We start from the raw sequence: 60,948 nt of genomic DNA, 5'->3' as shown, positions 1-60,948 counted from the left end.
ATATTAAAGCTTGTCTTAGCTAAATGAAATTAACTTGTCTTGTGTGTTATTATCAGCCGTGATATTCTGCAACTACTTGTCCTATCATCTGAGTTGGCTCACCACATATTGGCTACATTCTTGCGCAGCGGACCGTAACGTTAATACAGCGTGGAAAACTAAAGCGCTAAAGATTTAAATCACTAGCGGTTTTATTCTTTTACCAGACTTGAGAAACTAAAGTTTCAGTGACCTTAATTTAAAAGCTTTCACTACCACAACGAAACAACACTCGATGCTGCTCTTTCACCTAAGTTGGTTCGCCACACCCTCAGGCTATATTACTACAGTCTTGCGCTGCAGGCCGTAACATTAATACAGCGTGGAAATACAAAGCAGTAAAGATTTAAATCACTAGCGGATCAAAGACTATTGGTTTAACAGAGTTAAGAAACTTAGTAACCTTCAGTTGTACCTTAAGTTACTACATCCAGTAATGCGTAACCATTACGTCACAATTGCGCTCTGTGTAACATCGACCTATATTGGCCTAAAGCTGCAAGAACTTGAGTTCCCAGTAGCACCAGCGTTGACGGAAGTGATTGGTGGCACGAAAAACGCTGACGGCGCATAGTATGGCTGCATTTAAAGCAAGCAGTTTAAGCGTTACAGACCTTAACATATGCGCAATGTGTATTGTTTGATCAAGTTATTCTGGAGTCGTACTGGCCAACGATGACAGCACCCATATATAGTAAACAAGATGCCTTGGGAAAGATTTACCGAAATCAGTCGGCTTGGTCAGGATTATATTGCAAGCAAGGCGAGGCTAGAAAAAGAACTAGCCAGAGGTGAGGTAGCATATTTAGAATAGTCTAGCAAAGCTAGCAGGTCAGGTCACACGCTATTTATAGATGTTAATATATATATGTATATATATATCATATGTTTCACCGGCAAAGGCAGCGTCATTATGTTTATTCACATAGAATTGACAAAGCAGGTTAATGGTAAAACAGGATTTCACAAATTTCTCCTGTTAGTTCATTATGAATATGCTGCCTCGGTTTTAATCTAACAGCACAAATTAGACAAACCTGTGATATGTCATTCAATTTAACTTTTTGAGCAAGTTGATTGTTGTGCTATAGATATCTCTAAACTACCCCGCTTTGATAAGTCTTTGAATGACCTGTAGCAATGACTTAAGTCACTGTTTTTAAATCACTTAACTTGGCTTAAGTCTTTCGGGCAAATGACTTGGGTTAAATCAAGTGTTTTTACTAAGCAGATTTTATCTTAATTTTTTGCACCTAAATCAATTCGCCTGCTATATCGGACGAGTTCACCAAATGTAGTAGTTATGGGCTTATGGAATGTTGCACCGTGTGACTCATAAACTCTACAAATTGCATTTTCTGTTAAATAAGACCATTAATGCGAGTAATATGCGAATCTATTTTATATGCCTGATAACGTATAATTTTAATTTAAATAGAAAGTTTTAATAATTTTTAAACCAAATAAAGAAAACATTGTTTGTGCCATTTTATAAATGTTATAATGACGTCAGTATGCGACCTGCCAAGTTTTTTTTCGCTTGATGGTCAAGTGTGAAATATCTCAGCTTGATTTCCTTTCCCTTGCTGGTCTAGCAAGACTTGTGGGCAAAGTTTATGATTTAATGCTTAATGCTTATGTAACATGTCCCACTGTTTGTGCTTGTGGTTATAGCGAATTCGCTTATCACTACAGTGGTAATTCTTCCCTGGGTCAGTCCGTTAATCCATTTGACAACTGACCAGCTAATCCATAACTTATTCGCTTTTGCGTTATAAATTTAAACGCCAGAGTTGTAAAGTACTCAATAATTATATTGCCTCAGTTAGGGCCCTGTTTTGTTGTACTGTGAGCTGTGGTAATGACAGCGCATTTTTATACTGGACTTTTAAACTGTAAATTACAATTCGCTATATGACAATAAGCACTTTGAAATGCTAAAGCAGTTGGTTCAGTTACGATTAAATAGAGTCACATGGTTCGGTTTTCCTCACACCAGGGGTCGGCAACCTTCCGTACGCAGTGTGCCAGTTTATGAGCAAAGTCAAACTATAACAACTTGCGTGCCAAACATTTTTCTATGTTTGGTTTTGGCAATCAGGGCTGCGGAGTTGGTTAAAAACAACCCGAGTCCGACTCGTACGTCACCAATTTACGAAACTAAATTAATGTATATATTCCGCAATCCACTCATAGGGTGGTCATGGTGTACCACGAGCATATCCTTGGAAAGTTTCTTCCGTTTGCTATTCCATCTTAACAATTTACAGTTTGCTGCCTTATCAGTTTCGAAATTTGGTACTGCGCATGCGCACACGTCGGACTCGGGTAGTTTTACCTGGTCTTACTCGACTCCCGAGTCCGACTCAGCAGCCCTGCTGTGATCTGACATCTAATTACGTATATTTGTTGAAATATACTTCGATGCTTTTAAGCCGATACCTAGAAGTGTTAACTATTAGTTTCGTTTTTGTTCGTTTCTCAGTCGCACAAAAACACACGTACTTACTTTCAATGTAGAACAGTGGTTCTCAACCTTTCCAGCTTACGGACCGGTGGACCTTCAAAAAATAAAATCAACCCAAAATGTAATTATGACAAAGGTATGTAACTTAAAAGCAAATAACGAAAACTTGTAATGAGAATGTAATGAGAAATTTGCTGCTGTCTTTTTGATACCAAACGTGTTATACGTGGTTCTATTAAAGTTTTTCACGGACAACTGGTCTTAAAGTTTAGGATTTAAACAAGTTGTAGTCTACTTTTAAAAAGTTGGGCACAACACTTGCAGCATTGTGACGGGATGAAGTCAAAAGTAGCCCGTTAGCTCTGTGTTACGCCACAACTCTGCAAATTACGGAACTGGCTAAGTTCTAAATTTGATGGACAAGTCGCCTTTAACATCTTGCTTTTTGCAATTGATCTATAAATTTGTAATATATTTGGCGGACCGACAGGAAAGTTGACGCGGACCGGCGGTTGAGAACCAAATGTAGAATGCCCTGCTTTAACGTAGTAAACGTTACGCCAAATTTGGGGCATTGTGACGTAATACGAACGGTTAATAATAAACAACAAGTATAACGCCCACAAAAAATAATCTTAAATACAACACAGTTACGACACTTATTTGTGACACGAACTGGCAATGTGTGCAACCATTTAGTTAGAGCTAGTGTTTGTGATGTAATAGTAATGTTAATGATGTGGTAGTGATGTAATGGTTGCACTTTCTTAAGTTGATATAACGTGCGCGTTAAATCATTTGGCGTGCCATGCATCTCGCGTTCTAAAAGCGGCACGCGTGCCAGGGGTTGACGACCCTTGCCTTACACCAGTGGTTCTCAACCTGTGGTACACGTACCACTAGTGGTACGCGAAGTCATTTTGGGTGGTACGCTGTACGCAGTATGTTTTTAAGTAAGATTACAGTTTTACCAAAAGGTTAAGCATTTTTATTGTAATAAACTATACATTCATTATAATGATTGTATAGTTAAATATTTTATGCTTCTTTAACGATAAGAACTATTATGTTTCCGGAACATCTATGCAAATTTATTAAAGTTAAGTTTTTCGACAATTTGTTGGTACGCACCAAAATCATAGAAGCTCGAGGTGGTACGCAGTGAAAAAAAAACCACTGCCTTACACCATTCAAAACGCCTAGGGCAGGGGTTCATAAACTTTTTTTCGCCGTTGACCCCAATTGAATTTTGCTTCGCGTGGACCAAGGAAGGCGAGAAATTTTAAAAAATGTCGACATAACTTGACGTCACAATACAAATGGACTTCAGGAGCACGCTGATTTCGGTCCAAAAAATGTGAAAGTAAAATAGAGTCTAAATACATTCAGTGCTAAACTGTTTCATTTTCAATAAAAAGTATTTTCTTTGGAAAATTAATTGCTTTTTAAATATACACTTATATTTTAATTTGGATTTCATGGAACCCTAAAACTAGTTAATGGACTCCCAAGGGGTTCATAGACCCCAGTTTATGAACCCCTAGCCTAAGGTCACTGATGAAACCTTCTTTTGTTGTCACGCTCTGCTGCTACGCTCCAGTGCGCACGGTTGCTAGTAATATAGCTTGAGGCTTTTGTGAACTAACTTAGATCAAGTGACTGAGCTAATGCAGTTGGACGATTAGAGCAGTTGCACTATTATTTGCTTTTTAGTAAACTACAAATAGATGCTGCAGTAAAGTGTGGTTAGATGCCAGTGTAAGAATAAGGTGCTATTTTACATTAAAAGTTGGTTTTATAGGAATTGTCAGCTTTGTTTTGTCTAGTTAATTTTGCCCTTGTTTTTAAGTGTAAGTGTTATATGAATGGATTAACATCAAATGTTGTGGCAATTTTCTTTTTAGGTTAGCTTTACAAACTGATATAAAGTTGTTATTCACCTGGCTTACCGGCTATCCGAATGCAAACATGTCAGCTAGTTATTTACCCTTGTTATAAAACATACAGCCTTGCATTGTAAAGCAACAGTTTAAGGTAAACAGCTTTAAACACGACAGACGACAATTGTTGTAGTTAGACAGTATTAAAAACCTTTTCATAATTGTTTTTTACCAATAATATACACTTAATCAAATCGTATACATAATGAAAGAACCCTATGTCAAAAGCCTTTCTCACTTTGCAAATTTACAAATCTTAATTCATAAACTATTCAATCTGTTAGTTGTATTGTTTTTTGACGTAACTAGTGACTTTAACCTAAATTTTAAGAAGTGCCTGTAGATCAACTGACAGACTACCGTGGTCTCACCCGAATGCTTCGCGGGCCACACAAAATTCTTTCGCGGGCCATTTGTGGCCCGCGGGCCACGTGTTCGTCACCCCTGTTTCAAAACACACAGCCTTACATCGAAAAGCAACAGTTTAAGGAAGTAAAAAGCTTTAACCAAAAATTAATTTAACCTATAAGCTTTTGCGACTTCTTAAATGCATTAATGCTCTTTTAGTTGTACATTTGCATGCAGGTGTGGCCGATATCAGCAGGTTTTCGGGGTTTAATTGTTTTTGGCGTAACTAGTCATTTCGCCCCCAAATTTAAAAGGAAAGGCCTGTAGATTAACTGACAGTGTCCCATCTTACTATAATATTAGTTTGATGAATGTGTTGATTTTCAGAGTTTAGGAAAGAAACATGTCAAACCACGAGATTGAAGTTGCGTCGAAAGCTTTAAAATATGAGAGTGATGATGGATTTTCTGATGATTCTGTTGCCACGATTACAGATTGGTCATCACAAGAACATCAACCTGTAAGTGAAGAGTCCGATTGTGAAGAACAAAGTGACTTGGATCAAATGAATACAAGGAAAGAACAAAGCAAGGATCCGTCAACACAAAATACAGAGTCCCGTTGTCACATTTGTGAAAAGTGCTTTAAGAATCGTTACAAACTAAAACATCATTTAGCTGGAGTTCACTTCAAGAAACACAAATGCAAAGTTTGTGGGAAAATATTTGGGGCAAATATCGACCTTGAATGCCACGTGCGAATTCACACTGGAGAAAAACCATACAAATGTAAAGAATGTGAAAAGTGTTTTAGCCAGGCAGGACATCTTAAAGATCATGAAAGGATTCACACTGGAAAAAAACCTTACAAATGTAAAGAATGTGGAAAATGCTTTAACCGTGCACAACATCTTCATAGACATGAAAGAATTCACACTGGAGAGAAACCTTACAAATGTAGAGAATGTGGAAAGTGTTTTACCTATGTAGTAAGTCTGAAATATCATGAACAAGTTCACACTGGACAAAAACCCTACAAATGCAAAGTTTGTGGAAAGTGTTTTAACCAGGCAGGAAGTCTTAAAGTTCATGAAAGAATTCACACTGGAGAAAAACCTTATAAATGCAAAGAATGTGGAAAATGCTTTAACCGTGCACAACATCTTCAAAGACATGAAAGAATTCACACTGGAGAGAAACCTTACAAATGTAGAGAATGTGGAAAGTGTTTTACCTGTGTAGTAAGTCTGAAATATCATGAACAAGTTCACACTGGACAAAAACCCTACAAATGCAAAGTTTGTGGAAAGTGTTTTAACCAGGCAGGAAGTCTTAAAGTTCATGAAAGAATTCACACTGGAGAAAAACCTTATAAATGCAAAGAATGTGGAAAATGCTTTAACCGTGCACAACATCTTCAAAGACATGAAAGAATTCACACTGGAGAGAAACCTTACAAATGTAGAGAATGTGGAAAGTGTTTTACCTGTGTAGTAAGTCTGAAATATCATGAACAAGTTCACACTGGACAAAAACCCTACAAATGCAAAGTTTGTGGAAAGTGTTTTAACCAGGCAGGAAGTCTTAAAGTTCATGAAAGAATTCACACTGGAGAAAAACCTTATAAATGCAAAGAATGTGGAAAATGCTTTAACCGTGCACAACATCTTCAAAGACACGAAAGAATTCACACTGGAGAAAAACCTTGCAAATGTAAAGAGTGTGGAAAGTGTTTTAACCATTTGGCAAGTATTAGAAACCACGAAAGAATTCACACTGGAGAAAAAGCATATAAGTGAAAACAATGTGGAAAGTGCTTCACAAGATCTTCAAGCCTTAACTCACATGAAAAAACTCACACTGCATAAAACTTTACAACTTCAAGTCAAAACATATAATTTTAAAATAATGATGTCAATTGCAAGCATTAAAATTGTGTATATAAAACCTCTCAGAAATACATAAACAAAATGTGTAGCACCACTAAACAACTAATGAATAATATCACATGTGATGGAAAATTTATCGTATCGCGTTTACTTCAAATGTGTTGCTTTATTACCACTTAAGCTCTTTGGCGCTGTTTATGCAACCTTGGATGTTACGTAATGGAAACTTACTGGCACAAACCGCGTATAACCAAAAGGTCAAACATAGGCAGTAATATGCTACAACTGTAATAAGTTGCTCAATGAGTCGTTCTAAGTCCGCTCTCCACACCTTACACTTTGGATACGACCTTTAACAATTCACCGAATTTGTTTATGCACATATTGTTAGTGCACCTTGGTTTACAGTTTTCAAAGTTATAAATAACGTTTTGTCTTTATATAAATTGACTAAGGAAAAAAGAAGTTTTAGTAAGTTTCAGATTAGTCTGTTGTAGTTGACTATACCTGTGTTCTGAAACGTTTTTGCACTACGACACTTCTAAACGTTAAGTCGCACGTACAGCTTCTAACATCGAACAACTCTCATGTTTCATACTCTATACACCAGTGGTTCTTAACCTTTTTTCAGACGCGCCCCCTTTGGCAATTTTCCTCGTGCCCCCTACGAAAAGAAGTCCGTCATTTTTCAGTGAAATATCACTCAAATAACATGAAAATAGTGAACTGTATTGTTGGTCGCGCAAGGTGCGAAAAAAATTGGGTTTATTTGGTTAGATTGGCTAAAGTGTAACTTAGGAGACTTTTTCGCATTGGGCACACAACAAATTTAGTGTGCTCGGCACATTGATTTCTAACGAGCTGATATTGACAAATATGTTGTGAGGGCGTTTAGTCCACAGTTGTACGGCTGTGATGTCATGCGCAAATAAAAATATCAAGCGCAAAAGTTGCGTTATCGTTGTTCAAAAGATGCGACGACGCACAATACAACGGCAATATTGCAAAAACAATATCGATTCGCGCAAAAAACATCGAGACAAATCAAAAACAAAAGTATGATAGAGATTTTTTTTTTCAGTTTCAATGTTAAAGTTGGCAAAAGCAGAGTTTGTACAGGAGTGGTGCGCAACCCAAACCAATAAAATCACTGCAAAAAAATCAAAATGATAAGTAGAGCTCGCTCAAGAATTGTTAGCGCCCCCCTTCTAAACCTATTTTATAGTTGTTTTTTCATAAACATTTATTGGGCCACAGAATTTTTGTGCAACGAAAATGGGCCACGAAGGAAAAAAGGTTGAGAACCACTGGTCTAGCCCGGTAGCTTGAAAGCGCAAAAGCGTTGAAATATTAAAGAACAACCTTAAACTTTATGTAATAGCTAAATATAACTTGATTTAAAGAAAAAACTTGCTTTCGTTATATTATACAACTTCAATGCATAAGTATACAGACAGCGCTGGTCTAGATTAGGGTTACCATATTTTCGTGGCCTGAAATCCGGACACTCTTTAGTCCCCACAAGCGGTTTTTTAAATGAGGTATGAACACATTGTCTGTCAATATGACGTCACACTAGCAATGCTTTGCCTATCCATTGTATACCGGAGTGGATTTTTGTTGGATTTCGCTAGTCCAGGGGTGTTCAAATTATTTCTGCCATGATCCACCACAGACAAACCTGACAACATGATGATCCACCAAATACGAATAGTAAACATATTGGACACGCTTTAATTGTTATGGTGCTTTATTTATGTAAATGTGCCCTACAAAATATTGATAACTTTGTAAAAACCCAAAAGTGAAGTGTGCTATACAGCACCAAGATTTTAGTGAGAACAATGCTAGGTTGGTTTAGACCAGGGTCGGCAACCTTTTTCTAGTCGCCGGCCAACACCAAACTCAGAAAGGTCTTTGTGCGCCGCACACAATGTTAACTGAGAAAAATTGTGTTTTTTCACTTAAAAACTTGTTTAATTACATTTAAGAAGGCAGCAAGTGTTGGCGCACAGCGCGAAAAAAAGCGTTGTTTGGTTTAAAATTGGAGCCCAAACGTTGTTATCCATACTACAAATGAAAAATGTAATAAAATAGTTTGAAGAAACGCGATAACTTCCAGGCGCACATGGCGAGCGCAGCGAGCGCGATTTTTTAGGTATACCAGCACCTCTTTTAAATTTCTGGCAAGTTTTTATTACATTGCCGAAAATAAAAATATTAAAAATATAATACGTTTTCCGTTAACGGTAAAGAAGCGCTGATCTAATTCAAAAGATCGCATCAAAACGTAAACAAGTTGGACGTAGAAAGATGATTCGCGCCAAGCGGGAAAATTTTTCGCACTTACGTATTTAAAATAGTCAAAAAGTATTTGAAATGGACTCGTGTCTAGTTTGTCAAAGAGGCGGCGGACCAAATGAATTACATTGGCGGGGCGCATCCGGCCCGCGGGCCGTATAGGTTGCCGACCCCTGTTTTAGACTTTAGGTCTTACAATAGCATCGAATTGGGGCTTTCTGTCGCTGACTGATATCCTCAAACGCTCACAAAGATTAGCATTTGGGAGTCTCCCTCTATGCTTGACTTTTTACAAAATTCATCGACACTGGCAATTGGTATTCATATGAAAACACTGTAGAAAGTTTTTTTTCAAAGACTACATTGGAAGATCCGCACAAAACGCTGAAAAGATCCGGAACCGGATCGCGATCCGCCATTTGAACATGACCGCACTAGGCTAGTATTGGGCCATCTCTGATTTGACCTCTGGTGATCTCTAGGCTAGGGTTACTATATTTGATAATGCGCAAATCCATAACAAATTTACCTCATTTCATTGACCAACTTTAGAATATTACCAAAGTACTTTACCGCCATTGTTTTTTGTGAAAGAAGGATAAACACGAAACTATACACAAACAGAAAATAAATGTTGTATTGCAATACACGTATAAGTTCTCACCTGGTCTGCAACAGACTTCTTGTTGCGCTATTTTTCTACTGCTTTTACTGCTTTATAATTTTCTTCAGCGAATATACGCTCATATCGTTTCAGACATGTTCTAAATTTTGCAATATCGAACAAGATATAAGGCCTTCAGCTATTGGCCCAGCTCCACTCAATCATCCATGTATCCCAAATAAAGCGCAGTATTGTCGTTTATGACGTAACAATGAAATTATTACCCGTAACGCAACAAACAATTTAAAAAATTCCGGACATTTAAGCATATTTTGGCATTTCCCCCCGGACGCAGTTTGAACACTATGGCAACCCTAGCCTAGATGCCAATGTACGTTAGAAAATTAAACTAACACAAAACGTAAACGGGGAAAAATGCAAGTCAATGAATTTCATAATTTTAATCCAAATGCCGAAGGCACAATGGAAACAAGTTACAGTTCATTCATATGGCTGTAATCTCATAAGTTGGAGCAGACTTAAATTCCGTTAAAGTCCACGGCATCATAGATGTTGTGTGTTTTTAAATGCTCGTGTGAATTGACTTCTCTGCTGGCCAAAGTGGAAATTTTTCTAATATTTTTATACCACAAGCTGTCGATAAAGCACGATTATTAGGCGTGACGAGATGCATTAACGCGTGACGAGTATGTAGCAACCAGACGCTTTACTTTAGAATTTGTTTACTTCGTTTCGCAGATTACAGATTCGTGTTGCTACAAAAGACTGCTTAAAATGTTACTGGTTCGTGGTTATTGTATTGCATAATACTTAAAAATATCTTGGTTGGAAGCTTGATAATCGCAAAGCCAAAAATATTGAGTAAATCGACATCATCTTGATGAAGACAGATAACACAATACCAAAATACCAAAATGTGAGTTTATTTTAAATTTAACTGAGCAAAGAAATGAATTACAGCAATGCATTTTCTGTGTCTGATTCAGCATCCTCACATCCCCTTGGAACAGTTCTCGCACCCCTTGGTTAAGAAACCCTGGCCTAGAGCTTTACAGTTTTAATTGAATAATTGTTCGAGGCTCGCGTTATATTTACAAATCTTGATGACAATATTTTTTAAGTTACATACATTTCCGCTTAGTTTATTAGTTATTGTGAGTTATTTCATAGGTTTCAAAACATCCCAGCCCGGCTAAAACATTTTTCACAATTCCAACATTTGAAAAGTTTTTTTAAGTATGAATTTTTCTATGTCTACTAAGGTGTCCTGACCGACTAAAGCATTTTTCACAAACTTTACATTTATAAGGTTTTTCTCCAGTATGAGTTCTTTCATGGGCTTTGAGGCTTTCGACATGGTTAAAACATTTACCACAAACTTTGCATTTGTAAGGTTTTTCTCCACTGTGAGTTCTTTCATGAATTTTAACGTATTCTGACCCTTTATAAGGTTTTCCACAAACTTTACATTTAAAAGGTTTTTCCCCAGTGTGAGTTCTGTTGTGAATTTTAAGATGTTCGTTTTGTCTAAAACGTTTTCCACATTCTTTGCACTCGAATGGTTTTTCTCCAGTGTGAATTCGTTCGTGCGTCTTCAAATTGTGAGCTTGGCCGAAACTTTTATCGCAATAGGCACATTTAAAAGGTTTTTCTCCAGTGTGAATTCTCATGTGAGTGTTAAGATCACATTTCATTCCAAAAAGTTTCCCACAAACTTTACATTTGTGTTTCTTAAAGTGAAATGTGGACAAATGTTTGTTGAGCAAAGGACGCTTTTTAAACAACTTTTCGCAAATGTGACATCGGAACTCCATGTTGGTGGTTTTGTGTTTTAATTTTCTTTTCACACTTGTTAGATCCTTTCGTTTGTCTTTTTGCTGTTTATCGATTTGATTAGAGTCTTTCATTCCTTCACAATCGGAATCTTCACTTACAGGTTGATGTTCTTGTGAAGTCCAGTCTGTAATCGTGGAAACAGAATCGTCAGAAAATCCATCATCACTCTCTTTATATAGCTCCATCGTAACAAAATCACTTTGGTAGTTTGACATATTTTTACTTCTGTAAATTTAAAAATTTTCACGCAATCCCATCAAATCAACGACAAACAAATATCGCTAAAATCTCCAAATAAAGGCTATTCAGCTATTGTTAAAATATTGTTCTTATTTAAAACGTTCTTGAGGGACTCTAATGCACGCTAGTTACTGTAGTGTGCGCAGCTTACAAATAACAATGCTTGTTGTTAATGCTTTTAATAGGGTTCTTAACCAGTTGAGAGCAATCAATCGCAAAACAACAACGCAATGCACTCTTCACGAATCCTATCCTTTTTATAAAACATTTTGTTTTGTTTTAGTTATACCTTATTACAAGCGGATCTTTTAACATTAAAACAAAGAATACAAAGTTACTACATCCAGTAACGCGCAGCCATTACATCACAATTGCGCTCTGCGTAACGTCGCCCAATATTGGCCTAAAGCTGCAAGAACTTGAGTTCCCAGTAGCACCAGCGCATATAAACATACAATGTTGCTTTTGCAACTAAACGCTTTTGAGCAAACTGCTACTACTCTGCACATGAAACTTCTCACACAAGCTGCTGGCCCAAACATTTGATTGACACTGCCATATCGGTAAGCGTTAGCGGAAGTGATTGGTGTCACAAAAAACGCTGACGGCGCATAGTATGGCTGCATTTAAAGCAAGCAGTTTAAGCGTTACAGACCTTAACATATGCGCAATGTATATTGTTTGATCAAGTTATTCTGGAGTCGTACTGGCCAACGATGACAGCACCCATATATAGTAAACAAGATGCCTTGGGAAAGATTTACCGAAATCAGTCGGCTTGGTCAGGATTATATTGCAAGCAAGGCGAGGCTAGAAAAAGAACTTGCCAGAGGTGAGGTAGCATATTTAGAATAGTCTAGCAAAGCTAGCAGGCCAGGTCACACGCTATTTATAGATGTTAATATATATATGTATATATATATCATATGTTTCACCGGCAAAGGCATCGTCATTATGTTTATTCAAATAGAATTGACAAAGCAGGTTAACGGTAAAACAGGATTTCACAAATTTCTCCTGTTAGTTCATTATGAATATGCTGCCTCGGTTTTAATCTAACAGCACAAATTAGACAAACCTGTGATATGTCATTCAATTTAACTTTTTGAGCAAGTTGATTGTTGTGCTATAGATATCTCTAAACTACCCCGCTTTGATAAGCCTTTGAATGACCTGTAGCAATGACTTAAGTCACGGTTTTTAAATTACTTGACTTGGTTAAGTCTTTCGGGCAAATGACTTGGGTTAAATCAAGTGTTTTTACTAAGCAGATTTTATCTTAATTTTTTGCACCTAAATCAATTCGCCTGCTATATCGGACGAGTTCACCAAATTTAGTAGTTATGGGCTTATGGAATGTTGCACCGTGTGACTCATAAACTCTACAATTTGCATTTTCTGTTAAATAAGACCATTAATGCGAGTAATATGCGAATCTATTTTATATGCCTGATAACGTATAATTTTAATTTAAATAGAAAGTTTTAATAATTTTTAAACCAAATAAAGAAAACATTGTTTGTGCCATTTTATAAATGTTATAATGACGTCAGTATGCGACCTGCCAAGTTTTTTTTCGCTTGATGGTCAAGTGTGAAATATCTCAGCTTGATTTCCTTTCCCTTGCTGGTCTAGCAAGACGTGTGCAAAGTTTATGATTTAATGCTTAATGCTTATGTAACATGTCCCACTGTTTGTGCTTGTGGTTATAGCGAATTCGCTTATCACTACAGTGGTAATTCTTCCCTGGGTCAGTCCGTTAATCCATTTGACAACTGACCAGCTAATCCATAACTTATTCGCTTTTGCGTTATAAATTTAAACGCCAGAGTTGTAAAGTACTCAATAATTATATTGCCTCAGTTAGGGCCCTGTTTTGTTGTACTGTGAGCTGTGGTAATGACAGCGCATTTTTATACTGGACTTTTAAACTGTAAATTACAATTCGCTATATGACAATAAGCACTTTGAAATGCTAAAGCAGTTGGTTCAGTTACGATTAAATAGAGTCACATGGTTCGGTTTTCCTCACACCAGGGGTCGGCAACCTTCCGTACGCAGTGTGCCAGTTTATGAGCAAAGTCAAACTATAACAACTTGCGTGCCAAACATTTTTCTATGTTTGGTTTTGGCAATCAGGGCTGCGGAGTTGGTTAAAAACAACCCGAGTCCGACTCGTACGTCACCAATTTACGAAACTAAATTAATGTATATATTCCGCAATCCACTCATAGGGTGGTCATGGTGTACCACGAGCATATCCTTGGAAAGTTTCTTCCGTTTGCTATTCCACCTTAACAATTTACAGTTTGCTGCCTTATCAGTTTCGAAATGTGGTACTGCGCATGCGCACACGTCGGACTCGGGTAGTTTTACCTGGTCTCACTCGACTCCCGAGTCCGACTCAGCAGCCCTGCTGTGATCTGACTTCTAATTACGTATATTTTTTGAAATATACTTTGATGCTTTTAAGCCGATACCTAGAAGTGTTAACAGTACACCGAAAAGCCATCGCAGACTCGCCGAATCTGTCGATCTATGATGCAAGCAGAGCAAGCCAGAAAAACAACTGGCCTGCAGTGAGGTTCGAACTCACGACCTCCGGTCAAGCCGGGACCGTCGCTCTACCAACTGAGCTATGCAGGCTCAGAGAGGAGCGAGTCGAGAAACAACCATGCGCCAATACTTGCACATTTTGTTAGTACAAGCAACTTCACACTGGGGGATCATCAGTCCGTATCAATCAATGAAAGACACACACAAACATGTGTGTTTAATAACATCTGTGATCCAGCCCCTCGGAAGTTGCTTTATGACCAACGATTACGGCCTCCGCATCAACAGTACACCGAAAAGCCATCGCAGACTCGCCGAATCTGTCGATCTATGATGCAAGTGTTAACTATCAGTTTCGTTTTTGTTCGTTTCTCAGTCGCATAAAAACACACGTGCTTACTTTCAATGTAGAACAGTGGTTCTCAACCTTTCCAGCTTACGGACCGGTGGACCTTCAAAAAATAAAATCAACCCAAAATGTAATTATGACAAAGGTATGTAACTTAAAAGCATATAACGAAAACTTGTAATGAGAATGTAATGAGAAATTTGCTGCTGTCTTTTTGATACCAAACGTGTTATACGTGGTTCTATTAAAGTTTTTCACGAACAACTGGTCTTAAAGTTTAAGACTTAAACAAGTTGTAGTCTACTTTTAAAAAGTTGGGCACAACACAGCATTGTGACGGGATGAAGTCAAAAGTAGCCCGTTAACTCTCTGTTACGTCACAATGCTGCAAATTACGGAACTGGCTAAGTTCTAAATTTGATGGACAAGTCGCCTTTGACATCTTGCTTTTTGCAATGGAGATATAAACGTTACGCCAAATTTGGGGCATTGTGACGTAATAGGAACGGTTAATAGTAAACAATAAGTATAACGCCCACAAAAAATAATCTTAAATACAACACAGTTACGACACTTATTTGTGACACGAACTGGCAATGTGTGCAACCATTTAGTTAGAGCTAGTGTTTGTGATGTAATAGTAATGTTAATGATGTGGTAGTGATGTAATGGTTGCACTTTCTTAAGTTGATATAACGTGCGCGTTTAATCATTTGGCGTGCCATGCATCTTGCGTTCTAAAAGCGGCACGCGTGCCAGGGGTTGACGACCCTTGCCTTACACCAGTGGTTCTCAACCTGTGATACGAGTACCACTAGTGGTACGCGAAGTCATTTTGGGTGGTACGCTGTACGCAGTATGTTTTTAAGTAAAATTACAGTTTTACCAAAAGGTTAAGCATTTTTATTGAAATAAACTATACATTCATTATAATGATTGTATAGTTAAATATTTTATGCTTCTTTAACGATAGGAACTATTATCTTTCCGGAACATCTATGCAAATTTATTAAAGTTAAGTTTTTCGACAATTTGTTGGTTCGCACCAAAATCATAGAAGCTCGAGTTGGTAGGCAGTGAAAAAAAGGTTGAGAACCCCTGCCTTACACCATTCAAAACGCCTAGGGCAGGGGTTCATAAACTTTTTTTCGCCGTTGACCCCAATTGATTTTTGCTTCGCGTGGGCCAAGGAAGGCGAGAAATTTTAAAAAATGTCGACATAACTTGACGTCACAATACAAATGGACTTCAGGAACACGCTGATTTCGGTCCAAAAAATGTGAAAGTAAAAAAGAGTAAATACATTCAGTGCTAAACTGTTTCATTTCCAATAAAAAGTATTTTCTTTGGAAAATTAATTGCTTTTTAAATCTACACTTATATTTTAATTTGGATTTCATGGACCCCTAAAACTAGTTAATGGACTCCCAAGGGGTTCATAGACCCATTAAAAGTTGGTTTTATAGGAATTGTCAGCTTTGTTTTGTCTAGTTAATTTTGCCCTTGTTTTTAAGTGTAAGTGTTATATGAATGGATTAACATCAAATGTTGTGGCAATTTTCTTTTTAGGTTAGCTTTTACAAACTGATATAAAGTTGTTATTCACCTGGCTTACCGGCTATCCTAATGCAAACATGTCAGCTAGTTATTTACCCTTGTTATAAAACATACAGCCTTGCATTGTAAAGCAACAGTTTAAGGTAAACAGCTTTAAACACGACAGACGACAATTGTTGTAGTTAGACAGTATTAAAAACCTTTTCATAATTGTTTTTTACCAATAATATACACTTAATCAAATCGTATACATAATGAAAGAACCCTATGTCAAAAGCCTTTCTCACTTTGCAAATTTACAAATCTTAATTTATAAACTCTTCAATCTGTCAGTTGTATTGTTTTTTGACGTAACTAGTGACTTTAACCTAAATTTTAAGAAGTGCCTGTAGATCAACTGACAGACTACCGTGGTCTCACCCGAATGCTTCGCGGGCCACACAAAATTCTTTCGCGGGCCATTTGTGGCCCGAGGGCCACGTGTTCGTCACCCCTGTTTCAAAACATACAGCCTTACATCGAAAAGCAACAGTTTAAGGAAGTAAAAAGCTTTAACCAAAAATTAATTTAACCTATAAGCTTTTGCGACTTCTTAAATGCATTAATGCTCTTTTAGTTGTACATTTGCATGCAGGTGTGGCCGATATCAGCAGGTTTTCGGGGTTTAATTGTTTTTGGCGTAACTAGTCATTTCGCCCCCAAATTTAAAAGGAAAGGCCTGTAGATTAACTGACAGTGTCCCATCTTTACTATAATATTAGTTTGATGAATGTGTTGATTTTCAGAGTTTAGGAAAGAAACATGTCAAACCACGAGATTGAAGTTGCGTCGAAAGCTTTAAAATATGAGAGTGATGATGGATTTTCTGATGATTCTGTTGCCACGATTACAGACTGGTCATCACAAGAACATCAACCTGTAAGTGAAGAGTCCGATTGTGAAAAACAAAGTGACTTGGATCAAATGAATACCAGGAAAGAACAAAGCAAGGATCCGTCAACACAAAATACAGAGTCCCGTTGTCACATTTGTGAAAAGTGCTTTAAGAATCGTTACAAACTAAAACATCATTTAGCTGGAGTTCACTTCAAGAAACACAAATGCAAAGTTTGTGGGAAAATATTTGGGAAAAATATCGACCTTGAATGCCACGTGCGAATTCACACTGGAGAAAAACCATACAAATGTAAAGAATGTGAAAAGTGTTTTAGCCAGGCAGGACATCTTAAAGATCATGAAAGGATTCACACTGGAGAAAGACCTTACAAATGTAAAGAATGTGGAAAGTGTTTTAGCCGGGCAGGAAATCTTAAATCCCATGAAAGAATTCACTCTGGAAAAAAACCTTACAAATGTAAAGAATGTGGAAAATGTTTTAGCCGGGCAGGACATCTTAAAGGTCATGAAAAAATTCACACTGGACAAAAACCTTACAAATGTAGAGAATGTGGAAAGTGTTTTACCTATGTAGTAAGTCTGAAATATCATGAACAAGTTCACACTGGAGAAAAACCTTACAAATGCAAAGTTTGTGGAAAGTGTTTTAACCAGACAGGAAGTCTTAACGTTCATGAAAGAATTCACACTGGAGAAAAACCTTATAAATGCAAAGAATGTGGAAAATGCTTTAACCGTGCACAACATCTTCAAAGACATGAAAGGGTTCACACTGGAGAAAAAACTTTCAAATGTAAAGAGTGTGGAAAGTGTTTTAGTGAAACAGGAGACCTTAAAACACACGAAAGAATTCACACTGAAATAAAACCTTACAAATGCAAATATTGTGGAAAACGTTTCAGCCATACAGGAAATTTAAAATGTCACGAAAGAATTCACACTGGAGAAAAACCTTTCAAATGTAAAGAGTGTGGAAAGTGTTTTAGTGAAACAGGAGCACTTAAAAGACATGAAAGAATTCACACTGGAGAAAAACCTTTCAAATGTAAAGAGTGTGGAAAGTGTTTTAGTGAAACAGGAGCACTTAAAAGACACGAAAGAATTCACACTGGAGAAAAACCTTACGAATGCAAAGTTTGTGGAAAGTGTTTTAACCATTTGGCAAGTATTAGAAACCACAATAGAATTCACACTGGAGAAAAAGCATATAAGTGAAAACAATGTGGAAAGTGCTTCACAAGATCTTCAAGCCTTAACTCACATGAAAAAAACTCACACTGCATAAAACTTTACAACTTCAAGTCAAAACATATAATTTTAAAATCATGATGTCAATTGCAAGCATTAAAATTGTGTACATAAAACCTCTCAGAAATACATAAACAAAATGTGTAGCACCACTAAACAACTAATGAATAATATCACATGTGATGGAAAATTTATCGTATCGCGTTTACTTCAAATGTGTTGCTTTATTACCACTTAAGCTCTTTGGCGCTGTTTATGCAACCTTGGATGTTACGTAATGGAAACTTACTGGCACAAACCGCGTATAACCAAAAGGTCAAACATAGGCAGTAATATGCTACAACTGTAATAAGTTGCTCAATGAGTCGTTCTAAGTCCGCTCTCCACACCTTACACTTTGGATACGACCTTTAACAATTCACCGAATTTGTTTATGCACATATTTTTAGTGCACCTTGGTTTACAGTTTTCAAAGTTATAAATATCGTTTTGTCTTTATTTAAATTGACTAAGGAAAAAATAAGTTTTAGTAAGTTTCAGATTAGTCTGTTGTAGTTGACTATACCTGTGTTCTGAAACGTTTTTGCACTATGACTCTTCTAAACGTTAAGTCGCACGTACAGCTTCTAACATCGAACAACTCTCATGTTTCATACTCTATAGACCAGTGGTTCTTAACCTTTTTTCAGACGCGCCCCCTACGAAAAGAATTCCGTCATTTTTCAGTGAAATATCACTCAAATAACATGAAAATAGTGAACTGTATTGTTGGTCGCGCAAGGTGCGAAAAAAATTGGGTTTAATTTGGTTTGATTGGCTAAAGTGAAACTTAGGAGACTTTTTCGCAGTGGGCACACAACAAATTTATCGTGCTCGGCACATTGATTTCTAACGAGCTGATATTGACAAATATGTTGTGAGGGCGTTTAGTCCACAGTTGTACGGCTGTGATGTCATGCGCAAATAAAAATATCAAGCGCAAAAATTAAACTTTGCGTTATCGTGTTTCAAAAGATGCGACGACGCACAATACAACGGCAATATTGCAAAAACAATATCAATTCGCGCAAAAAACTTCGAGACAAATCAAAAACAAAAGTATGATAGAGATTTTTTTTTTCAGTTTCAATGTTAAAGTTGGCAAAAACAGAGTTTGTACAGGAGTGGTGCGCAACCCAAATGATAAGTAGAGCTCGCTCAAGAATTGTTAGCGCCCCCTTCTAAACCTATTTTATAGTTGTTTTTACATAAACATTTATTGAGCCACAGAATTTTTGTGCAACGAAAATGGGTCACGAAGGAAAAAAGGAGAACCACTAGTCTAGCCGGTAGCGTGAAAGCGCAAAAGCGTTGAAATATTAAAGAACAACCTTAAACTTTATGTAATAGCTAAATATAACTTGACTTAAAGAAAAAAAACTTGTTTGCGTTATATTATACAACTGCAATGCATAAGTATACTGACGGCGCTGGTCTAGATTAGGGTTACCATATTTTCGTGGCCTGAAATCCGGACACTCTTTAGTCCCCACAAGCGGTTTTTAAAATGAGGAATGAACACTTTGTCTGTCAATATGACGTCACACTAGCAATGCTTTGCCTATCCATTGTATACCGGAGTGGATTTTTGTTGGATTTCGCTAGTCCAGGGGTGTTCAAATTATTTCTGCCATGATCCACCACAGCCAAACCTGACAACATGATGATCCACCAAATACGAATAGTAAACATATTGGACACGCTTTAATTATTATGGTGCTTTATTTATGTAAATGTGCCCTACAAAATATTGATAATTTTGTAAAAACCCAAAAGTGAAGTGTGCTATACAGCACCAAGATTTTAGTGAGAACAATGATAGGTTGGTTTAGACCAGGATCGGCAACCTTTTTCTAGTCGCGGGCCAAAACCAAACTCAGAAAGGTCTTTGTGCGCCGCACAAAATATTAACTGAGAAAAATTGTGTTTTTTTACTTAAAAACTTGTTTAATTACATTGAAGAAGGCAGTAAGTGTTGGCGCACAGCGCGAAAAAAAAACGTTGTTTGGTTTAAAATTGGAGCCCAAACGTTGTTATCCATACTACAAATGAAAAAAGTAATAAAATAGTTTAAAGAAACGCGATAACTTCCAGGTGTACATGGCGAGCGAAGCGAGCGCGATTTTTTAGGTATATCTCTTTTAAATTTCTGGCAAGTTTTTATTACATTGCCGAAAATAAAAATATTAAAAATATAATACGTTTTCCGTTAACGGTAAAGAAGCGCTGATCTAATTCAAAAGACCGCATCAAAACGTAAACAAGTTGGACGTAGAAAGATGATTCGCGCCAAGCGGGAAAATTTTTTAAAATAGTCAAAAAGTATTTAAAATGGACTCGTATCCAGTTTGTCAAAGTGGCGGCGGACCAAATGAATTACATTGGCGGGGCGCATCCGGCCCGCGGGCCGTATAGGTTGCCGACCCCTGTTTTAGACTTTAGGTCTTACAATAGCATCGAATTGGGGCTTTCTGTCGCTGACTGATATCCTCAAACGCTCACAAAGATTAGCATTTGGGAGTCTCCCTATGCTTGACTTTTTATAAAATTCATCGACACTGGCAATTGGTATTCATATGAAAACACTGTAGAAAGTTTTTTTTCAAAGACTACATTGGAAGATCCGCACAAAACGCTGAAAAGATCCGGAACCGGATCGCGATCCGCCATTTGAACATGACCGCACTAGGCTAGTATTGGGCCATCTCTGATTTGACCTCTGGTGATCTCTAGGCTAGGGTTACTATATTTGATAATGCGCAAATCCATAACAAATTTACCTCAGTTCATTGACCAACTTTAGAATATTACCAAAGTACTTTACCGCCATTGTTTTTTGTGAAAGAAGGATAAACACGAAACTATACACAAACAGAAAAGAAATGTTGTATTGCAATACACGTATAAGTTCTCACTTGGTCTGCAACAGACTTCTTGTTGCGCTATTTTTCTACTGCTTTTACTGCTTTATAATTTTCTTCAGCGAATATACGCTCTTATCGTTTCAGACATGTTCTAAATTTTGCAATATCGAACAAGATATAAGGCCTTCAGCTATTGGCCCAGCTCCACTCAATCATCCATGTATCCCAAATAAAGCGGAGTATTGTCGTTTATGACGTAACAATGAAATTATTACCCGTAACGCAACAAACAATTTAAAAAAATCCGGACATTTAAGCATATTTTGGCGTTTCCCCCCAGACGCAGTTTGAACACTAAAATTCCGGACATGTCCGGGGAAATCCGGACGTATGGCAACCCTAGTCTAGATGCCAATGTACGTTAGAAAATTAAACTGTGATTCTAAACCAGCGCCATACTGACTAATAGAAACCTTGTCTAAAGAAAGCAAAGTTTCAGTAAGCTGACTTTAAAAGCTTTCGCTGCGCCTTGACACCATGTTTGGTGCTGCCTACTCTTTTGGCTGAAACAAGATCTTTATGAAAAAGTTTTGAAAATATTGAAATTCAGTAACACAAAACGTAAACGGGGAAAAATGCAAGTCAATGAATTTCATAATTTTAATCCAAATACCCAATGGAAACAAGTTACAGTTCATTCATATAGCTGTAATCTCATAAGTTGGAGCCGACTTAAATTCCGTTAAAGTCCACGGCATCATAGATGTTGTGTGTTTTTAAATGCTCGTGTGAATTGACTTCTCTGCTGGCCAAAGTGGAAATTAATCTAATATTTTTATACCACAAGCTGTCGATAAAGCACGATTATTAGGCGTGACGAGATGCATTAATGCGTGACGAGTACCGCAGCAACCAGACGCTTTACTTTAGAATTTGTTTACTTCGTTTTGCAGATTACAGATTCGTGTTGCTACACAAGACTGCTTAAAATGTTACTGGTTCGTGGTTATTGTATTGCATAATACTTAAAAATATCTTGGTTGGAAGCTTGATAATCGCAAAGCCGGGTAAATCGACATCATCTTGATGAAGACAGATAACACAATACCAAAATGTGAGTTTATTTTACATTTAACTGAGCAAAGAAATGAATTACAGCAATACATTTTCTGTGTCTGATTCAGCATCCTCACATCCCCTTGGAACAGTTCTCGCACCCCTTGGTTAAGAAACCCTGGCCTAGAGCTTTACAGTTTTAATTGAATAATTGTTCGAGGCTCGCGTTATATTTACAAATCTTGATGACAATATTTTTTAAGTTACATACATTTCCGCTTAGTTTGTTAGTTATTGTGAGTTCTTTCGTAGGTTTTAAAATATCCCGGCCTGGCTAAAACATTTTCCACAATTCCAACATTTGAAAAGTTTTTTTAAGTATGAATTTTTCTATGTCTACTAAGGTGTCCTGGCTGACTAAAGCATCTTTCACAAACTTTACATTTATAAGGTTTTTCTCCAGTGTGAGTTCTTTCATGAATTTTAACGTATCCTGACCCTTTATAAGGTTTTCCACAAACTTTACATTTAAAAGGTTTTTCCCCAGTGTGAGTTCTGTTGCGAATTTTAAGATGTTCGTTTTTTCCAAAACGTTTTCCACATTCTTTGCACTCGAATGGTTTTTCTCCAGTGTGAATTCGTTCGTGCGTCTTCAAATTATGAGCTGAGCCAAAACATTTATCGCAATAGGCACATTTAAAAGGTTTTTCTCCAGTGTGAATTCTCATGTGAGTGTTAAGATCACATTTCATTCCAAAAAGTTTCCCACAAACTTTACATTTGTGTTTCTTGAAGTGAAATGTGGACAAATGTTTGTTGAGCAAAGGACGCTTTTTGAACAACTTTTCGCAAATGTTACATCGGAACTCCATGTTGGTGGTTTTGTGTTTTAATTTTGTTTTTACTGTTGTTAGATCCTTTCGTTTGTCTTTTTGCTGTTTGTCGATTTGATTAGAGTCTTTCATTCCTTCACAATCGGAATCTTCACATACAGGTTGATGTTCTTGTGATGAACAATCTATAACAGAATTATCAGAAAATCCATCATCACTCTCTTTATATAGCTCCATCGTAACAAAATCACTTTGGTAGTTTGACATATTTTTACTTCTGTAAAATAAAAAATTTTAACGCAATCCCATCAAATCAACGACAAACAAATATCGCTAAAATCTCCAAATAAAGGCTATTCAGCTATTGTTAAAATATTGTTCTTATTTAAAACGTTCTTGAGGGACTATAATGCACGCTAGTTACTGTAGTGTGCGCAACTTACAAATAACAATGCTTGTTGTTGATGCTTTTAATAGGGTTCTTAACCAGTTGAGAGCAATCAATCGCAAAACAACAACGCAATGCACTTTTTACGAATCCTATCCTTTTTATAAAACATTTTGTTTTGTTTTAGTTATACCTTATTACAAGCGGATCTTTTAACATTAAAACAAAGAATACAAAGTTACTACATCCAGTAACGCGCAGCCATTACGTCACAATTGCGTTCTGCGTAACGTCGCCCAATATTGGCCTAAAGCTGCAAGAACTTGAGTTCCCAGTAGCACAAGCGCGTATTCACATATAATGTTGCTTTTGCAACTAAACGCTTTTAAGCAAACTGCTACTACTCTGCACATGAAACTTCTCACACAAGCCGCTCGCCCAAACATTTGATTGACACTGCCATATCGGTAAGCGTTAGCGGAAGTGATTGGTGTCACGAAAAACGCTGACGGCGCATAGTATGGCTGCATTTAAAGCAAGCAGTTTAAGCGTTACAGACCTTAACATATGCGCAATGTATATTGTTTGATCAAGTTATTCTGGAGTCGTACTGGCCAACGATGACAGCACCCATATATAGTAAACAAGATGCGTTGGGAAAGATTTACCGAAATCAGTCGGCCTGGCCAGGATTATATTGCAAGCAAGGCGAGGCTAGAAAAAGAACTAGCCAGAGGTGAGGTAGCATATTTAGAATAGTCTAGCAAAGCTAGCAGGCCAGGTCACACGCTATTTATAGATGTTAATATATATATGTATATATATATCATATGTTTCACCGGCAAAGGCATCGTCATTATGTTTATTCAAATAGAATTGACAAAGCAGGTTAACGGTAAAACAGGATTTCACAAATTTCTCCTGTTAGTTCATTATGAATATGCTGCCTCGGTTTTAATCTAACAGCACAAATTAGACAAACCTGTGATATGTCATTCAATTTAACTTTTTGAGCAAGTTGATTGTTGTGCTATAGATATCTCTAAACTACCCCGCTTTGATAAGCCTTTGAATGACCTGTAGCAATGACTTAAGTCACTGTTTTTAAATCACTTGACTTGGTTAAGTCTTTCGGGCAAATGACTTGGGTTAAATCAAGTGTTTTTACTCAGCAGATTTTATCTTAATTTTTTGCACCTAAATCAATTCGCCTGCTATATCGGACGAGTTCACCAAATGTAGTAGTTACGGGCTTATGGAATGTTGAACCGTGTGACTCATAAACTCTACAAATTGCATTTTCTGTTAAATAAGACCATTAATGCGAGTAATATGCGAATCTATTTTATATGCCTGATAACGTATAATTTTAATTTAAATAGAAAGTTTTAATAATTTTTAAACCAAATAAAGAAAACATTGTTTGTGCCATTTTATAAATGTTATAATGACGTCAGTATGCGACCTGCCAAGTTTTTTTTCGCTTGATGGTCAAGTGTGAAATATCTCAGCTTGATTTCCTTTCCCTTGCTGGTCTAGCAAGACTTGTGGGCAAAGTTTATGATTTAATGCTTAATGCTTATGTAACATGTCCCACTGTTTGTGCTTGTGGTTATAGCGAATTCGCTTATCACTACAGTGGTAATTCTTCCCTGGGTCAGTCCGTTAATCCATTTGACAACTGACCAGCTAATCCATAACTTATTCGCTTTTGCGTTATAAATTTGAACGCCAGAGTTGTAAAGTACTCAATAATTATATTGCCTCAGTTAGGGCCCTGTTTTGTTGTACTGTAAGCTGTGGTAATGACAGCGCATTTTTATACTGGACTTTTAAATTGTAAATTACAATTCGCTATATGACAATAAGCACTTTGAAATGCTAAAGCAGTTGGTTCAGTTACGATTCAATAGAGTCACATGGTTCGGTTTTCCTCACACCAGGGGTCGGCAACCTTCCGTACGCAGTGTGCCAGTTTATGAGCAAAGTCAAACTATAACAACTTGCGTGCCAAACATTTTTCTATATTTGGTTTTGGCAATCAGGGCTGCGGAGTTGGTTAAAAACAACCCGAGTCCGACTCGTATGTCACCAATTTACGAAACTAAATTAATGTATATATTCCGCAATCCACTCATAGGGTGGTCATGGTGTACCACGAGCATATCCTTGGAAAGTTTCTTCCGTTTGCTATTCCACCTTAACAATTTACAGTTTGCTGCCTTATCAGTTTCGAAATGTGGTACTGCGCATGCGCACACGTCGGACTCGGGTAGTTTTACCTGGTCTTACTCGACTCCCGAGTCCGACTCAGCAGCCCTGCTGTGATCTGACTTCTAATTACGTATATTTTTTGAAATATACTTTGATGCTTTTAAGCCGATACCTAGAAGTGTTAACAGTACACCGAAAAGCCATCGCAGACTCGCCGAATCTGTCGATCTATGATGCAAGCAGAGCAAGCCAGAAAAACAACTGGCCTGCAGTGAGGTTCGAACTCACGACCTCCGGTCAAGCCGGGACCGTCGCTCTACCAACTGAGCTATGCAGGCTCAGAGAGGAGCGAGTCGAGAAACAACCATGCGCCAATACTTGCACATTTTGTTAGTACAAGCAACTTCACACTGGGGGATCATCAGTCCGTATCAATCAATGAAAGACACACACAAACATATGTGTTTAATAACATCTGTGATCCAGCCCCTCGGAAGTTGCTTTATGACCAACGATTACGGCCTCCGCATCAACAGTACACCGAAAAGCCATCGCAGACTCGCCGAATCTGTCGATCTATGATGCAAGTGTTAACTATCAGTTTCGTTTTTGTTCGTTTCTCAGTCGCATAAAAACACACGTGCTTACTTTCAATGTAGAACAGTGGTTCTCAACCTTTCCAGCTTACGGACCGGTGGACCTTCAAAAAATAAAATCAACCCAAAATGTAATTATGACAAAGGTATGTAACTTAAAAGCATATAACGAAAACTTGTAATGAGAATGTAATGAGAAATTTGCTGCTGTCTTTTTGATACCAAACGTGTTATACGTGGTTCTATTAAAGTTTTTCACGAACAACTGGTCTTAAAGTTTAAGACTTAAACAAGTTGTAGTCTACTTTTAAAAAGTTGGGCACAACACAGCATTGTGACGGGATGAAGTCAAAAGTAGCCCGTTAACTCTCTGTTACGTCACAATGCTGCAAATTACGGAACTGGCTAAGTTCTAAATTTGATGGACAAGTCGCCTTTGACATCTTGCTTTTTGCAATGGAGATATAAACGTTACGCCAAATTTGGGGCATTGTGACGTAATAGGAACGGTTAATAGTAAACAACAAGTATAACGCCCACAAAAAATAATCTTAAATACAACACAGTTACGACACTTATTTGTGACACGAACTGGCAATGTGTGCAACCATTTAGTTAGAGCTAGTGTTTGTGATGTAATAGTAATGTTAATGATGTGGTAGTGATGTAATGGTTGCACTTTCTTAAGTTGATATAACGTGCGCGTTAAATCATTTGGCGTGCCATGCATCTTGCGTTCTAAAAGCGGCACGCGTGCCAGGGGTTGACGACCCTTGCCTTACACCAGTGGTTCTCAACCTGTGGTACACGTACCACAAGTGGTACGCGAAGTCATTTTGGGTGGTACGCTGTACGCAGTATGTTTTTAAGTAAAATTACAGTTTTACCAAAAGGTTAAGCATTTTTATTGTAATAAACTATACATTCATTATAATGATTGTATAGTTAAATATTTTATGCTTCTTTAACGATAGGAACTATTATCTTTCCGGAACATCTATGCAAATTTATTAAAGTTAAGTTTTTCGACAATTTGTTGGTTCGCACCAAAATCATAGAAGCTCGAGTTGGTAGGCAGTGAAAAAAAGGTTGAGAACCCCTGCCTTACACCATTCAAAACGCCTAGGGCAGGGGTTCATAAACTTTTTTTCGCCGTTGACCCCAATTGATTTTTGCTTCGCGTGGGCCAAGGAAGGCGAGAAATTTTAAAAAATGTCGACATAACTTGACGTCACAATACAAATGGACTTCAGGAACACGCTGATTTCGGTCCAAAAAATGTGAAAGTAAAAAAGAGTCTAAATACATTCAGTGCTAAACTGTTTCATTTTCAATAAAAAGTATTTTCTTTGAAAATTAATTGCTTTTTAAATCTACACTTATATTTTAATTTGGATTTCATGGACCCCTAAAACTAGTTAATGGACTCCCAAGGGGTTCATAGACCCATTAAAAGTTGGTTTTATAGGAATTGTCAGCTTTGTTTTGTCTAGTTAATTTTGCCCTTGTTTTTAAGTGTAAGTGTTATATGAATGGATTAACATCAAATGTTGTGGCAATTTTCTTTTTAGGTTAGCTTTTACAAACTGATATAAAGTTGTTATTCACCTGGCTTACCGGCTATCCTAATGCAAACATGTCAGCTAGTTATTTACCCTTGTTATAAAACATACAGCCTTGCATTGTAAAGCAACAGTTTAAGGTAAACAGCTTTAAACACGACAGACGACAATTGTTGTAGTTAGACAGTATTAAAAACCTTTTCATAATTGTTTTTTACCAATAATATACACTTAATCAAATCGTATACATAATGAAAGAACCCTATGTCAAAAGCCTTTCTCACTTTGCAAATTTACAAATTTTAATTTATAAACTCTTCAATCTGTCAGTTGTATTGTTTTTTGACGTAACTAGTGACTTTAACCTAAATTTTAAGAAGTGCCTGTAGATCAACTGACAGACTACCGTGGTCTCACCCGAATGCTTCGCGGGCCACACAAAATTCTTTCGCGGGCCATTTGTGGCCCGAGGGCCACGTGTTCGTCACCCCTGTTTCAAAACATACAGCCTTACATCGAAAAGCAACAGTTTAAGGAAGTAAAAAGCTTTAACCAAAAATTAATTTAACCTATAAGCTTTTGCGACTTCTTAAATGCATTAATGCTCTTTTAGTTGTACATTTGCATGCAGGTGTGGCCGATATCAGCAGGTTTTCGGGGTTTAATTGTTTTTGGCGTAACTAGTCATTTCGCCCCCAAATTTAAAAGGAAAGGCCTGTAGATTAACTGACAGTGTCCCATCTTTACTATAATATTAGTTTGATGAATGTGTTGATTTTCAGAGTTTAGGAAAGAAACATGTCAAACCACGAGATTGAAGTTGCGTCGAAAGCTTTAAAATATGAGAGTGATGATGGATTTTCTGATGATTCTGTTGCCACAATTACAGATTTGTCATCACAAGAACATCCACCTGTAAGTGAAGAGTCCGATTGTGAAGAACAAAGTGACTTGGATCAAATGAATACCAGGAAAGAACAAAGCAAGGATCCGTCAACACAAAATACAGAGTCCCGTTGTCACATTTGTGAAAAGTGCTTTAAGAATCGTTACAAACTAAAACATCATTTAGCTGGAGTTCACTTCAAGAAACACAAATGCAAAGTTTGTGGGAAAATATTTGGGAAAAATATCGACCTTGAATGCCACGTGCGAATTCACACTGGAGAAAAACCATACAAATGTAAAGAATGTGAAAAGTGTTTTAGCCAGGCAGGACATCTTAAAGATCATGAAAGGATTCACACTGGAGAAAGACCTTACAAATGTAAAGAATGTGGAAAGTGTTTTAGCCGGGCAGGAAATCTTAAATCCCATGAAAGAATTCACTCTGGAAAAAAACCTTACAAATGTAAAGAATGTGGAAAATGTTTTAGCCGGGCAGGACATCTTAAAGGTCATGAAAAAATTCACACTGGACAAAAACCTTACAAATGTAGAGAATGTGGAAAGTGTTTTACCTATGTAGTAAGTCTGAAATATCATGAACAAGTTCACACTGGAGAAAAACCTTACAAATGCAAAGTTTGTGGAAAGTGTTTTAACCAGACAGGAAGTCTTAAAGTTCATGAAATAATTCACACTGGAGAAAAACCTTATAAATGCAAAGAATGTGGAAAATGCTTTAACCGTGCACAACTTCTTCAAAGACATGAAAGGGTTCACACTGGAGAAAAACCTTTCAAATGTAAAGAGTGTGGAAAGTGTTTTAGTGAAACAGGAGACCTTAAAACACACGAAAGAATTCACACTGGAATAAAACCTTACAAATGCAAATATTGTGGAAAACGTTTCAGCCATACAGGAAATTTAAAATGTCACGAAAGAATTCACACTGGAGAAAAACCTTTCAAATGTAAAGAGTGTGGAAAGTGTTTTAGTGAAACAGGAGCACTTAAAAGACACGAAAGAATTCACACTGGAGAAAAACCTTTCAAATGTAAAGAGTGTGGAAAGTGTTTTAGTGAAACAGGAGCACTTAAAAGACACGAAAGAATTCACACTGGAGAAAAACCTTACGAATGCAAAGTTTGTGGAAAGTGTTTTAACCATTTGGCAAGTATTAGAAACCACAATAGAATTCACACTGGAGAAAAAGCATATAAGTGAAAACAATGTGGAAAGTGCTTCACAAGATCTTCAAGCCTTAACTCACATGAAAAAACTCACACTGCATAAAACTTTACAACTTCAAGTCAAAACATATAATTTTAAAATCATGATGTCAATTGCATGCATTAAAATTGTGTACATAAAACCTCTCAGAAATACATAAACAAAATGTGTAGCACCACTAAACAACTAATGAATAATATCACATGTGATGGAAAATTTATCGTATCGCGTTTACTTCAAATGTGTTGCTTTATTACCACTTAAGCTCTTTGGCGCTGTTTATGCAACCTTGGATGTTACGTAATGGAAACTTACTGGCACAAACCGCGTATAACCAAAAGGTCAAACATAGGCAGTAATATGCTACAACTGTAATAAGTTGCTCAATGAGTCGTTCTAAGTCCGCTCTCCACACCTTACACTTTGGATACGACCTTTAACAATTCACCGAATTTGTTTATGCACATATTTTTAGTGCACCTTGGTTTACAGTTTTCAAAGTTATAAATAACGTTTTGTCTTTATTTAAATTGACTAAGGAAAAAATAAGTTTTAGTAAGTTTCAGATTAGTCTGTTGTAGTTGACTATACCTGTGTTCTGAAACGTTTTTGCACTATGACACTTCTAAACGTTAAGTCGCACGTACAGCTTCTAACATCGAACAACTCTCATGTTTCATACTCTATAGACCAGTGGTTCTTAACCTTTTTTCAGACGCGCCCCCTACGAAAAGAATTCCGTCATTTTTCAGTGAAATATCACTCAAATAACATGAAAATAGTGAACTGTATTGTTGGTCGCGCAAGGTGCGAAAAAAATTGGGTTTAATTTGGTTAGATTGGCTAAAGTGTAACTTAGGAGACTTTTTCGCATTGGGCACACAACAAATTTATCGTGCTCGGCACATTGATTTCTAACGAGCTGATATTGACAAATATGTTGTGAGGGCGTTTAGTCCAAAGTTGTACGGCTGTGATGTCATGCGCAAATAAAAATATCAAGCGCAAAAATTAAACTTTGCGTTATCGTGTTTGAAAAGATGTGATAACACACAACAACACAACAACAGCAGCAATATTGCAAAAACATTATCGATTCGCGCGAAAAACTTCGAGACAAATCAAAAACAAAAGTATGATAGAGATTTTTTTTTTCAGTTTCAATGTTAAAGTTGGCAAAAACAGAGTTTGTGCAGGAGTGGTGCGCAACCCAAACCAATAAAATCACCACAAAAAAATCAAAATGATAAGTAGAGCTCGCTCAAGAATTGTTAGCGCCCCCCTTCTAAACCTATTTTATAGTTGTTTTTTCATAAACATTTATTGGGCCACAGAATTTTTGTGCAACGAAAATGGGTCACGAAGAAAAAAAGGAGAACCACTAGTCTAGCCGGTAGCGTGAAAGCGCAAAAGCGTTGAAATATTAAAGAACAACCTTAAACTTTATGTAATAGCTAAATATAACTTGACTTAAAGAAAAAAAACTTGTTTGCGTTATATTATACAACTGCAATGCATAAGTATACTGACGGCGCTGGTCTAGATTAGGGTTACCATATTTTCGTGGCCTGAAATCCGGACACTCTTTAGTCCCCATAAGCGGTTTTTAAAATGAGGAATGAACACATTGTCTGTCAATATGACGTCACACTAGCAATGCTTTGCCTATCCATTGTATACCGGAGTGGATTTTTGTTGGATTTCGCTAGTCCAGGGGTGTTCAAATTATTTCTGCCATGATCCACCACAGCCAAACCTGACAACATGATGATCCACCAAATACGAATAGTAAACATATTAGACACGCTTTAATTATTATGGTGCTTTATTTATGTAAATGTGCCCTACAAAATATTGATAATTTTGTAAAAACCCAAAAGTGAAGTGTGCTATACAGCACCAAGATTTTAGTGAGAACAATGATAGGTTGGTTTAGACCAGGGTCGGCAACCTTTTTCTAGTCGCGGGCCAAAACCAAACTCAGAAAGGTCTTTGTGCGCCGCACAAAATATTAACTGAGAAAAATTGTGTTTTTTTACTTAAAAACTTGTTTAATTACATTGAAGAAGGCAGTAAGTGTTGGCGCACAGCGCGAAAAAAAGCGTTGTTTGGTTCAAAATTGGAGCCCAAACGTTGTTATCCATACTACAAATGAAAAATGTAATAAAATAGTTTGAAGAAACGCGATAACTTCCAGGTGCACATGGCGAGCGAAGCGAGCGCGATTTTTTAGGCATACCTCTTTTAAATTTCTGGCAAGTTTTTATTACATTGCCGAAAATAAAAATATTAAAAATATAATACGTTTTCCGTTAACGGTAAAGAAGCGCTGATCTAATTCAAAAGACCGCATCAAAACGTAAACAAGTTGGACGTAGAAAGATGATTCGCGCCAAGCGGGAAAATTTTTCGCACTTACGTAGTTAAAATAGTCAAAAAGTATTTGAAATGGACTCGTATCTAGTTTGTCAAAGAGGCGGCGGACCAAATGAATTACATTGGCGGGGCGCATCCGGCCCGCGGGCCGTATAGGTTGCCGACCCCTGTTTTAGACTTTGGGTCTAACAATAGCATCGAATTGGGGCTTTCTGTCGCTGACTGATATCCTCAAACGCTCACAAAGATTAGCATTTGGGAGTCTCCCTCTATGCTTGACTTTTTACAAAATTCATCGACACTGGCAATTGGTATTCATATGAAAACACTGTAGAAAGTTTTTTTTCAAAGACTACATTGGAAGATCCGCACAAAACGCTGAAAAGATCCGGAACCGGATCGCGATCCGCCATTTGAACATGACCGCACTAGGCTAGTATTGGGCCATCTCTGATTTGACCTCTGGTGATCTCTAGGCTAGGGTTACTATATTTGATAATGCGCAAATCCATAACAAATTTACCTCATTTCATTGACCAACTTTAGAATATTACCAAAGTACTTTACCGCCATTGTTTTTTGTGAAAGAAGGATAAACACGAAACTATACACAAACAGAAAAGAAATGTTGTATTGCAATACACGAATGCAAGTTCTCAGTTGGTCTGCAACAGACTTCTTGTTGCGCTATTTTTCTACTGCTTTTACTGCTTTATAATTTTCTTTAGCGAATATACGCTCTTATCGTTTCAGACATGTTCTAAATTTTGCAATATCGAACAAGATATAAGACCTTCAGCTATTAGCCCAGCTCCACTCAATCATCCACGTATCCCAAATAAAGCGCAGTATTGTCGTTTATGACGTAACAATGAAATTATTACCCGTAACGCAACAAACAATTTAAAAAAATCCGGACATTCAAGCATATTTTGGCATTTCCCCCCGGACGCAGTTTGAACACTATGGCAACCCTAGCCTAGATGCCAATGTACGTTAGAAAATTAAACTAACACAAAACGTAAACGGGGAAAAATGCAAGTCAATGATTTTCATAATTTTAATCCAAATGCCGAAGGCACAATGGAAACAAGTTACAGTTCATTCATATAGCTGTAATCTCATAAGTTGGAGCAGACTTAAATTCCGTTAAAGTCCACGGCATCATAGATGTTGTGTGTTTTTAAATGCTCGTGTGAATTGACTTCTCTGCTGGCCAAAGTGGAAATTAATCTAATATTTTTATACCACAAGCTGTCGATAAAGCACGATTATTAGGCGTGACGAGATGCATTAACGCGTGACGAGTACCGTAGCAACCAGACGCTTTACTTTAGAATTTGTTTACTTCGTTTTGCAGATTACAGATTCGTGTTGCTACACAAGACTGCTTAAAATGTTACTGGTTCGTGGTTATTGTATTGCATAATACTTAAAAATATCTTGGTTGGAAGCTTGATAATCGCAAAGCCGGGTAAATCGACATCATCTTGATGAAGACAGATAACACAATACCAAAATGTGAGTTTATTTTACATTTAACTGAGCAAAGAAATGAATTACAGCAATACATTTTCTGTGTCTGATTCAGCATCCTCACATCCCCTTGGAACAGTTCTCGCACCCCTTGGTTAAGAAACCCTGGCCTAGAGCTTTACAGTTTTAATTGAATAATTGTTCGAGGCTCGCGTTATATTTACAAATCTTGATGACAATATTTTTTAAGTTACATACATTTCCGCTTAGTTTATTAGTTATTGTGAGTTATTTCATAGGTTTCAAAACATCCCAGCCCGGCTAAAACATTTTCCACAATTCCAACATTTGAAAAGTTTTTTTTTAAGTATGAATTTTTCTATGTCTACTAAGGTGTCCTGGCTGACTAAAGCATCTTTCACAAACTTTACATTTATAAGGTTTTTCTCCAGTGTGAGTTCTTTCATGGGCTTTGAGGCTTTCAACATGGTTAAAACACTTACCACAAACTTTGCATTTGTAAGGTTTTACTCCACTGTGAGTTCTTTCATGAATTTTAACGTATTCTGACCCTTTATAAGGTTTTCCACAAACTTTACATTTAAAAGGTTTTTCCCCAGTGTGAGTTCTGTTGTGAATTTTAAGATGTTCGTTTTTTCTAAAACTTTTTCCACATTCTTTGCACTCGAATGGTTTTTCTCCAGTGTGAATTCGTTCGTGCGTCTTCAAATTGTGAGCTTGGCCAAAACATTTATCGCAATAGGCACATTTAAAAGGTTTTTCTCCAGTGTGAATTCTCATGTGAGTGTTAAGATCACATTTCATTCCAAAAAGTTTCCCACAAACTTTACATTTGTGTTTCTTGAAGTGAAATGTGGACAAATGTTTGTTGAGCAAAGGACGCTTTTTAAACAACTTTTCGCAAATGTTACAACGAAACTCTATGTTGTTGTTTTTGTGTTTTAATTTTGTTTTTACTGTTGTTAGATCCTTTCGTTTGTCTTTTTGCTGTTTGTCGATTTGATTAGAGTCTTCCATTCCTTCACAATCGGACTCTTCGCTTACAGGTTGATGTTCTTGTGATGAACAATCCGTAATCGTGGCAACAGAATCATCAGAAAATCCATCATCGCTCTCTTTATATAGCTCCATCGTAACAAAATCGCTTTGGTAGTTTGACATATTTTTACTTCTGTAAAATAGAAAAAAAAATTACCCTTTTAACGCAATCCCATCAAATCAACGACAAACAAATATCGCTAAAATCTCCAAATAAAGGCTATTCAGCTATTGTTAAAATATTGTTCTTATTTAAAACGTTCTTGAGGGACTCTAATGCACGCTAGTTACTGTAGTGTGCGCAGCTTACAAATAACAATGCTTGTTGTTGATGCTTTTAATAGGGTTCTTAACCAGTTGAGAGCAATCAATTGCAAAACAACAACGCAATGTACTCTTTACGAATCCTATCCTTTTTATAAAACATTTTGTTTTGTTTTAGTTATACCTTATTACAAGCGTGATCTTTTAACAGTAAAACAAAGAATACAAAGTTATTACATCCAGTAACGCGCAGCCATACGTCACAATTGCGTTCTGCGTAACGTCGCCCAATGTTGGCCTAAAGCTGCAAGACCTTGAGTTCCCAGTAGCACCAGCGCGTATTAACATACAATGTTGCTTTTGCAACTAAACGCATTTGAGCAAATTGCTAAATCTCTGCACTACTCACACAAGCCGCTCGCCCAAACATTTGATTGACACTGCCATATCGGTAAGCGTTAGCGGAAGTGATTGGTGGCACGAAAAACGCTGACGGCGCATAGTATGGCTGCATTTAAAGCAAGCAGTCTAAATGTTACAGACCTTAACTCAAACTTAAAACAGGATTTAAATACCTCGAGATGCTAAATAAACGGTTTATTATTCAACTAAAACGTTAAATGCAATATCCAGCACAATTCCTAGCAGCATCGTAAAAAAATGAGCCACTGATGAAACCTTCTTTTGTTTTCACGCTCTGCTGCTACGCTCCAGTGCGCACTGTTGCTGTAATATGGTTTAAGGCTTAATTGCGAGCTAATGCAGTTGGACGATTAGAGCTGTTGCAATATTATTTGCTTATTAGTAAACTATAAATAGATGCTGCAGTAAAGTGTGGTTAGATGCCAGTGTAAGAATAAGGCGCTATATTAGCATTATACAAGTTGGTTTTATAGGAATGGTTAGTTTTGTTTTATCTAGTTTAGTTTAACCTTGTTTTTGTGTATCAGTAGTATATGAATAAATTGACAGCAAATGTTGTGATAATTTTCTATTTAGGTTAGCTTACAAACTGATATAAAGTTGTTATTCACCTGGCTTACCGGCTATCCTAATGCAAACATGTCAGCTAGTTATTTACCCTTGTTATAAAACATACAGCCTTGCATTGTAAAGCAACAGTTTAAGGTAAACAGCTTTAAACACGACAGACGACAATTGTTGTAGTTTGACTGTTATAAAAACCTTTTCATATTTGTATTTTTATCAATAATATGCACGTAATCAAATAGTAACATAATAAAAGAAACCTAAAGTTTAAAAGCATTTCCAACTTTGCAAATTTACAAAACTTATTTATAAACTATTCAATCGGTCAGTTCTAATCAAAGCAGACAAATAAAAGTTGAGTAACTCCTATTATTTATCAAAGCAATGTGGCTACCCTTCTAAAACCTATGTTAAAATCCGTGCAGGAAATACTATTGCCAGTATCGGGGTCAAAGGTCACTCGCTGTTTCCAAAACTTCATACTGTGCAGCGCCTTACAGCTGTTGGGTTGTTGGCCTTTAAAACCTGTTTCATAAAATATTTTTAATAAAATTGCATTACTTAGAACAGTGGTTTCCAACCTGGGGGTCGCCACGCCCAAGACGACAATTAAATACCAATCACTATTACGACTTACGAAAATGCCATTTAATTACCATAAAAAATAACTATAATGATATTAGTGAATGTTGTTGGCAGTGAATGTTCAAACAGTGAGCAGCCAGGAAGCAAGTTGCGAGATACACTACCTTTTAACAATGTAGACTTACTATTGAGTTCGCGGTATTAATCATGGGTAGCTTAGGGAAGTTCTTGTCAACTTGTTGGACTCTTTGGAAGGAGTCGTTAGTTACATTGGGTTGCTACAATCGGTCGCGCCATAAAAAAGGTTGGAAACCACTAATTTAGGACAACGTGCTTCAACGTAAATTCGTTTTTTTTTGTCAAATCTAATATAGGCTATAAACCGAAATTTTGAACACTTTGGCGACTTCTCCTTAAATGCATTAATGTTCGATTTTAGTTCTACCTTGCATGCAGGTGTGGCCGATATCAGCAGGTTTTCGAAGTTTAATTGTTTTTTGACGTAACTAGTGATTTCACCCCCAAATTTTAAGACGAAGTGTCTGTAGATTAACCGACAGTGTCCCATCTTTACTATAATATTAGTTTGATGAATGTATTGATTTTTAGAGTTTAGGAAATAAACATGGCAAACCACCAAATTGATTTTGTGTCGAAAGATGTTAAAAAACAGAGTTGTTCGTCACAAGAACATCAACCTATAAGTGAAGAGTTCGATTATGAAGAACAAAGGGACTTGGATCAACCTAATACTAGCAGATCGAAAAAGTTGTCAAGAAACAAACCTAAACTTTACCGCCAAGATAAAACAGAGGAATTACGATGCAACATTTGCGAAAAGTGTTTCCAAACCAAGCAAACGCTGGCTCTGCATTTGTCCAGGTTTCACTTCAAGAAACACAAATGCAAGGTTTGTGGAAAACTGTTTGGGATGACTAGCGAACTTACCAGTCACATGAGAATTCACACTGGGGAAAAACCTTTCAAGTGTAAACTTTGTGAAAAAAGTTTTCCATTTGTAAGTAATCTCACTAGACATGTAAGAAGTCACACTGGTGAAAAACCATATAAATGCAAAGTTTGTGACAAATCCTTTCGTCTGTGGAGTAGTTTAAATTCTCATAAAATAACCCACACAAAAGAAAAACCTTTCAGGTGTAAGTTGTGCGAAAAATTCTTCGGCACATTTGCAGGACTTCAAACACATGAAATAATTCACACTGGAGAAAAACCTTTTAAGTGCAAAAAATGTGGAAAATGTTTTGGTCGAGTTTGTGTACTTAAAGCACATGAACGGACTCACACTGGAGAAAAACCTTACGAATGCAAAGATTGTGGAAAATGTTTTAGTCAAACTGGTACACTAAAAGTACATGAACGAATCCACACTGGTGAGAAACCATATAAATGCGAATATTGTGGTAATTGTTTCACAACATCTAGTTATCTGACATATCATAAACGAATTCATACCGGAAACAAACCTTATAAATGTAAACTTTGTGAGAAATCTTTTGGGCGGCTTGATACTCTTAAAACTCATGAACGGACTCACACTGGAGAAAAACCATATGAGTGCAAAGATTGTGCAAAATGCTTTGTTGAACTTTCGGGACTTCATAAACACGAAAGAACTCATACTGGGGAAAAACCGTTCAAATGCAAAGTTTGTGAAAAAAGTTTTCGTTGGTTAAAAACTTTTAAGAAACATGAAAAAAGTCACAGTGAAAAGCAAGTCTGTTAAGATATTTAAACTGAACTAGAGGCAAACTACTTAAGAAGAACACAAGAAATTCAAATTGTAAACCAACAAAGCTTTTGTAAAAATTTACAATGAAAGTTAACAGTAGATGCTTTATACTTATGTGAAGTGACTTTAGTAGTCTAATATCAAACGTCAATAACTTCTGGCAAAATGTCTCTGCTGGGGACAAAGTCTAAGTATTGATTACTTCGGGTGGCATTGTTTTTTCTCACCTTGGTCTGCTTAAATATTTAGCATGCTAAACTTGCTTCCGTGCAAAATCTGACAAAGAAATATTCGTCAAGGTTGACTCAAACATTTAGCCATTAGGAAACGAAAAAAATTTTTTCGAATCTACTATATACATTTAAAACCTTGTACGGAACATGGAATTATTTTTATATGTTTAAACCAGTCGTTTTATGTTTTTTGTGTTAGTTTTGTGCTACTAGAAATGTATAGAGTATTTTGTTGTAAAACTCTTTCTTAAAAATGGCTTCGTTTCGTTAAATTAATAAAAAAATGGAAACCTAACAATAAATGGTACTTGGTCAAATGTTTTGTTGAATACTTTGTAGAAAATCAGTAAACAATTTATTTCGCGTCTGCTATAAAAGCTCATTTATCACAAAAAAATTACCAAAAAAAAAGGGTTTGTATTGAACATTAGCTACTTTCAAAAGACATTAAAGAATTTTTACTTTTTTAACAAAATTTAGTTTTTAAAGATTTTTCTTCATTATTGTCCAATGTACCCCTTGGGGAAACATGATTAGTTTTGGGGGTGCATGAAGGCTCGTTGTAATCATAGTCTGTAATTTAACATAAAACTGATTAAACCTTCTTTCGTTGTCGCGCTCTGCTGCTACGCTCCAGTGCGCACGGTTGCTAGTAATATAGCCTGAGGCTTTTGTGAGCAAACTTAGATCAAGTGATTGAGCGAGCTAATGCAGTTGAACGATGAGAGCTTTTATTCTTACACAAAAGTCTATATACTTGGCAGTGAATTACAGCTAGATGCAACAGTAAATTGTAGTTATCTAAAGCACTGAAAAAATATGAAGTTATTTCATTAACGCTATAACTAAGTTTTTTTTTTTGCATTAATACTAACCTTCTAAAAACACACAACGATCAAATGCAAAGGTGAATCACTGTTCGCGCAAACGAACGCGATAATTCCGCGAGGCGCTGCCTTGTTACGTCACAGCTCATCTGCGACTGTCTATTGTTGCGCGCTCCAGTTGAAACCCAAAACAATAAAATAAAAAGTAAAACTTTAAACTTCGCGACCAAGTAAATGTAGATTTACAAAGTAGAATCAGGGTTGAAAGTTGAATAAATTCTCACCAAAAGAATGAAAAGTTTTAAGAGATGCAAAACTTGGGGTTATCGTTCGATATCGTGAACTAATATGCAAATGAAATCTAAGTGTGAATACTTTAAGGGAGATGACAGTGAGGTATGTAAAAAAAATAATTTTTAATTGGAACGGCCTGCGAACTATTAACGTAATTTAAGCTGAATAGCAAGCAGCACAACGTAACTTGTTTATTTAGTTGTTTTGTCGCAAAAAAGAAACCCACGTCATCGTTAGCTAAAAGAACTCACTTGCATGACATATATTATCGCAATACAAATAATTTTCGCCACCAGTGCAATGTTTAGTATTCTACACTTCACATTACATTTTTTGTAGTTGATCTACGCTTCTATATCAGTTGTATTTTATTTAAAATATACACTATACATTTTCATGTAGCTCTTCACCCAGTTTTGTGCGGATCACGTTGTTTTTGTGTCTTTTTTATGCAGTTTAAAGTTTAATGGAAGAGTTGTTTAAGTCAGTGTTTCTTAATCAGGTGAATGGTTCACCCCAGGGTGAATAAAAATGTGCAGGGGTGAACCAAACCAAAAGGGGTGAATAAGGGTAAACCGTCAGAAGTGGATGACAGCTTGCGAGCAGGGCGGATATTCCTGGGTGTTAAACCTGATCAGTAAACAGGTGAGATTTACAAAACCAAATCAATAAGCATAAAATTGATTTTGTTTTTGGAAAACAAGGGGCGAATAAAATCTGGAGGATGGTAAAATTTTTTTTTTTTTTGGGTATTTTCTACTTTGCAGTCAGGTAACAAGGAATTATTAACTTTATTGGTGTTATTTTTTTCATCCTTTTGCTAGGTAATTGTGCACTTCTATTGCCTCAAAATGTAAAATTAACTTAATTCAATTAATCAACTCGTTACATATTTCTCGATATAAAAATTGCGTCTTAATCCTATCTTAACCAAGCTGAGCTTTTAAAAGATAAACGCAATTTATGTTTTTTAGCTTATTTGTTGGTTTCTGGGCAGCTCTACAGCTGTTTGTTCAATGACCCTAAATACCAAATAAATGTCATTATATCAAGTAATGTTCGAACTATTTTTTGTGCTTAACAAGCCTTCTTTTAAATTAGACAAATCCATTGCTCATTTGCAGCTTGGTCAATCGAGAACAGCATGTTGTCGAAGTTCAATTCTTTTGTGGACACTCTATGTTGTTACAGCTTTATTTTATCTAATTCAGTTTGTTACCACCCATACTTTAGCACGTCATCTAAGAATGAAACGACCTGTGAAAAAAGCAATAGCACCTTAGATGACAATTTTGCAGACGGTTCCGATAAAGAATGGCAATTTTGCGAAACAGGTGTGACGACTAACGTCCAAATTTATACACTCAGTAATTTATAATAAAATTTTCCAATCCTAGATAAAAAAACATGAGCACACGCAAATCATTGCATCATCATTGGAGCATAATGGTTGGAGGTTGTAGTTAGACGTAATAAGAATATCAAAGCCCATACAGAAGTAGATGTTGAAAATGAATAAAGAGTTATTCGAAACGTTCAAAATGCTCCCTACTTCTGTATGGGCTTTGATATCCTTATTACGTCTTACATCATCAGATAATACATAATATATAGCTCAAGATGCTAAAGCTTCTTGAACCTAAATCCATGTAACCCCCAATTGTTTAAAACGAAATGCTGGTTGATTAAATGACAAGTTTCTATCTTCACCACAGCATTAGTTGATTAAATAATAATTTGATGTGTTGAACTTCAGCGTTTAAGAAAGAAAATATGTCAAACTACAAGATTGAGCTGGTGTCGAAAAATGTGAAAAATTACAGCGATGATGGATTTTCTGATGATTCTGTTGCCACGGTTACAGATTGGTCATCACAAGAACATCAACCTGTAAGTGAAGATTCCGATTGTGAAAAAACAAGTGACTTGGATCAAATGAATACTTCTAAGAAGGATATAATTAAGGACAATAATCCAACAAACAAAAAGAAACTTTCCCGTGAAGATCAAAAAGATGAATTACGATGTCAAATTTGCGAAAAGTTTTACCAAACCAAAAAAGCGTTGGCTCTGCATGTGTCCGGAGTTCACTTCAAGAAACACAAATGCAAGGTTTGCGGAAAGCTATCGGAATCAAATTCTAAACTTGAAAACCACATGAGAATTCACACTGCAGAAAAACATTTCAAGTGCAAAGAATGTGGAAAATGCTTTGGTCGAGTTTGTGAACTTAAAACTCATGAACGGATTCATAATGGAGAAAAACCTTACGAGTGCAAAGATTGTGGTAAATGTTTCACTCAATCAAGTGGTCTAAAAATACATGAACGAATTCACACTGGAGAAAAACCTTATAAATGTAAAGAATGTGGAAAATGTTTTGGCCATACACGAGGTCTTAATAAACATACACGAATTCACACTGGAGAAAAGCCTTATAAATGCAAAGTTTGTGAAAAATGTTTTACCCAGTGGAACAATTTAAAATCACATGAACGGATTCATACTGAACAAAAACCATACAAATGCAAATATTGTGGAAATGGTTTTAAAACATCTAGCTGTCGAAAATTTCATGAACGAATTCACACTGGAGAAAAGCCTTATAAATGCAAATTTAGTGAAAAATGTTTTACCCAGTGGAACAATTTAAAATCACATGAACAAATTCACACTGGAGTACCTTTCAAATGCAAAGTTTGTGGAAAAAGTTTTCGTTGGTTAAAAACGTTTAGAAAACATGAAAAAATTCACACTGAAGAGCAAGTCTGTTAACATATTTAAACTGTTACAGAGACCAATCTACTTTCAGAAGGCATTAATATATTTTAAATGCAAAACAAATCGAAGGTTTACTTAATGTATAAGAAATCTATTTAAAAGGCAGGACAATAGTTTATATTCTGTTCTACAAAGAACTGTTGTGCAAAACCGGGCTGCGGAGAAAATAAGCTATTCTTTTATTCTTTTTTTTTTTTTTTTAACTAACCCTATTCCGACTCCGGTTAAATGTGCGATTTTATCGAGTCCCGAGTCCGGCTCAGACTCTACAGCCTGTATTTCCCCCATTAACGTAACTAAAATAACGTGGACATACAGCAATCCCTTCATAGCGTCATATAATTAATCCACTAACAACACATGTTTGGAGAATATCCACCATATTCCATTCCACTTTGCAATTTACAGCTGGTGGCCTTATTAGTTTTAACATTTGGATCCGCGCATGTGTCTTACTCGAAACTACAAATGTATATTATTTATATGACTGTTTGCCTCATTCTTGTACGTTGATAATATTTGCATGTTTGATCTGCAGAGTATTCACAAAAGTTTGGTTGATGCCACATAATATAAAATATTAAAACAAAAAACTACTTTATAACAAATAGTTTTTTTTTTATATTTCGCTGTGCTACTTTAAATGTATTGTGTCTCGTGGTATAACCGATTACCGGTAGCCTTCCTGAATGTTGATATCTTCGTTTCTTTGAACTAATAAACTAATAGAACACTCAAAAAAAAACTTATTTGGTCAAATATTTTTTTGTATAGTTTTTTTTTTTTTTTGTTTTTTTTGTTTTTTTTCCAACCGAAATTGTCGATCGAAGATACAAGCAAGGCAGGCTAGAAAAACAGCTAGTCTGTGATGTAACTCAGGAAACCCCAAACCGGCACCGTCGCTCTACCACAGGGATTCCCAATCTTTTTTCGATCTCGTATCACTTGGGATGCTCTGTACTGCCACGCGTACCACTTCTGGCAGAAAACCAATTTGATCGAATCATAGTTTTAGCTTACAACTAGTAATATTCAACGCTATTTGTAGCTTAAGCTGTAAAACAGTTCATTATATCTATCAAGAGCAATCATTTTACATAATTAACGCTCACTGTCCACAGCGTTGTACGCTTTACAAGCAACTGCGCTTCTTCCTTGTCGGCAATTGACATGACCTGTATTTTGAAGATCACATTGTTTCGAAACAACAGGAATAGTTAAGTACCGCAACAACAAGAATGGGTTTGGGGGAAGGTTTTTTATGTAAACGAAACAAAACCAGACAAACAAAATATAAAGTTGGGAATCCAGGGTTTTGTTACAAAAACGGAAGCTACTCGCGTACCACCTGAAAAACCTTCGCCTAACACTAGTGGTACGCGTTCTACAGGTTGGGAACCCCTGCTCTACCAACTAAAGTACATCGGTCAGAATGAAGCAAATCGAGAAAAAACCATAGCCCCGTTGCCTGCTACATCATGTTCGTAAAACTAGTCTGTGGTGAGGTTCGAACTCACGACCTCGGCCATATCGGGACCATTGCTCTAACAACTGAGCTACGCAGGCAAGCTAGGGACATAAGTCAATGCTTGCTTCATGGTTTGGTGTAGCAAGGGGGCTACTTTATTTGAGTTGGAGCCATACATTGTGCCAATTGTGTATGAAAATTTTAACGAACGAATAGTTTTCCTTAATAAACATTTATTATCATAGTTAAAAACATTTTGGCATTATTTTGGGAACAATTTCCTTTAAACGAAGCTTGTATGCGCACTGTTTAACATAAAATTCACTTGTTTTCACAAGAGCAGAAAGTCTAGTGTAGTGAATAAAGTATGCCCGGATGAGTCAACTATGAAGAAATTATTAGGAGTTATTTTGCATGCAATACCCTATGTTGCCTGAACTTATGTCTTTACACAATGATTTATTTACAAACTTAGCAAGTCCAATCAAACAAGAATAAAATAAATAACTATATAAAGAGTAAAGAATTCTTATTTCCTCAAATAATAATATGAAGTGTATAATTAATCAATACTCGTAACTTCAGTTTGCACATAACACCTAAATCATATGAAACCTTTTTAACATTATTCAATGAGCATCCATCACTTTATATTTTACTTTACTTTTCTGACTGATTTATCTTATAATGTAAACCACTCGCAAGAAATTTATAACTATTTGTTGGTAAATGAACAAAATAAACTTAAAATAGTTGTAAAATCATCAATTGGCCTAAACATTAACAATAGGTTTAGATAATGGGATGGTTTCCACCACTAGAGGCGTTGCGTGAGTCAGATGAACAGTTGTGAGCGCCTATCTTTTACAATGGTTATTCGTTGTTTTCAATTACGTGTTTTCGCGCTTTGTTTTTGTAGAATCTATTGTGAAGCTAATTATTCGTTTTAAGTTAAGTTTAATTAATATATATAATCATTTTTATTCGCAATTTCGTCAAATACTGGTAGCGAGAAGTTGTTAAACATGTACTGTTACAACTTTAATTTTGTACTTAAAATAGGGTTTCGGTTAAAACCAGGAAGCATTTGTGTCAACTTTAAATTATAAATAAAATGTAATTAGAATATTTAAGGCCAACTAGTTGCGAACAAAGCTGAAATAAGCATTTTATGAGGAAATATTTTAGTTTTTTGTGGTACTGCTGTTTTTTAACCTATACACTGTCAGAACGGTGTTTAAATTTAAACACCAAAACGGTCTAAGCACGTTTAAATTCTAAACACTTAAACACCTAATTTAAACACCTTTGTGTTTAATTTGAATTTTGATGTTTAAATTCTAAACACCTGAACGATTTTATGCTAAACACCTGATATTTTGACGTGTTTAACAACGAATATTGGGATATTTTAAGCACAATTAACGATTTTAAACATGTTGACGATTAAACACTTGATATTTTAACACGTTGATTGTTAGACGTGTTTAATTCGATGCATTCTTGCAAAGTTATAGCTTAAGCCATTTATGTTGATGTGATGATACGTTGTTGAGAGAGGTATTGTTATTTTAAAGCACTGAACGGTTGTTTTATGTGCGATTGCGTCTATCGATTTCGTCAAATATTTAACAAGTTAGCATATATGGCCGTGACAGATCACAATAAACAAACTGACTTAAGTCATGGTTTCCTAACTTAACATCTGTTCGGCCTATTTGGCATTATTTTATTTTTGTAAATGTGGAAATAATAATATACGGGTTAGTGTGCTCAACGTGTCATTAAATCCAATATTTGATTTCATTAATGTAGCTTGCCTATAGCTTTGTACCAAACTACAAAGCGAGGCTGTGCGGTCTTGTGCCGCCATGACCTACTTAAATTGCGCCAGCAATAAAAAAACGCGCGATGAAAACAATCTACGGCACGGATTTATTCTAGGGAAAGCTGTATCGCAATGAAGCTTATATATTTTTCAAGATCTGATTTGACATATGACGAACAGTAAGTATTCTTTATTAAGTGTTCGATTTACGATATATTTTAACTAACTATAGTAATTATGTTTTGTTTTAATACAATTTTCTGTGTACATATAAATTTCATTCAATAAATAAAGTCATAGTTAATTTGAAATTGATTCGGTCCGTTGAACAACGCACTGGCCTGTGACGAACGCGGGATATTGAAACCTCAAACAGAGAAAATGCTTAGAACTTTTACAAGTTATACACTACTGTTAAAGCCGGTTTTGCGTATATATGGCTTTCGAGTTACTAACATTTATGTTAAACAAATACTAATGTGTATACTGGTGACATATATACTTTAATATACTTTTGATAAATGTGTAGTAATAATGTTTTATTAGCTGTGCAAGACTGTCAGGTTGAGAATCTGAAATGTATGTTACAAAAGCCGGCGCTGGTCTAGAATCCTACCACAGTTCTAAAATCAACGCACAAAATTTGAGTTAGCATGCGGGTTAGCGTTTGGGTGTGGGTGAGTCAAGTATTATTATATTCCTAATTTAATATTAATACTTGACCCACCTTAACCCAAACGCTAACCTGTACCCTAACCCAAATGGTGTTTCGTTGTGGTAGGATTCTAGACCAGCGCCCAAAAGCCTTGTCTTGGAAAATGAAGTGACTGAATTGGGTTTTTTTGTTTCAGAATTATAGGTATTTCATTCATATATCCAAAAGCAATGAAAGTTGTAAAATACTATTTCATGATGATTCGTGGCTTTACACTTTGTACACATTAAAGAATTAACTTCGATGAAACATTTAAGGTTTGTATGCTTTTAAATAGAAATTTAATTTTTCTGTTAAACAATCAAGTATGCTTTTAACAATTTATTATTATTAAAGATACTTAATTACACTGCTTTGTTTCAGGGAAATCAATGACAGCAAACAAATTGCTCTTTTCGACTTCAAAAACAACTTCACGGACGATCACTAAGGTTAAAATGTAATTACATTTTACTTACATGTTTTACATGAAAATAATTTATTCGCATTTGGCTTTTATTTCATATGTAGCGGCCAGCGAGGAAAACTATTGCCTTTCGCAATTGGCTAATATATAAGTTTTTGCTTAGAACCTTTCATCATAGAATATCTAAAAAAATATGTTACATATTGTTCCAGCAGTAAAATTTAATCTGTAGTATTTTGGAATGCTACTGGCCCTTTAATAAATTATATAGTTTACATAATTTTATTTATTTCCAGCAATTTTAACTGCAAAGTGCAAGATGGGAAAATAAAAGTCTGTGACAAAGTGCAAGTGGAAATCAACAAAAGAATATGGATCACAAGGTAAACAAACTCAATTTTTTTTAAATTTGTGGAAAATACATTTAATTTATATGTGTTGTGTATAGTGTCTGGTCTGAATGTCCCAGTAATGGGCAACTTTTGGGGGTTAAATTGTGTATTACTAGTTTAAGCACAAATTTTAATAGCACATAATGGCCAATACAATAATCTGGCACACATATTAACTTTTTGTATGAAATAATGATTTAATTTGTTTTCAAAGTAGGGTGAACCTTTTTTTAAATTTTAGTCGGTTATGAAGATATCAATTACAATTAAAATGAACTTGTTTCGCAATCATTGCACGGTCATTCAGTTACAGCAGGGGCGGGAGCAACATATGGGATTTTAAGCGGCCCGTAGACAGTTTTTGGCCTTAAATGATCAACATTTCGCAACTAAAATCATTATACTTATGATGATTTTAGTAGCGAAATAATGTTATCTTATAACTTCAAAATCCAAACAAACTGATTTTCGGTTTACTAAGTTCTGCACTTAGTTTATTCTTCGGGAAGCAATCAGTATGTTTAATGTGCAATGAAAGTGTGGCCGTGATTAAAGAGTACAACATTAGCCGCCATTATGCGACAAAACATGCAAGATTTAGCAGTACTTAATCCGGCCCGCCAAGTACTTCATTTTTCCATATCTGACCCGCAAACCGGAGAAGTTGCCCGCCCTTGAGTTACAGTGTAACATAAATAATTATTATACATTTCCTAATGCTACAAATTAGTACATGTCTTAATAATATGTTTTGTGGTGATTAGTGACAGACTAAAACATGTTTTTATGACATTACATGTAATGGTTCTGGATGGTAACTTGAAAATTTTACTATGTTAGGCAAATAAAAAAAAAGTTGTTCAGTGACAGTACATAATTTAATTATTGCAGTATATTACATTGATCTAAATTTTATTTTTTAGGCAGCCATGCTCAACTCGTCAAGAAAAGCTCTTCAAGGCCTTTATTGGGCAAACCTTTGTACATCACAGCAGCATTTCTGCATTTGTATATTAGTGGATGGAATGGCTGTTAAATTAGACTTAGCGAAAGAACAACACTTTTGAACAAATTGTTAAGTTATATTTCATTGATATTCAAGCTCGTTAATATGCACAGGATTTAAGTTATCAATTAACTTTAAGTTGCTCTGTGTTTATATGTTTTTAAACCACCTACTTAAGGCCCCACCTTAAAATTTGCCAAGCATAGCAATTATAAATTTTATAAAAAAGGGTTCAACTTTGTAAAATATATTCTTTATCTGTTTTTTACTTTTATCACATACGCAATTTTGTTTGCATAAACACCTTCATTGTATTTAACAAGCGATATTTATACTATAACTCAATATGATTTTAAACAACCCACTAAAGACCCCACATGAAAATTTGCCAAGTATAGAAATTATAAATATTAAAAAATATATATCTTTTTTGTTGTTTTTATTTACTTTTTTATTTTTTGTTGCATATATATTTTCGTTTGAATTAACACTTTCATTGTATCCATTTCCAACATGTTATTTTGTGTATTATGTAAGTTTTCCGTTATCCTACTTCTTTTCCTTTTTAATATAAGCACTTCAATTTTTAATGTATAGTTTTCTTTTCCAAGTTTTACATTTTTTTAAACTTTCACTGTGTTTAGCTTTTTGTGTTGTTTTTCACCTTTTTCGCGCAATAAAATGGTTTACCCAATGAAATTTTTGTGGAATTGATTTGGAAACACTGAATACTAGCCCTAAACACCTGACCGAATAAACGGCAAAACATCTAAACACCTGAAATTTAAACATGTTTAATTTTAAACGTGCTGACATTTCGCCCCTTTCAGGTGTTTAATTTTGGTGTTTAATCGAATGACAGTGTACCTTTGCATTTTGCAAGTTGTTTCATTCACACTTTTTAACAGTCATTTTTAATTCGAAAATATATCTTCTGTATAGTATTCTAAAGGACATTGTATTGCTTGTGCATTAACTTAAAAGTTTCACCAGATATTTATTTTGTGCTCAACATTAATTTATAACCTTTTAATACAAGATACCCTCACATCTTAGGAAAATATTCGAGTGATCCACATCCTTTTAAAACAACTAACTATTTATACTGTTATGAAATAGGTGTAATTTTGTAAATGTTATCTTATTATAGCCTTTCTTACAAGTGACCCCATATGGTTTCACAAAAGTTGAATAAATATAGCCTGGAGCCCTAGAGTAGACACTATCATGCAAGCTTGTGCATTTGGCTGAAATATCAGGCATTTTAGCTACAGAACTGAAATCTTACATCTTGACAAAGAAACCGTATATTTGTGGAAGAACGCCAGGACAATGAAAGAAGTTTGTCGGTTTCCAATGTTACAAACAAGTCACAACTACAATAAATCTTGTCATTCTTCAAATAGTAGTCAAATCTCTAGAATAATATTGTATTGATTTTAGTATGAAATTTAGTAGAATGTTTTTTACTTGTGGTTTTGGGTACTTCTGGTTTGCAAAGCATCAATTTAATTCGCGGCGTTTAGATCAACTGCATAATTTTGTTTCACTTCGTATCATACAAAAAATAAATGCATATTATGAAGTTTAATAAAACAAGCAAAACTGTTGACTTTTTGTTAGGTGTGAACTGTAGTATATAACATCAAGAACATGATTAAAAGTGTTATTTTAATGCAGGCTTGTTTGAATCTTCCCTCATAGCAATTATATTTCCAGATTTGTCTGTTTTGATTCCAAATCTATAAGAAAGGTATAAATCATTTTTATAAGATAATGCTTATTATTTATTTCAACTAAATCAAACACTGTTAAAGAATCCCACAACTTAATAAAAACTGCATATAACAAACTAATTCAATCAGCGAGCACTAGAGGTAGAAAATAAACTTTTACCTGTTAGATCACTTGGAGAGCAGCATCTGCTTAAATTGTATTCCAGTACCAGTTTCTTTAGTTCCATAAATTGTTAACCCAGGGAGAGAATGCATAGCAGGTTTAATATTACCAAACAAGTATTTTCTAGAAGTTTACACAAATTTTTTTTATTCCACATTTTGTTGATTTTCGGTATGATATAAAGTAAAGTAACATGCAAAACTTAATATAATATACCAACACAATAATAAATCCAAGGAATTTTAAAACTGGTTTATTTAGAAACGTAACAATCACTTTATTACGTAATATCGTTGTGAGATCTGCATTTTTATTTCAGTTTATTTGTCTTAGTTTAGGAAAGTGTTTGGTTAAGAAAGTTTGTTTTGCTATAATTGACTAACTTTGCTGAATATGACATTACCTATAAGCTATTAGCTATTAGCTATAGTCTAGTAAACTGAATATGTCCTTGAAACTATTGATATATTGCCGGTATGAAGCTTTGTAATGTTTAGTTTGTAGAAAGTTTTAGACTGTGTTAACCGGCGGCCATTTTATTGCGATACAGCAGGTAACAACAAAGTAAAACCTAACGTACTTTTTGTGTGGAACGTAAACAGAAGTTTTAATAACAGACATTGCGTAAATATGGATGATTTTTATTACTGCGTTCTGTGATAATTACCTACCTAGGTTTGAACAGATCATAGTTGGTGTTTATTTGTGTAAATTATAGAATTCGTTGAATTTTACTGCAACCCTTACTTGCTAGAGGAGAATTAAGCCGAGCGTCTTTCACTCGTCTGTTTATATATCAAGCTGCTACTCGCCCATTTTAATCCGTTAGGTGTCGCAGCAGGTCAATGACGTCAGTTGCAATGGTGTCGTTGCATTGGAAGGTAATTTATAATATATGGTGTTTGTACTCACTTGCAGATATGCCGCCCAATTTTTCATTAATTATTAAATAAAAGTGTGTGAGTCATTTGTCTAAACTGATCTTATTTTACACAAAAGACAAAATCAAAAAATAGTCTTGGAATGCAATAAGTCATGTCTTTAGATCAAGACATTACCAAATTATCTCTTATTCCACTAACCAGGGGTTGCCAACTTGTGGCACGCGAGTAGCTTATGTTTTTTCACAAAAACCTGGATTTACAACTTTATATTTTGTGTATTTAGTTTTGTTTACAAAAAAGATCTGAAGCCAATTCATTGTTACGTAACTATTCCTGTTGTTCCTACCATTACGATCTTCAAATCCAGGTCATGTCAATTGTCAACAAGGAGTACGGTTGCTTTGTAAAGCCGTACAACGCTGTGGGACAGTTTGCGTTAATTATGGCAAATGTTGTAACCCGCCGATGTAAATAACCTCTGATAGTAATCATGCGCTATAGCAGGGGTTGCAACCAGTCAGATACCAAGAGCCTCATTTGTTACTTGGTTAACTGCTAAGAACCACACGTTACACGCATGGAACGAAATGAATCGCCTATCGCTACTCCATCATATTCACTCCCACAAAGTATACATACAATGGCCTTAGGAAAACAGTCGGAGTCGAAACCGACAATAATCCATAACTTAACCAAAGGAAATCGAAACATTCTAAAAACTCAAAGTTGCAACATGAAGGTAAGAGCCGCACATAACTGGGTGAAGAGCCGCGTGCTGGCCACCCCGATATATAGAGAGTCTCAAGGACCTTTATTGATTTAACGACCATCAGGTGGCAGTCTTACGACTGAAGAAAACCTTTTATCGCGACACTCAAGGACCTTAAATACTTCCCTAACATTAGCCATCACCCTAAACCCACACCCAGTGGTTCTCAACATTTTATAAGTCGTAACCTCCTTCCATTAACTTTTAACACAGTTTTTTACATAGCATTAAAAAAACTCAACATTTGCGTTTAACTGGATAATAATTCAAATACGCTTGTGCTCCCATGAATACTGCTTCGTATTTTGCTTTTTGCCGCGTTGAGTTTTTGACACTTGCTGTTACAAATTTTGAAATTACGGTGACTAAGAATGTTTGTGTTTTAATTTCACAAGAAACCTATTAAAAATAACATACAAGACTTACGTACGTACAGTGCTGTGATATTTGCCATTCATTGGCATTTAACGAAAACATTAGCATCACGTTATATTTTACCAGGCTGAAAAGGTTATTTGATATGATCCGTTTTAAATTTAAAATTGCGTTAATCAACAAAGCTTGTGCTTTAATTTACAAGAAATCTGTTAACAAATATGTAAAAGGCCTACGCATTAGTCGATACGTATGTACAGTGCTGTGCTTTTCCATTCGTTGGCATTTCAACGAAAACATTAACATCACGTTTTAATTTACCGCGTTGGAAAGGTTATTCGGTTGAAAAGGTTGTTCGCTTTTATTAATTTGGAAATTGCGTTGAATAATAGGCTAATAATGGTGATTTATTTCCCAAGAAATCTGTTAACAAATATGTAAAAGGTCTACGCATTAGTCAATACGTATGCACAGTGCTGTGCTTTTCCATTCGTTGGCATTTAGAGTCACTTCTCGGTAAAGTAAAGGCCTCACGATACGACAGGTAGTGACGCAATACATCGCAGACGCCGAATATAGAAACGCTGAGCTGATACAATGTACAGCGATGATTGTGCACACTACATTTTATTTACAACGACCGGTTCAATAAACAAAAATCACAATGCATTACATCTTTGCATTAAACGTTATTTTACTCCAGTTTATAAAACATAAATTGCAAATATTTCAAACTTATTTCAATTTAGAGAACACTACAATTACTAAAAGAAAATTAAAAAAATGCCTGAAATAAATAAATATCCATTGAATGTAATTAGAGAAACTATTAAGTGCGATATTACTTTCAAATGTCACGTTTTTATATGGGGGTTAAACAAAAAATGTATATACGGCAAGCAAAAGACTCAAAAGTTTTCAAATCTACGTATAAAAACAAAATTCGATAAAATAAAATAACAAATTCACATTCTAGAGAAAGTTTTTTTTTAATTTCGAATTGCGGTTCGTAAAAATATTCATCAATATTATGTCTAATAGTGGTTTTGTGAAAAAAATGCTTAATAGTTCAAAGTTATCTTCTGGTAGTTTTAGTTTCGATATGTCACGTTTGCTGTAGAGTTTTGGGGTAAATATTGTGTTATAGGCAAAATTTGCTTGACACAACATTATTAAATAATCAAGGTTTAGATTGGAAACCCAAACAACGACCTACAGCCGATCACCAAACGAATGAAAGCACAATAACACAAGCAAAGAAAACGATGTTTAACCATAAAGTAAGGTTTATCCAAGTGGAAAAATGCAATTAGAATTACACACAAAATAGTAAAAAGTCAACCATTAAAATAAACACAATAATGTGGATTAATATGCATGAAAATCATAATCACGTGTTTAAATGCTTGTTTAAGTTGATTTTAGTTTTGTCTGGTAATAATTCATCAGGAACCAAACAAAACGATAACGCTGTCAAAAATAAAGTGAAGTTTCCGAAATAAAACGCGTAATTCGGCTATAAAATAAAGATGTGGGAAATGTTTTTGCTACTTGAAATTTATACCTCAAATGATTGTTTTTTTTTGACAAAATCAAAAACGTTTTCGATTTGTAAACAAATTTGGTAAACAGAGTTACAAATCCATTTTCTAATAATTTTTGTTTTTTTGGATTTTGGATAAATTTTATCCGCCCTTGTGTGTTTATTCGCCTGCCGGCCGCTGAATTGCATAACGTTTATGAAGCCACATTTACTAAATGTAAAAATATGTTCATTACAAAAATAATTGTCATTTCATTGTCGGTTATTTATGGGGAGAGTTAAGTATTTGTAGACTGGGTTCCAGTGTTTTGTGCCGCGTTGGGACGATTCGGCCCCACAGGAACGGGGGGCTGTGGGCGGTTTTGACAGCACTTCAGTTTCTTGACGATCACGCTGTTTCGGATGCAATAGACAATGAAGATTGCAATTCCTTGCAGCCCGTTGATTGACGTGTGGATATACGTCAGCACAAGTGACGTCACTGCATTTCCGAGACCTGTCGCAACAATAAGGCGGCTGCTTATACAGGATGTTGCGTTGTCGATATGTGGATGGTTTTTCCATAACACTATAAGCAACACTAATCACAAATAAGCATGCAAAATCATGGTATATAAATATATAATATAGCTTTATACAAAAGGACAAAATTATGTTATATAAATGTGCAAATCACTTTATACAGACGTTTAAAAACCACTTTATACAAACATGCAAAATCACTTTATACAAACGTCTAAAAATCACTTTGTACCTGTGAAGAATCCAAGACCCCAGCTCGATCCGAGAACTAGCATGACGAAAAAGAAGGAAGAAATAAATTTCTTTGCATTTTCCATCTCTTCTCCTTGTCTCCGCTCCTCCCTTCCCCTGAATGGGAGCGCTGCATAAGCGGCGATGAGAGATGCCAAGAAGTTCACCAGCAGAACAATACCGAGCGGGGCAGTCACCGAGAGAATGTACACCAATGTACCGGGATCCAACCAGCATCTGGCGTATTTAAGCATTCCCTGTAAATTGGAATATTACAGTTTAAAGGCTTAAAAATTGAACACCAGTTTATATTGATTTGGAGTAATTAATCTAATTAAACCTACGCACAATTTAAAGTCACCATAAATGCTTATACAGCTTTCTGCAATTTAATTTTCTTGGTTCCTTACCTGTTGATATTGGTGGCATTTTTCGTAGTGGGTGCTTGGCTTTATGTAGTCTCCCGAATACAGCAGACCGACGGCGAGCGCCGAGCCAACTATCAGGGCTGGAACGAACCATCCCAGCGCCAAGAACGCTCTGTTTCTCTTCTCGGGGTCTTGGGCGCGAAAGCTTGCTGGAAACTTGAAAGCCATTATCATCCGGATTCCATCGAACATGAACCAGTTGCCTATAGGATAATAAAATGTATGGTGTTTTAGGTGTTTGCTTCTTAGTTATTGATTAAAATAATGATATTTTCATGCTTTATTTCATGTCATATGACAAGATAACCACCGAAAAAAATATTAAGAAGGAACGTTAATCTTTCGTTGTAGATAAGTCCGCAAAATGATTTTTTACACAAGCATTAATTACCTGTAGCAAGAAGGAAGTAGTGAATGACGGCCGTTAGAATGATGCACATGGTGTCGTTGTTTACAGCGGCATCATGAACCAGATTGGCCACATGCAACAATGTAAGGGCGATGGCGACGTTAAGCTGGATGAGAGTACGGTCGCTGTTGATCTCGCGTTTGTGAATGCTCAGGAGTACGATGGTGGCGACGAGGAACGCGACCGAAATCGATTCGCAAACATAGGAGAAAATCTGTAAAATAAAATTGTAAAAGTATTTTGTAAAAAATACAGCTGAACAGCAATGAATTTTATCGCCTACCTATTTTATCCATATACTTTTAATTACACAAGGAAAGTATCTATCCTATTTCTACCTTGACGTCCTGTGTCAAAGCGACCATCTTTACGGAGAGAAGCACAGCAAACACGGTGTGGTGATCACATTCGCACAAGACCTGGCTCCCGTCCACTCTAGTGCGGCAACCAGTGGTGGAGTAGGCTCCAGATGACTGCTCGATGAAAACACATGTGAGTTGAACCTTATCCAGCGTGAGACCTGTCGAGGAAGTGTTGGAGGTTTCTCTGGAAACCTTCTCACAAACCCTCTTGTCGCTCTCTTCATCTTGAGTGACGTTCTTCGACAGAGTGATGGAACCATTTAGTGTGGAGTTTGTTGTGACGTCGTAGCCCGAGACACCGGTGAAAATCATCGGATAAAGATCCACGAAGTGAGTTGTCGGGTCCTTGAGACTGCTGGAAGCATTTTGTTGGAACCTGGATGTTGAAGTGTTGTAAACACTCACCTCAAATGCCAACACGATAACATTGGAACCGTTTTCAGCCTGGAACGTGGAACTAAAGGAAGTGGCGTTGGTCAACTGGATCAAACCGGTTTCAGCTTGACCAGCAGTTGTATCCAAGGAGTTGATGAGAACCACGACTTTGCCGAAGGTTTTGTGAATGGAAATATTGCCAGCCTCGGCCGCCACATTTACGAGATCGCTTTCCAACAACAGCAACTTGCCCGAACTCAATGAACCGTTGATTAAACCGTCAACCACCTGCTCAATCTTATCCTCAGTCGATGGCGGGACCAGATCTGGAAATTCTGCAAACAAATTGTAATATCTAATCAAACGTTATATCGTACATATTGTGCAATTACCTTTATTCCAGCAAAAAGATTGTAGGAATACAAAAAATTAAGGGTTTGGGAAAAGTACTCGAGTGAAGTGTGAAAAAAGGTAACCAGACAGTAGAGGTGAAATTTCCTGTAAGCCATGTGCATCCAACACGCGACATAATAAAAAATGCCGCGCAAGATCCAAAAACATACTCAATTTGTTACAGCTAATTGCCATGGTTGATTTTCAATACAAACAAACGCGGCAATCACGTTAACTAACACGTACTTCTGGCATTATAACACTATACTGTTTGGAGGCAAGCATTCACATAATTATAAAGCTTGGTGTGAAGAAGCAAAAGTTAGCCCACCAAGGGATACTGAGATGCAGTAATGTGCATATTACACAGCTGTAAGCCAATTTTCAAAATTTGACTGAAAATAAACGTGTTTGCAAAGAATCAGTTTTGGTCAGTTCGCTCACCGACGGCCTCTTAGATGCATTAATGCGCATTTCTACTACACAGTTTTGTTCAATTAAGAATGGTTTGCTTGATTAAATAAACAAATGTATTTTAATGTAAAAATGCGCTTCTAATATTATAAAGAATTAGTTTAAACTCTGGCACGGGAAGAAGTTATAAGATAAAAATTAGTACGACGGCATGTTTAAGTTGGACGCCTCTGCAGATCTGGAAATTTTGCAAATAAATTGGTCCTGATCAAACGTAACATCGTGGTGAAGTTTCTTATAAGCTAATGAACGACCATGATTAATTTTCGCTATTGTCAGATCAGCTCAGTGACATATTACAATGATTATACACAGAGCCCATCGCATTCACGTGTTGTTGTTTATTCTAGTCGTAAGTTTAGTTGTCAGCGAACCACCACAAGCTGACATGTTGTTGTTGTTTTACCTGCAGCTGTGGAGTCGATGTAACACGCGGGATATGGTTTGGTTGAACAATCACCATTGAGGAATCGAGAGTCGTATACGACAGCGCAAGTAAATGTCTTGTAACCGCCAGCCGGTTCCTCCCTACCTGATCCCCAAGGCAGGTCAGGGTTGATCGATGACCCGTCAGGCCACTTCCACAAACTCCTGTTGTAAGTCTGGTTGCCGCCTTGGTAGGTTAACCCTGTTCAAATACAAACTGTATTGTTTAACGAAATCTTTAATTGATGAAAGGCGTGTTACTTCTGTTATTTTTACTTCGTATTTGCCTTGGACTGTTGCCTTAAATAAGGATTTCAAAGACCAATTGTTATAAGGGCCAAATAATACCATGTTTTTACAAGGAATAAACACTTGCCATTATCCGAAGAAAACTTAGGCCAATGAAACATGGAAAGATGTAGGTTGCGTCACACTCGAGCCGCACAAAATGTAACGGGCCGCCTGTTTGACTCCCTTGCAGTAAATAGAGAAGTTTGCGATTTCTATTTCCAAGCACTATTGCGTCATAAGAAGGACTTGGTTATTTACGTCACAATTTAATCATTGTTTACCATCAGTTATTGTAGGTATTTTTTCGACTTTTAGAACGGTGCATTTAACAATTTTTTTAGCTAAACCAAGTTTACATGACTATTATGTTTCATGCAGTTTAATTAGGAAATGGTAAAGACGACTCACCCGTCCATAATTCGTTTCTCAAACAACTGGCCAACTCAATCTCTTGTGTTGTTTCCATCTTTAGCAGCTCAGCTCGTGGATCAACTTCTTTGCAGTAAGCTTTAGCAGTCGCCTGGTACATTCCGTTTTTCTTCCACCAATAAAACTTTTTTGTGGCAGATGGGACACCTGCAATATAAGACCGACTTGTGCTTTATAACCTTTCTACATCTCCCCTGTTAGCCAACAGTGGCGTGGGCCTTTTATTTGTTAAAGCATTTATATTGTATGCTTTAATACAGACTTTTAAGCGAAGTTAATGAACCTAAAATTATATTTACAAGCCAATAAAACTACTTTGAGAAAACGCGATAACATTAGTAGTTAATTTAGTTCACTGTTTGTTAACCTTTTTAAGTAAAGGTTCACGTGGCGAGCGAAGCGAACGCGATTTTTGATCGGTATACCGTAACTTTTTTTTAATATCTTGAAAGTTTTATTACATTGCCGAAAATAAAAAAATAAAAAGTTAAAAAATATTTGTCCAATATTTTTGAATACCTTTTCCATTTGGCCGCGACAAAAAACATAAACAAACCGGATGTAAAAACATAATTAAAGTGTTTTACACTTACGTAGTTAAAATAGTCAAAGTGTATTTAAAATCTACACGTGTCTAAATTGTCAAAGAGGCGGCGGGGGAGGGAGGGGATGAATTACATTGGCGGGCCGTAGGTTGCCGACCACTGTTCTAAACTGTACTTTCTACGGTAACATTTTTAGTGTTTCCTTTATACTAGCTCACTATGGAAGGTTACCAGGTGCTCCGTGACAAGCGAAAAAATATTTGACTCATATTTTTATTTTATGACTTAGCTAATTGAACACACTGTACTTTTAAGTTATTCAGCTATAAGGCCAATATAATAAAAACTTGCAAGCAATTTAAAAGAAACACCGGTCATCACTACAAAAATTACTAAAAGTTGGTGGATGAAATATTTACTTTTTACATGCGAGTCAAACATATATAGAGTTTGTTTTAAACGGTGGAATATATTGAATAGAACATTAACGAACCTCTCTCTGATAATTTGTTGTGAAGTTCATCGTTGGAGAAAAGCTGAAGGCAATCTTGGACGAACTCGGTTTGATTTTCTGATTCTAAATCTGTTACAATTGAAATAATAAATGTTAAATATAAGGAAAATACAAAATAATTACCGCATTTGCAGAATTTATTGTTTAATGTAGAATAAACGAACTAACAATTTTTTTTTATAATATAAATCCAATACATTATGTTTAAATCTTTTAAAAAGACCAAAAGTGCAACAAAATATCAACTTACGGTTGTACTGGCATGTTTTCTTGTTGCGGAATTCGTTGATGATCGAAGTAAACTCCACTTTCTGGCTCTCGTTACTGAACAACGAAGCCGAACAACTGATGTATTCACCGCACAACCCTCCACCACATGCCACTGTAACCAACCAGATAAGTTGTATTATTTACTGTATACTACCTATTATACACTCGGTAAGGTTATCCCACCTGCATTAACAGTGTAGCTTCCATAACCAAGAAACAGCGACAAACAAAATGCCAGTTTCCAAACCAGATGCATCTTCACGAATACACCTTATCTTTATACACCAACTATTCGCTAATTATACACGACACTTGATTTTAAATACAAACTGTTTCGCAAAACAAAATCGTGGAAAAGAACAACAATGTCGGCGAAAACAACTTTTTCATTCAGGAAAAGCATTCCAGCGACACTAAAGTCATTTTCAAGAACCCAAATCATGAATTTTATTGCAAAAAACCTTTGGATTGTTTTTGTTTTTTTCTCGAGCATAGCCTACCACCCATAATCATAACCACTGCCTGTTCTGCTTTATTAATAGCTGCGCCTGCATTGCAATAACAGATCTAAATATACGAATCATGCTTCCATCGTCTTATGTGCGGCCACACAGGAACAAGGCGCTAATTTATCGAGAAAAAATCGACGAATATACATCGCTATCCTACGTCACTGGATGTACCTGGTAAAACAATAAACAACGCGTTCACCCAGTGACCAAGAGGTTCTTAAACTGGGTCCGTTGACCGGTTGGGGTCCATTGACCTAGTATTAGGGGGTCCATGAAATCTGATTGAAATATTAGTGGATAATACATTAAATGTATTGTATTTTTAACAACAACAATTTAAGTTTTAGGGGGTCCATGAAAACCTGAATATTAGTCGATAATTTGAAACGTATTGCATTTTTTTAACTAAAAAATGAAAAATACCTTTTGGCCTCTCATTGATTGTATTTAAACTTGATTTAAGTGTCGGTTTTACGCATGAGTTTCACCAGATACAGCAAGTCTACTTGTTTATGACGTCATCTCTAAAACTCTAATACTGGCGCTTGTACACGCGAAACAAAAAGAACCCCTGCATTAAGCTATTGACGTCGGGTGAATTGGAGGGGATTCTACAAGCCGTGACCCCCATAAATTACCCCAGTTATCAGTCAAACTCCAAATTCATTCCGTGTTTTTACCAGGACTCTTACCAACACCGGTGTTTGAATAACTGGCTCCCTGTGGATGTTTTTACCAAGTTTAGTAGAATTCTGCCTTTTTTCTATTAAAACATGGATTTTTGGGGCAGCATAACTAAATTGAAATAACTAAACATTTGCTTCATACTACCATCGCCACAAACAAAAGGTTAAAATGTTAAATTTCTGCCTTAAATAAAGAAACAAAA

At 36.1% G+C, this 60,948-nt stretch overlaps 3 protein-coding genes and 1 pseudogene across 3 annotated transcripts; 3 read left to right on the top strand and 1 right to left on the bottom strand.

The window, feature by feature from the left end:
• Positions 1–5,197: 5,197 nt before the first annotated feature.
• On the top strand, positions 5,198–6,661 carry LOC146166408 (uncharacterized; annotated as a pseudogene).
• Positions 6,662–16,947: 10,286 nt separating this feature from the next.
• On the top strand, positions 16,948–18,258 carry LOC146166407 (uncharacterized). Its single transcript, XM_083392427.1, has 3 exons — positions 16,948–17,613; positions 17,698–17,808; positions 17,986–18,258. Exons 1-3 carry the CDS (start codon positions 16,948–16,950, stop codon positions 18,256–18,258), a joined length of 1,050 nt encoding a protein of 349 aa, XP_083248553.1.
• Positions 18,259–22,624: 4,366 nt separating this feature from the next.
• On the bottom strand, positions 22,625–34,962 carry LOC146166406 (uncharacterized). Its single transcript, XM_083392374.1, has 3 exons — positions 34,789–34,962; positions 34,485–34,671; positions 22,625–23,268 (listed from the first exon to the last, which is right to left on the bottom strand). Exons 1-3 carry the CDS (start codon positions 34,960–34,962, stop codon positions 22,625–22,627), a joined length of 1,005 nt encoding a protein of 334 aa, XP_083248500.1.
• A 2,656-nt stretch (positions 34,963–37,618) lies between these two features.
• On the top strand, positions 37,619–42,587 carry LOC146166405 (uncharacterized). The gene is made up of 2 exons (XM_083392355.1): positions 37,619–38,374; positions 41,925–42,587. Exons 1-2 carry the CDS (start codon positions 37,640–37,642, stop codon positions 42,585–42,587), a joined length of 1,398 nt encoding a protein of 465 aa, XP_083248481.1. The 5' UTR covers positions 37,619–37,639.
• The last annotated feature ends 18,361 nt before the right edge of the window (positions 42,588–60,948 follow it).

This window comes from Ascidiella aspersa, chromosome 1, assembly GCF_963924565.1.
Source record: "Ascidiella aspersa chromosome 1, kaAscAspe10.2, whole genome shotgun sequence".
In the NCBI taxonomy this organism is placed as follows: Eukaryota; Metazoa; Chordata; class Ascidiacea; order Phlebobranchia; family Ascidiidae; genus Ascidiella; species Ascidiella aspersa.
The sequence above is the reverse complement of the archived record's forward strand: the minus strand, read 5'-3'. Positions and strand labels throughout refer to the sequence as shown.

Coding starts and splice junctions, on each gene's coding strand:
- LOC146166406 (XM_083392374.1), bottom strand. CDS start 34,962: ATGGAGCTATATAAAGAGAGCGATGATGGATTTTCTGATGATTCTGTT. Junction 34,672..34,788: donor AACGAAAGGATCTAACAACA/GTAAAAACAAAA, acceptor TTTCACTTCAAG/AAACACAAATGTAAAGTTTG. Junction 23,269..34,484: donor ACCATTCGAGTGCAAAGAAT/GTGGAAAAAGTT, acceptor ATTCTGTTATAG/ATTGTTCATCACAAGAACAT.
- LOC146166405 (XM_083392355.1), top strand. CDS start 37,640: ATGACTAGCGAACTTACCAGTCACATGAGAATTCACACTGGGGAAAAA. Junction 38,375..41,924: donor AAAAACCGTTCAAATGCAAA/GTTTGTGAAAAA, acceptor CACAAATGCAAG/GTTTGCGGAAAGCTATCGGA.
- LOC146166407 (XM_083392427.1), top strand. CDS start 16,948: ATGTCAAACCACGAGATTGAAGTTGCGTCGAAAGCTTTAAAATATGAG. Junction 17,614..17,697: donor GTGGAAAGTGTTTTACCTAT/GTAGTAAGTCTG, acceptor TGTTTTAACCAG/ACAGGAAGTCTTAACGTTCA. Junction 17,809..17,985: donor ATCTTCAAAGACATGAAAGG/GTTCACACTGGA, acceptor AGAATTCACACT/GGAGAAAAACCTTTCAAATG.